Genomic DNA, 69500 nt, shown 5'->3' with positions numbered 1-69500 from the left:
CTTCTACTTATTCTCTTTTGTGATCCTTGTTTGCTTTGCCTCACTCTTTTGATTATATTGCAATTATAATATCTTGGTTATACAGCTTTGCCTTACTCTTTTGAGTATATTGCAATTATAACATCTTGGTTATACAAGGACATGGCAGAGCCTCTGCGGATATTCTCCAATTCTCCATGTCTCTTTCTGTCTCAGAAAGCACGAAAATACATTGCAGACAAACAAAGGGTTGAACCGAATGGTCTTTTTGGTGAAGTCAATAAAGACAACAGTCACCCCTGGGACGCCTGTGGGGCTCCAGCACGGCAGGCAGCCAAGGATTTTTGCCCGGCCTTCCCTGCAGCCACTTCTGCACCCAAAGGCTGAGGACAACTTTCCATCACACGCTGCCGTCTACGCAGCTGCGTAGCAGAGTTATGCAAGTTGCAGAGCTGCCAGGTGGGCAGCTGGCTGGCGCTCAGCAGCTTTCCCCATACTCTCTCCGGGCCGTGTGAAACAATCCTCAGCGGCAGCATGGAAGAACATCTGGGTTTTCTTACTGGAGAGATCTGTGATGTACAGATACAAAGCCAGCAGGACACTGGGAGCACGCAGCACCCAAGAAACAGGGAGTAGAAATCACCGGGCAGTGAAAAGCTGAACCCTGCCTGAACTACCGCAGCCGCACACGAGCCGAGAGCCACAGATGAAGGCTGCTGACTCACCTCTGGCATCCAGCCCAGGCTCAGCAACAGGACTCCACTTTGGCACTTCACCGAGAGGACCTGCAGGCACAGCTGTGATCAGACACAGGTGAGGACAGCTTCCACTGCACCTTGGCGCCTGGTCTTTCTGCAGTGACCTGCGAGGACTGCTGGCAGGTCGGGGAAAGACATGGTCCAAACGGCAAACGTAGAGGTTCTCTCCTCCAAAGAGTGGCAAGGGCTGCTTTCCCACTGAAATGGGACAGTTCGCCAAGTAAAGAAATACTCAGGACTGTTCTGTGTACAGAACAGGGCCTTTAAGGCACAAAGAGACTTGAAAGACCTTTGGAGGCTCTTAAGTACCTGCATAAACTACAACACCGCTGATTTCTCCTGCCTTCAAAGACAAAGGCAGCTTTCCAAATGCTCTCTGCAGGCCACGTGCAACGCGCCGCTGGGACCGCTCGGAAGGGCACACAGCCATCAGGGCTTTCGTACTGGGAAATCCCTGCTGCATCTCACACTAAAGCTTCTTCAGCCACATTTCCCCTCCAACCCTCCCCACCCCACCCACTCTCCCCTCCCCTCCCCTCCCCTCCTCCCTACCTCCCATTTTCTTTTGCCTCCCCTCCTTCCCCTCGCCTCCCCTCCTCTCCCCTCCACTCCCCTTCCCCCTTGCCTTATGCCCAACTTACCTCTCCTGCTCTTCACGGAATTCGTCTGGATTCTCCTGCTTTTTGCTGCTACTCTTGCCTGGCTTTCCTTCGCAATGCTGTGCATTGCTCTCTCCGTATTTCTTGCCAGCCATTCTTCTCTTAGCTCTTATTCTTCACTTTTTACTTGGCTTTTTTTCGTTATCTTCTTTCCTTTCTTTTCCTTTTGTTTTTACAGACATCTGTACAACCACATTCTCCTATATCCTCCCCCAGCCCCCTATATCCCTCCCCACAGCTCTCCCCAGCCCCTGGAGCCCCTCCAAAACCTCCCCAAGAGCCGTCCCAAAGAAGCCGTGTGGTGAGCTGCAGCCATACATCTCAGTCTGGGGAGCTGGGAACTGGCTGAAGGGGCCACAAGGACAGGAATGTTTCCCTATAGCACCGTGTCCCCCCGGAACCTCCTCACAGCCCTCTATTGCCCCAAATCCCCCAGACCCACCCCTGCAGCCCCGTGTACCCCAATCCCCTGCCACAGCCCACTCCAGCCCCGTGTGCCTCCCTGCACCCCAACAGCCTTCTGCAGCCCCCTGCCCCCCCGCAGCTCTCCCCAGCTCCCCACAGCTTCCTCGCCCCCTCTATTTCCCCGCCAGCCCCCTTTATCTCTCCCACAGCTCCCGGGAGCCCCATACCGATCCCACATCCACAGCCCGTCCCATATATATCCCACTTCCCCACACCCCATCCTGTCTCCATCCACATCCCCACATCCCAGCCCTGCTCCCAGCCCCTCACCCCACACGGAGGTGGCTGATGGACGCGCACGCTTCCTTCCCTGTCCCGGCGCCGCTCTCCCTCCCTCCCTCCCAGCTCCGGCGCCGCTGTCCTCAGCACCGCTCACGCCGTGCCGCGGTTCCGTCTCGGTGCTGCCCGGACAGCTCCGAAGCGCAGCGGCTGTGGGACCGGCACCGTGTGAAGGGAGAGCCGGCTGCCAACGGCCGTTCCCGCGCGCTGCGCCTCAGCCAATCGGAGCTGGCGGCGCTGCCGCTGACCAATGAGAGGCACGAACGGGCCGGAACTGGCCCTGACCAATGAGAGTCCGGGGGCGGGACGGAGCTGCCGCTGACCAATGAGAGGCACGAACGGGCCGGAACTGGCCCTGACCAATGAGAGGCCGGGGGCGGGGCGGAGCTGCAATGGTGGAGGGGCTCGGGGTGTTTTTCTGGCAGAAAACCCCCGATTTAAGGGGAAAAACTGGGATTTCTGGGAGAAAATCCCAGATTTCAAGGGAACACCTGGGGTTGCTGGCAGAAAACCCTTTAATCCCTGTTTTTCCCCCAAAATCTCGGGTTTTCTCCCAGAAATTTTTCCCCTTCAATCAGGGGTTTTCTCCCAGAAATCCCTGTTTTTCCCCAAAAATGTGGGGTTTTCTCCCAGAAATGCCTGTTTTCCCCCATTAAATGTGGCTTTTTCTCCCAGAAATCCCTGCTTTTCTCCTTAAATGTGTTTTTTTCTCCCAGAAATCCCTGTTTTTCCCCTTATATCAGGGGTTTTCTCCCAGAAATCCCTGTTTTCCCCCATTAAATGTGGCTTTTTCTCCCAGAAATCCCGGTTTTTTTCCTTCAGTTTGGGGTTTGCTCCCATAAATTCCTGGTTTACCCCTTAAATCAGTGGTTTTTTTTCAAGAAATCCCTGTTTTTCCCCTTCAATCTGGGTTTTTTTTCCAGAAATCCCTGTTTTTCCCCTTAAATCTGGGATTTTCTCCCAGAAATCCCTGTTTTTTCCCCTTAAATCTGGGATTTTCTCCAAGAAATCCCTGTTTTCCCCCATTAAATGTGGCTTTTTCTCCCAGAAAATCCCTGTTTTTCCCTTTCAATTTGGGGTTTTCTCCCAGAAATCCCTGTTTTTCCACTTAAATCTGGAGTTTTCACCAAGAAATCCCTGTTTTAACCCTTAAATCAGGGGTTTTCTCCCAAAAATCCTGGTGTTTATCCGTAAATGTGGATTTTTCTCCCAGAAATCCTTGTTCTTCCCCTTAAATCTGGGGTTTTCTCCCATAAATCCCTGGTTTACCCCTTAAATGTGGCTTTTTCTCCCTGAACAATACCCCATTATGGCCTCACAATAGCCCATTGTGACGTCACAATGCCCCTTGTGACGTCATAATACCCCATTGTGTGGTCACAATGCCCTTTAATTCATTATGACATCACAAAGCTGTGTATGATGAGACGTAGCCCCTTGTGCGCCCTATGGGCAAAACGGGTTGACCTGATGGCCGTTCGCTGCCATAGCGTTCTACGGGTTGACCTGATGGCCGTTCTCTCCCGTACATCTCTACGTGTTGACCTGATCTTTGTGCATTTTCTTTAGCTCTATACGGGTTGACCTGATGCCCGTGTACTCCAATAGAGCTCTACGGGTCGACCAGATGTCCGTTCTCTCCCGTAGAGCTCTATGGGTTGACCTGACTGCCATGAACTCTACAGAGCTCTACGGGTTACCTGATGAGCGTGCGCTCCCTTAGAGCTTTACGGGTTGACCTGATGGCCATTAGCACCCTTCAAGTTTTAGGGGTTGACCTGATGGGTGTATGCTCCCATAGTGCTCTACCGGCTGACCTGATTGCAGTGTGCTCCCGTAGAGCTCATAGGGTTGACCTGCTGCCCCTGCACTCCCACAGTGCTCTACGGGTTGACCTGATGGCCATGTGCTCCCATAGTTTCTACTTCTCCAGACAGGCACCTGGAATTTGAGCATCAGCAGCCAAACTCCCAGTGCATTACATGATGTTATGGTGTGGAATGCTGATAACCCAAAGCATAAAACCATGACATTCCCCCCCTTATTCTACATCACTACATCATGCTTGATACATACAAACAAAATAGGAGTCGTCCCCGGACTCGTTAAGGAAAAGGGTGACAGAGAACAAAGGGGAAACCACTGGGTACCAATGTGACAGCTTTGTACAGGGGGGAGGGGCGGGGAAGTTTGGTGGGAAAGAAAACACCGGTGAATTCTGTTTCTCTCCACCTCAGTAAGGCTTTCCTCTCTCTCACGACAGCCTCATAGGCAAGCTGATGACATACCAGCTAAAAAAGAGGGCTACGAGGTGGGCACAAACCTACCCCAAGGGCCAGACAGAGAGGGCTGCGAGAACTGGCAAAAAGCTCAGCTGGAAGGCAGTTGATAGAAAGGTGCCTTGGCCTCTGCCCAGCACCAATAACGTTCCACCACTCCACCAGGGACCTGGCAGCACAGTCTGCAGATGATGCAGAGGTACGAGCAGCAGTTTAAACAGCACATCATCGTGCAGTAATTCAAACTCAGAAACTCCAAGGAGCGACAGGAAAACACTTGGCAAAGCAGTCGCCCCTCATGGCTCAGCAAAGCGCCCTTGCAGCGCCCTGGCACAACACGCGGCGCTGCCGTAACGCGTTTGAAGCCACTAAAGCTGAAGCAGCGCAGCACGGCTCAGTGTCCTCCAACCTCGAGGCTGAGCTCTGCTCCGAGGCACATTCACCTGCCGCCCACCCACTGCTCTCTCCTCCTCCCTGCTCCCAGTGCTGCTCTTCACGCCATCCCACCCACAGCTCAACTCCTCGTGCCTCAACGCCAGGCTCATGTGCAGCTGGGCTTCCCGGGGCAAACAGCAGCCCTCAGCACAGCCCAAGGCTGAGAAAGCCACCAGGAAGAGAGGCAAGCTCAAGGGGCTGAGTGCAGGGACGCCTTTCTTCCTCCCGGGCTGCTTCCCCTCCTTCGTGCTTTTGCTAGCGGTCCTTGGAGAGCAAAGGGATGCTCACAGCCTGTGGTCAGCAGTTACAGGTGGGCTGAAAGGCCACCCGTTGGGAAGACCAACAAGGAAACGGGGGAAAACCAGCAGAATTTCAGGGGAGAGCCAACCGGTTCATGGCCCCACGATTGCCAGCCCAAGCACGGCACCTTTTGACCAGCTACGGAAAGAGGCAGCACCGTGTTTAAAAAGTTGGTTTTGCTTTTATTCAATACAAAAGGCTCTGGGTTGTATTTATCAACACAGCCCAAAACAAAACCCCAGTGCCCAGGATGTCTGCTTAGCAATGAGTCATTCAGCCTCCAGGCAGACACAAGAAGCCTGATCCTATGGCCACGTCACCTCCTCTCTCTCCAGGCCCGGCGAGCCGTATTTCAATCTCATACTAGACTGGCTCTGGCCCTGAAGAGACACATGCTGAAGGAACGCAGCATCACCATCTCTTGCCATAGCTGAAGTCCTGCCTCTGGCAAGCCCTCTTTGCTTGGAACGCAGCACAAGCCCTTCCCTTCCAGGTGCCTCAGTCCCTCTGCACTGTCTGTGAAAACCAGGCAACTCAGTCCGCTGCCCTTGGTGCCACCTCCGAGGAAGCATTCCAGCTGATTCGAGTGTCCTGTGGGCCTTCTCGGTTCTTTTTGCTCTCCTTCTGGGCTTCCTTCCTCAGCCGAGCAGCACTTGCCTTGGGGTTTCTTCACTGTCTCCCAAGTCTGAGTCCCAAGACTGTGCCAGTCCTACAAGAATCAAGGCAGAAACGGTCAGGGAACCTTCACAGGTAACAAGTGGCTGACAGCTCGCGTGGGGAGCTCAAGTCACCCACCTGGGCAGCTTTGGCTGCCAGCACTGCAAACCGCCTTCCTGCCATCAGGGCACACCAGAAACTCCACCTCTATCTCCTTCCCAAAAGTCCCACACAAACCAGAACCCAAAGCCATCTCCTGCAAGGCAGCGCCTGCACAGGGCTTGGACACTGCCTGGCAGCACACGCAGCACAGCACAGCAGCAGCAGATGAGCAGCACCCCAAGGCTCCTGGCGTGCATCAGGAACACGCGCACACGGAAGGAAGGGCAGGACAAACGATGGCACTCTCAGCAGTGCCGGGCACAGCACCGTAGGCCACAGCTGCAGATTGTTCCCTCCCTGCCCATTGCCCGTGCCTTTCTATCAGCCTCAGAGAGCACAACTTACTGGCTTATGGCACCTGGAAACCGGCACGACTGCAGCTAACGCAGAGAAGCTGCAAAGTGGCTCCACAGAAAAGATGGTGGCACAGCACGTTCTCTGCCAGCGTGGGCTCGGGGATCTCAGCTGGGAGAAATGCCCACAGCAGCCACACAGCAGGCCGCCTGCTGCTCCCCTGCTCTCAAGGAGGCTGCTTTCTACAAGAGGGGAGAAAGAGTCATTAATCTCTCACGCACACTGCTGTTACAGGCTGACTTAGAGCTGTTCTGAACATCTCCTTGGTCTACTGACCCAAGAACAACAAAGGACACAAAACCTGCAGCTGCGCCATCTTTTCCACCTGCCGAGAAAAATACTCCTCGAGCTCGAGCATTGCTCCACTTGCAGGCGAGGGGAGCAGGAGCTGAAAAGGACAGGAGGACATAAAAGAAGGGAAAAGCTTAACAGAAAGCAGATCTGTTGCAGACAGTGCCACCAGCTGTGTTTGAACAGCAGTGCCTTAGCACACGCTTATAGTAAGAGAGACATACCTTGCAAGGGCCGCTCAGGAAGGTTGTGACACAGCACCTATGGCTCCCCTGAGGCCCAACTCCATTTCTCAGCCACTCACGCTCTGCTCCTCCATGTTCTGCAACAGAAAAGTCACAAGATGGAAATTCAATTCATCGCAGACGCCACCAAACCTCCCTTCTCAGGGCAGTCGCACTCATTTCTCTGCAGGATAAATCAGGGGAGGGCTTACCGAGTGAGCAGCATTTACTGCCAGTTGGCAGCAGCAACCTATGCCTAACTCTAAACTCCTAACAGTAACCTATGCCTAACTCTACACTCCTAACAGTAACCTATGCCTAACTCTAAACTCCTAACAGTAACCTATGCCTAACTCTAAACTCCTAACAGTAACCTATGCCTAACACTAAAACTGAACTGAACACTAAAGCTAAGCTAACACTAAAATCAACAACAAAGCCCAGAACAAAGCCTAACTCCTACGGGGGGAAGATGGAACTGGGGGCCCGCAGAACCGCAGAGGAGCAACAAGGTGGAGGAGGGGCAGATGTTAGCAATGCCACCCAGCTAATGCCGGGGGCGGGGGCCGCGCAGAGGGTAAGGGGCCGAGCGCCCGGACCAGCGATGGCGGAGCTGTGACCGCGCCAACACAGGGCCTGGCACGGTGGTGTGGTGCCAGGCCAGCAGTGCCGCAGGCGGATCCACCTCCATGGGTTCCTCTGGAGGCGGATCCACCTCCATGGGCTCCTCTGGAGGCGGATCCACCTCCATGGGCTCCCCATGGTCGCTCACAGCGCTGGCCCGGGCGCGATGGAACCGGGCTCCCTTCCTCCTCTCCCTCCTCTGCCTGATGGTCATGGTGGGCCCCCTCCTCCTCTTCGGTTCTGGGGCCCCCAGCTCCCTCTTCCCATTTAAAACCACTCTCTCCTCCTCCTCTCTCGCTCTCTTCGTGCTGGACATGGCTGCCACCTGCCCAGCACTCTCAGAGACGAGTGCGCCGGGTGGGGCGGCAGTGACCAAGGTGACGGCTGTGACATGGGGAAGGTTCCACAATGGCACCTGTGCTGCTGCTGGGAGTGGCGTTCTGCACAGGATGAGGAGGGGGCTGCAGGGCACAGGTCGGCGGCTAGAAGGCGCTCCCTGTGCCCAGCGGGCAGCCCTTCTCTGCGGCCAGCAACAAGGCACAGAGGAGCCGAACCTGAGTTTTCTGTACAATGATACAGAATGCAAGCTGTTAAAATAGAAGTCGTGTATCCCAGAATTTACCATAAAAAAAAACTAGTTTTTATGCATCGGAAAACGTTTTGCTCATTTTCAGACTGCACAGAGAATCCACAGCTTGGAGTGGATTCTGGCCCTAGAATACGCACCAGCTGCTGATGGGGGTCTGCGGGTGTGGGTGGAGGTGGTCTGGAAGGCCTGGGGGGTCGAGAAGGTCTGCAGCTTCCACTGGTGAGAAGAGGGGAATCACTGCCACTAACAGTCTTGTTTTCATTTGAAGCAGCATCTTCAGAGCTGTCCAGGCCCTTTGGGTTAGTCCTCTGTAGGAAAAGACAGAAAGGAGAACGATACACACAGATTCTCCCCCTAAGCTCAGTTCTGGATATCGCCAGGGAATTAGCACTAACCGTCAAGGTTTTGACCAGGAGCGATGAATTAATCATCAGCATCTCAACTTTTCAAGCCCTTCACTTCAATAGCTGCCTTCATTCACTCGGCACTGTGCAGTTACACCTAGCAGTGCAGCAGTCTGATACATTTTACCTGGACCTGAGCAAGGCCTTTGACATGGTCCCCCACCACATCCTCATCTCCAAATTGGAGGGAAGTGGATTTGATGGGTGGACGACCCGATGGATAAGCAATTGGTTGAAAGGCCGCAGACAGAGGGTGGTGGTCAATGGCTCTATGTCCAGGTGGAGGCCGGTAACAAGTGGTGTCCCCCAAGGGTCTGTCTTGGGACCGGTGCTCTTTAACATCTTTATTAATGACATCGATGAGGGAATTGAGTGCACCCTCAGCAAGTTTGCTGACGACACCAAGCTGAGTGGTGCGGTTGATACGGTGGAAGGAAGGGATGCCATTCAGAGGGACCTCGACAGGCTGGAGGGCTGGGCTCAGGTGAACCTGATGAGGTTCAACACGGCAAAGTGCAGGGTTTTGCATTTGGGCCGGAAGAACCCCAGGCACCTGTACAGGCTGGGAGGAGCGGTCCTTGAGAGCAGCTCGGCAGAGAAGGACCTGGGGGTCCTGATGGACGAGAGACTGAATATGAGCCAGCAGTGCGCTCTGGCAGCTCGAAAGGCAAATGGGATCCTGGGCTCCATCAGGAGAGGGGTGGTCAGCAGGGACAGGGAGGTGATTGTCCCTCTCTACTCGGCTCTTGTGAGGCCCCATCTGGAGTCCTGTGTCCAGGTGTGGAGCCCTCAGTACAAGAAAGACATGGAGATTTTGGAAAGGGTCCAGAGGAGGGCGACTAAGATGATCAGGGGGCTGGAGCAGCTCCCCTATGAGGACAGGCTGAGGGAGTTGGGCTTGTTCAGCCTGGAGAAGAGAAGGCTGCGGGGTGACCTCATTGCAGCCTATCAGTACCTGAAGGGAACCTACACCCAGGAGGGGAGTAAACTCTTCCAAAGGGCTGACAACAGCAGGACTAGGGGAAATGGATCCAAGTTGAAGGAGGGAAGATTTAGGTTGGATGTTAGGGGGAAGTTCTTTACTAGGAGAGTGGTTAGGCCCTGGAACGGGCTGCCCAGTGAGGTTGTGGATGCCCCATCCTAGGACGTGTTCAAGGCCAGGTTGGACGGGGTCCTGGGCAACCTGATCTGAATGTGGATGTTTGGTGGCCCTGCCAGGCAGGGGGGTTGGAACTGCATGATCCTTGAGGTCCCTTCCAACCCGGGTGATTCTGTGATTCTGTGATTCTGTGATTCAAGGTTCACACGTGCTTACGCTGCGGCCTCTGCAGAAACACGCTGCCTTTGTGCTCCTGGCTCCTCAGGGCTCTTTTTCATCACCTCCTGGGCACAGCGCAATAGCTTTTCTTGTACAAGTCTATGACCTATGTACATTCCTCCACCCCAAAATAAAGTCTGACACAGAGTTGTGGTGCAGAGATTGGATGCAAAGCACAGCCAAGAAACATGCTCTGAAATGTGAAAGAATGCTTCTAGCAAGGAACGAGATCATGCAAAGAAAGGAGCAGGAAAGACAACCAACCAACAGATAGGAAACAAAGACAATGAAAGCAAAGCAAAAAGGCTCGCTGCAGGACAACCAAAAAGGCAAAACAAAACAAAGAAGGAAAACAAAGCAAAGCAAAACAAGGTCGAGAGGTACAAGAGGAAAGCCAGTGAATTCAATACACGATCATGGCAAAGCAAAGAATCCAAGCAAAGGAAACTGATAAAAACGCTCACCAATGCATAGCAATGGAAAGAAAGAACGAAAATTTAAAAGCAATGCAGGGCCAAGATACTAACGCAAAACCAAAGAGCAAACCAAAGCCAAGCAAAACCAGGAAAAAGAAAAGAAAGAGCAAGTACTAAAAAGCCAAGGAAAGCAAAGCAAAATCACCTGAAAACCTCGCAAACAGAAGGGAATGTGTTTAGGAAAGGAAAAAGGACTTCAAAGAACAGAAACAGAAGGGAGAAGAAAATCAACAAAACTGGAAAAAAAACAATGCATTGCAATGCAGAAGGAGCAGGAAATCAAGACAGAAGCAACAGAAAAACAACAAGGAAAACAGAGTAAACCAACATCAACCTATGCAGCAGCAGCTGCAGCAGGAATGTGAAACAGCAAAGGATCACAAGAATCACAGAATGGCCACAGTTGGGACCTCAAGGATCACGAATCCCCAACCCCCTGCCACATACAGGGCCACCAACCTCCCCATTTCATACCAGACCAGGCTGCCCAGGGCCCCATCCAACTGGCCTTGAACACCTCCAGGGATGGATGGGGCATCACAGCCTCTCTAGGCAGCTGTTCCAGCACATCACCACTCTCATAGCAAAGAATTTCCCTCTGACATCCAACCTCAATCTCCCCTCCCTCGACTCCAAACCATTTCCCCTTGTCCTGCTGTTATCTCCCCTTGCACAGAGCTGACTCCCCTCCTGTCTGTAGGCTCCCTTCAGGCACTGCAGGCTGCACTGAGGTCACCCCGCAGCTTTCTCTTCTGCAGGCCGAACAAGCCCAGCTCCCTCAGCCTGTCTTCGTAAGGGAGCTGCTCCCGTCCCCTTCTCATCTCTCTGGCTCCTCTGGCCCCTCTCCAACAGCTCCCTGTCCTTCTTGCACTGGAGCTCCAGACCTGGACGCAGCCTCCAGATGGGGCCTCACAAGAGCAGAGTTGGGAGCACGGGGGGACAATCACCTCCCTGTCCCTGCTGGCCACTCCTCTTCTTCTGGCCCTTTCCTGAGCCCCAAGGCCACCCATTGGGAAGACCAACAAGGAAACGGGGGAAAACCAGCAGAATTTCAGGGGAGGGCCGACTGGTTCATCGCCCCACAATTGCCAGCCCAAGCAAGGGACTTTTCGACCAGCTACGGAAAGAGGCAGCACTGTTTTAAAAGGTTGGTTTCACTTTTATTCAATACAGAAGGATTTGGGTTGCATTTATCAACACAGCCCAAAACAAAACCCCAGTGTCCAGGATGTCTGCTTAGCAATGAGTCATTCAGCCTCCAGGCAGACACAAGAAGCCTGATCCTATGGCCACGTCACCTCCTCTCTCTCCAGGCCCGGCGAGCCGTATTTCAATCTCATACTAGACTGGCTCTGGCCCTGAAGAGACACATGCTGAAGGAACGCAGCATCACCATCTCTTGCCATAGCTGAAGTCCTGCCTCTGGCAAGCCCTCTTTGCTTGGAACGCAGCACAAGCCCTTCCCTTCCAGGTGCCTCAGTCCCTCTGCACTGTCTGTGAAAACCAGGCAACTCAGTCCGCTGCCCTTGGTGCCACCTCCGAGGAAGCATTCCAGCTGATTCGTGTCCTGTGGGCCTGCTCGGTTCTTTTTGCTCTCCTTCTTGGCTTCCTTCCTCAGCCGAGCAGCACTTGCCTTGGGGTTTCTTCACTGTCTCCCAAGTCTGAGTCCCAAGACTGTGCCAGTCCTACAAGAATCAAGGCAGAAACGGTCAGGGAACCTTCACAGGTAACAAGTGGCTGACAGCTCGCGTGGGGAGCTCAAGTAACCCGCCTGGGCAGCTTTGGCTGCCAGCACTGCAAACCGCCTTCCTGCCATCAGGGCACGCCAGAAACTCCACCTCTATCTCCTGCCCAAAAGTCCCACACAAACCAGAACCCAAAGCCATCTCCTGCAAGGCAGCGCCTGCACAGGGCTTGGACACTGCCTGGCAGCACACACAGCACAGCAGCAGCAGCAGCAGATGAGCAGCACCCCAAGGCTCCTGGCGTGCATCAGGAACACGCGCACATGGAAGGGAGGGCAGGACAAACGACGGCACTCTCAGCAGTGCCGGGCACAGCACCGTAGGCCACAGCTGCAGATTGTTCCCTCCTTGCCCCTTGACTGTGCCTATCAGCCTCAGAGAGCACAACTTACTGGCTTATGGCACCTGGAAACTGGCATGATTGCAGCTAACGCAGAGAACCTGCAAAGTGTCCCCACAGAAGAGATGGTGGCGCAGCACATTCTCTGCCAGCGTGGGCTCAGGGATCTCAGCTGAGGAGAAATGCCCTTCAGCAGCCACACAGCAGGCAGCCTGCACAAAACCTGCAGCTGCACCATCTTTTCCACCTGCCGAGGACAAGACTCCTCAAGCTTGAGCACTGCTCCACTTGCAGGCGAGGGGAGCAGGAGCTGAAAAGGACAGGAGGACATAAAATAAGGGCAAAGCTTAACAGAAAGCAGACATGCTGCAGACAGTGCCACCAGCTGTGTTTGAACAGCACTGCCTTAGCACACGCTCACAGTAAGGCACACCTACCTTGCAAGGGCCGCGCAGGAAGGTTGTGACACAGACACCCATTGCTCGATAGCTCCCCTGAGTCCCAACTCCATTTCTCAGCCACTCACATTCCTCGATGTTCTGCAACAGAAAAGTCACAAGACAGAAGTTCAATTCATTGCAGACGTCCTCAAACCTCCCTTCTCACAGCAGTTGCACTCATTTCTCTGCATGAGAACTTGGGGAGGGCTTACCGAGTGAGCAGCATGTACTGCCAGTTGGCAGCAGCAACCTATGCCTAACTCTAAACTCCTAACAGTAACCTATACCTAACTCTACACTCCTAACAGCAACCTATGCCTAACTCTACATTCCTAACAGTAACCTATGCCTAACTCTAAACTCCTAACAGTAACCTATGCCTAACTCTAAACTCCTAACAGTAACCTATGCCTATCGCTAAAACTAAACTTAACACTAAAACTAAGCTAACAGTGAAATCAACAACCAAACCCAGAAGTGGGACCTAACTCCTACAGGGGGAAGATGGAACTGGGGGCCCGCAGAACCGCAGAGGAGCAACAAGGTGGAGGAGGAGCAGATGTTAGCAAGGCCACCCAGCTAATGCCGGGGGCGGGGGCCGCGCAGCAGGTAAGGGGCCGAGCGCCCGGACCAGCGATGGCGGAGCTGTGACCGCGCCAACACAGGGCCTGGCATGGTGGTGTGGTGCCAGGCCAGCTGTGCTGCAGGCGGATCCACCTCCATGGGTTCCTCTGGAGGCGGATCCACCTCCATGGGCTTCTCTGGAGGCGGATCCACCTCCATGGGCTCCCCATGGTCGCTCACAGCGCTGGCCCGGGCGCGATGGAACCGGGCTCCCTTCCTCCTCTCCCTCCTCTGCCTGATGGTCATGGTGGGCCCCCTCCTCCTCTTCGGTTCTGGGGCCCCCAGCTCCCTCTTCCCATTTAAAACCACTCTCTCCTCCTCCTCTCTCGCTCTCTTCGTGCTGGACATGGCTGCCACCTGCCCAGCACTCTCAGAGACGAGTGCGCCGGGTGGGGCGGCAGTGACCAAGGTGACGGCTGTGACATGGGGAAGGTTCCACAATGGCACCTGTGCTGCTGCTGGGAGTGGCGTTCTGCACAGGATGAGGAGGGGGCTGCAGGGCACGGGACGGCGGCTAGAAGGCGCTCCCTGTGCCCAGCGGGCAGCCCTTCTCTCCAGCGAGACACAGGGCACAGAGGAGCCGAACCTGAGGAAGGGTTTTCTCTGTACAATGATACAGAATGCAAGCTGTTAAAATAGAAGTTATGTATCCCAGAATTTACCATCAAAAAAACCAGTTTTTATGCATCGGAAAACGTTTTGCTCATTTTCAGACTGCACAGAGAATCCACAGCTTGGAGTGGATTCTGGCCCTAGAATACGCACCAGCTGCTGATGGGGGTCTGCGGGTGTGGGTGGAGGTGGTCTGGAAGGCCTGGGGGGTCGAGAAGGTCTGCAGCTTCCACTGGTGAGAAGAGGGGAATCACTGCCACTAACAGTCTTGTTTTCATTTGAAGCAGCATCTTCAGAGCTGTCCAGGCCCTTTGGGTTAGTCCTCTGTAGGAAAAGACAGAAAGGAGAACGATACACACAGATTCTCCCCCTAAGCTCAGTTCTGGATATCGCCAGGGAATTAGCACTAACCGTCAAGGTTTTGACCAGGAGCGATGAATTAATCATCAGCATCTCAACTTTTCAAGCCCTTCACTTCAATAGCTGCCTTCATTCACTCGGCACTGTGCAGTTACACCTAGCAGTGCAGCAGTCTGATACATTTTACCTGGACCTGAGCAAGGCCTTTGACATGGTCCCCCACCACATCCTCATCTCCAAATTGGAGGGAAGTGGATTTGATGGGTGGACGACCCGATGGATAAGCAATTGGTTGAAAGGCCGCAGACAGAGGGTGGTGGTCAATGGCTCTATGTCCAGGTGGAGGCCGGTAACAAGTGGTGTCCCCCAAGGGTCTGTCTTGGGACCGGTGCTCTTTAACATCTTTATTAATGACATCGATGAGGGAATTGAGTGCACCCTCAGCAAGTTTGCTGACGACACCAAGCTGAGTGGTGCGGTTGATACGGTGGAAGGAAGGGATGCCATTCAGAGGGACCTCGACAGGCTGGAGGGCTGGGCTCAGGTGAACCTGATGAGGTTCAACACGGCAAAGTGCAGGGTTTTGCATTTGGGCCGGAAGAACCCCAGGCACCTGTACAGGCTGGGAGGAGCGGTCCTTGAGAGCAGCTCGGCAGAGAAGGACCTGGGGGTCCTGATGGACGAGAGACTGAATATGAGCCAGCAGTGCACTCTGGCAGCTCGAAAGGCAAATGGGATCCTGGGCTCCATCAGGAGAGGGGTGGCCAGCAGGGACAGGGAGGTGATTGTCCCTCTCTACTCGGCTCTTGTGAGGCCCCATCTGGAGTCCTGTGTCCAGGTGTGGAGCCCTCAGTACAAGAAAGACATTGAGATTTTGGAAAGGGTCCAGAGGAGGGCGACTAAGATGATCAGGGGGCTGGAGCAGCTCCCCTATGAGGACAGGCTGAGGGAGTTGGGCTTGTTCAGCCTGGAGAAGAGAAGGCTGCGGGGTGACCTCATTGCAGCCTATCAATACCTGAAGGGAACCTACACCCAGGAGGGGAGTAAACTCTTCCAAAGGGCTGACAACAGCAGGACTAGGGGAAATGGATCCAAGTTGAAGGAGGGAAGATTTAGGTTGGATGTTAGGGGGAAGTTCTTTACTAGGAGAGTGGTTAGGCCCTGGAACGGGCTGCCCAGGGAGGTTGTGGATGCCCCGTCCTTGGACGTGTTTAAGGCCAGGTTGGACGGGGTCCTGGGCAACCTGATCTGAATGTGGATGTTTGGTGGCCCTGCTAGGCAAGGGGGTTGGAACTGCATGATCCTTGGGGTCCCTTCCAACCCGGGTGATTCTGTGATTCTGTGTGATTCTGTGAGAAGCAGATATGCTGAATTCAAGCTTAACCTGTCAGGAGAACTGGAATCTGAAGGAGAGATGAAACTCTGGGGAACGTAACACAGCACCCAGAGCGTGGAAAAGAATATTACTTAGGCTGCAACCTGAGCTCTGCCTGGGTTCCTAAAACCAGAAGAGAACGGTCTCCTGCAGATACTCCTTACTCTCCATCCCAATCAGCATCCTGCACAACTGCAAAATGCCAATATGTTCCTTCTGCAAGTGTTACAATTTCTGCACAATGTTTTCGGATGACTCCTGACGAAAGCAATTCCTCCTCCCTCATCCCTCAAACCTTTCCCACAAAAAAGCCTTCACAGAACATACCCTAAGAGGAAAACTCTACTGATTCAATTGACCTCCTGCCTGCCACCTGTGCAGGGGTTTCTTGACTGTTTCTTTTTGTTTGAGCAAATCCTCTATAAGATGATGTTGAAGTTCACACCTTAAACAGCACTCCTTCACTCTCAGACTGCACAGAACGTTAATGGGCTGACACTGTTCTTAAGGTAAATTCTGTTACACGTGGTACTTAGCAGAATTGATTCACAAGTTCCTTGCCCCTTGATTAAAGGCCAGTTAGTGTAAATTTCTTTCCTGTAGCTTGCCTTTCCCTCGCTGTTGCATTTGGTTTCTAAAACCCAGGAAGTCCCAGGATGACCAATGGTGTATTCTTCTTACAAAGAAAAAAATCACAGAATCACAAGGTTGGAAACAACCTGCAAGATCATCCAGTCCAACCCCTCCCATTCCTATCAGTACCACAAGCACAAACCCACATCTCGTAGCTCCTCATCCAGGCGCCTCTTGAACGCTGCCAGGGACGGCGACTCCACCACCTCCCTGGGCAGCCATTGCAGTGCCTGACCACCCTCTGAGAGAAAAAGTTTCTCCTCATGTCCAACCTAAACCTCCTCTGCCATTTCCATTCCAAGTCCACTTCTTGCCATTTCCTCGGGTCCTACTATTTGCCTGGGAGAAGAGGCCAGACCCTCTTGCACCACAGCCTCCCTTCAGGAAGTTGTAGAGTGCTATGAGGCCTCCCCTGAGCTCCTCTTCTGCACACTGAACAATCCCAGCTCCCTCAGCCACTGTTCATAAGACTTGTCCTCCAGACCCCTCACCATTTCGTTGCCCTTCTCTGCACACGTTCCAGCGCCTCCATGTCTTTCTTGTAGTGAGGGGCCCAAAACTGAACACAGCACTCGAGGTGCGGCCTCACCAGTGCTGAGTACAGGGGATGCTCACCTCCCTGCTCCTGCTGGCCGCACCATTTCTAAAGCAGGCCAGGATGCCGTTGGCCCTCTTGGCCACCTGGGCACACTGTGGGCTCATGTTCAGCCGAGCACCAACCAACACCCCCAGCTCCCTTTCCTCTTCACAGTCATCCAACCACTCATCCCCAAGCCTGTAACGCTGCATGGGGTTGTTGTGGCCAAAGTGCAGAACCCGACACTCGGCCTTGTTGAACCTCATCCCATTCACCTCGGCCCAGCGATCCAGCTTATCTAGTTCCCTCTGCAGGGCCTCCCTGCCCTCAGGCAGATCGACACAACCTCCCATGCACACCTACTTGAGGTTCTTTCATCTCAAGAATCAAGCCTTGGATCTTTTTTTCCCTTTCAGGTCTCAATTTCACGCATCTTTACTCAAACACCAACCCCTGAAGTTTCCTAACAAAACGTTCACTTACTGCACCTTCCAGCAGCACGTTGCCCAGCACAGAGCTGCTGCTTTTTCAAAGCTGATCCAGAACTCCTATTTCAACTCACAAACATCCCAAAAGCTCTTTCACCCTTTCTTCCTTGCTTGCGATAACACCCCCAAGATCCATCACCACAGATTCACTACTTTCCATCTTTCGTATTTCTGCTTTTTAAAACGCATTCACCTCCCAAGCTTTTTAAAAATCGCTTCATCGTTGTGGAGCGAAACGTTTTACCTCTCCAGACACACAAACCAGCCTAAGTTTGCAGATTTTTAAACAATTATTATTTATTTATTGTGACAGCAGTAGAAGTTTTAACTGACTTTTTATCCCTTCTACTCCTCAGCCCCCGATTCCTGCTTTTAACTGTGAGGAAATCAAAATAATCACCACTGTTACTGGAACAAATGGTGCACAACAACCCTGGCAGCTCGCTCTTATAAAATCAGTACCGAGTTACAATGCTTTAAAACTAAACGCTGTTTAAAATTATTTCTAAGCAGTATTTTTATGACATTTCCAAAATAGTTCTCGTCCTTATAGAAAAAAATATATATATATTTATATTTGTTTCATGGCCACAGTGACACTTGGAGACAGAATTTCACATTTTTGCATGATCTTTAGATACACAAGCATGGCTGTACGCTGCTAGGTTTTGTTAGTCTCTATCCAAACAACATTATTAAGGTGGCAGGGCATTAAGAATGATGCACACATAACAGATTTCTTCAATTCCACTTCTCATGCCCACTACCAGTATGTTTTATGCTATACCCATTGAAATGAGTCTTCAAATAATGTTTTCCTGTCAGATGGGCTCTAGGGAGACAAGAAGGGCAGTAAGGTGACAAACTGCAGGACAGGCTGCTTGGGGAGATTGCAAGGCAGTTGCTAAGGTATGCAGGGAGGAAGTTAGGAAGGCCAAAGCCCAACTTGAACTCAGACTGGCCACCGCAGTAAGAGAATAAGAAATCCTTTTATAAACCTATCAGTGGTAAGAGAAGAACCAAGGAGAATTTCCACCCTTCTCTTGATGCAGCGGGGCATGTGAGCACTGAGGATAAGCAGAAGGCTGAGGTCCTCAATGCCTTCTTTACACCTGCCTGTCAAAGGCAGATCAGTGATCATCAGGGCACTTTATGCCCCAATCTGCAGTCTGGGATGCTACCCAGAACGCAGCCCAGGGATGCAGGAGGAGACAGTCAGCGAGCTCCTCCTCCATCTGGACTGTCACAAGCCCATGGGACCAGACGGGCTCCGTCCTGGGCTGCTGAGGGAGCTGGTGGGGGTGCCAGCAAGATGCCAGCAAGTCCTCTCTGATGCTTTCAGTGCTCAGCAAAATGAAAAACCAGAGAAACCGTTCTCTACTCTGGAGAGTTCCAAAGCTTTTTGACCTGGGGTGAAACTTGGGTACCTCACATTATTTTTTCCAACTGTTAGTACTGCTATCCTTTTTTATGTGCATATTAAATATTTTCATGTTTGTCAATAGTTCTTGAGATCCTAGAGAAAAGAAACAAAGGGCATTCTTATTTCTCCTATCCCTTGGCTACTACTTTGTGCTCCTCCATGGCAGTGACACTACTAGCATATTCATTATTGTTTCTGTTTTCAAGAAATGTTTTTTTCCGTGTAATTAATTTGAAAATTAGTGATGGACAAACCTCAAGCTTTCGAGAGGACTGAACTGGTCACGAAATGCACCCAGAAGCTCAGAGGCTTATCAAAGCTCATCTGAGAATTTCCAAAGGTCTCTGCTCCAGACAGAGGCACAGAAACCCGTTGGCTCAGGACTGCCATCACTGGCTGGGCTCGCCTCTCTCCCTGCTCCTCACCCAACATCCAGGACTGGTTTTTACCATGTCCTTGCTGAAGAGCACACAAGGTACACAAGCACATTGCTCTCCCTAGGAAAAACACGGCTCCTAGGCACCTGCACTGCAAGCCTATAAACAGACGTCCAAGTCTCACAGGAATCAGAAAAGCTTAAACCATACCTGAGGCCCCTGTTTAGCAGTAATGGTTTGCTGAACTTGGGCTCACACTATGATTCCAACTTGTCACCTGCCTGCCTTCCAACTGCCTTCACCGTGCTTTGAAGTTAAGGGCATTAAGGCACTGGATCTTATGTAACAGCATCTGCTTCATCACACGCAGAGGAAGGAGTGTCTCAGTAACGTACATCACACACCAGCCAGGCTGCTAAGGACCGGTAACTCTTCTGGGACAGCTTCATCAAAACCTTTCTGGATTAGCCTTGCTATCACCCAGAACTCGTCCCATTACTGCTTTGAGGGGTCAGAGCCTGAACTCTACTGAGAGGCCACCTATCATGATGAAATCAGGCACACCTGATACAACCACACCACTAAGGCTGCTCTGCTCAACTTCACTGGTTCCCAGTGCTCACTTAAAAAATAAAATCCACCGCAAGTATCAAACACCAACACGTTTCTCAGTATCTGAACATCCCTGTCTCGTCCATCTCTGGCCAGCAGGACTAAATTCAAAGCAGTGCAAGCCACCATTCCACACAAGTAGCTGTGTTTAATCCTGCAGACCAGAGCTCAATAAACACTGGCTCAGCACAAGTCACTCACAGAGAACAGGGGCTCTGCTACCACCAGCACCTGCTGTACATCAGGAAGGAAAACGAACCGAGGAAAATGAACACAGCAGCATACAACTAAGAGCTCCTCGTGATTGTCAGCACTGAAAGGAAAGCAGGCTGAAGGAAAACCTCAGGTAAATCCATACAGGACAGCAAACAGGGAGGACAAAGGACAGGGACTGATCCTGAACTGAACGCATTAGAGAACAAGAGCCTTGAGAGGAGTAATTGGCTATGCAGGTGAACAATATGCACGTCTGAAATGGTGATTTCTTCAGAAGACTCCAGGGTGTTCCTCATCAAGACAAAGGACAGTACATAAAAATATCAGGATGGATATAAGCTGAAAATTCTTTTCAGCTGGCCTGGCATCCTGGGGCAAGCTGAAGACTAGACAGGGCACCAACACAGAAGGAGAACTAACAGCACAGGGGGTGCCACAGAGAAACTGGAAAGTGACCAAATCTCTGCTCAGACAGAAACTGCTGTGTGAGGTAGAAAGCTGAGGGTGATACCTGCTGCCAATGAGGAGCACAGTGGAAGGACAGGACGGATGCCACCTGCAGCACAGACATTCACACCAGGGGCGCAGCGCAGAGCTATGATCCCAAAGCCATTATAAGGTTTGATTTAACAGTGCTGTGTGGGACGATTCAACTGCTTCAAGCTCAAACAAGCTGCAAGTGACTGACTAATCCATACATCTCAGTGACCTCAAAACCTGACGTCTTGGAAAAAACAAACAAAACAGACCATCTCAAATAGCAGATAATCAATCTACAGAACTTAATCCAGCAGGCAGTCCTGTGGCCAAATTCTGTGCTGGCAGCAGAGTCTTTTTATGACCATTGGGAACATTCCGAGTTACAGAGCTACCACAGCTTGGGCACTAAATACACAGAGCTACCTGGGAGAATAGAAAATAAAGAAGCAACTTACCCTCCCCTTATCCAACTCCGCTCTCACATTTAGAAGTGAAACTACAAGTTCAAATGCCAGGAAAAAAATAAGGGTAAAAAAAAATCACCTGGTATTTTCCAGGCAAATCACCAAGATCATGGAATCACAGAACATCCCCAGTTGTAAGGGATCCACAAGGATCATCCAACCTGATGCTCCAGGAAGGACAACCCAAACGCAGACGGTCTTCCAGCTGCAGCAGCTCAGGACCAGGCCCACAGCCCTGGGGAGCCTGGCCACAACCACTGGTATCAGATGCAGCAAGCACAGCGAGCAGGCAGGTAGGCACAGCAAGCAGCAAAGACCAACCTGAGAGGGGGCCTGCTTACAGAAATCAACCCGGGGCCTGCCTACACAAAGCCCACACCTTTCACTCCAATAAAGCTCCACCATTTTGACAGCCAAAACACAAACTGCTATTTCACTTCTCATGGCTTTTCCCTGAACTCCCAAACAAACAGTCACTTCACGTCCCCTATCGCACTGCAACTGCTCATAATCAATAATCTAGATTATATCTTTCACAACATAAGCAGCTCACTTCTGCTTGGTGGCAATGACGTCCATTCCCACTGCGTCCCTTCATGTTATGAAAATCACAGCTGGCTTTCTGACAGCCTCCTGCGCGATTCCCCCAAAAGCACCCAGCACTTCTTCTGAAGAGTGAAAGAAAGGAAGGTTCATGGAAACGGGCACACAAGGCTTGCAAGAGATGCAGTGCTGCAGATCAGAGACAGGACCATCACAGTGCAAAACACAGCTTATCACTACAGGAAACATTTGAGAGCATTTTCACAACTCCTGCATGAGCTGTAATTGTTCAGCATATCCAGCTTTCTTATTGTTCAGTTGGAGAAGGCAGATGCTCTCACACATCAATCAGCAAGCACTTGGATGAGCCAGCCCTCTGCTTTTCACGACAGACATGGTTACTGCCGGCTCTGACACCTTACCAGGAGATGCTTCAGTTCATCAACGTGGACTTCATTCCTTCCATCAGCAGCTGCTCCTGAACTGACCTTCATTCATACAGCGACACCACCAACTTCCAGCACGAGCTGACCTGCAAAACAGAGAAAAGAGAGCAGGATGACAACCAACACAGAGATAACACGTTTTAATATTCACAAACAAAAAAAGCAATAGCAATACAGAAGGGCAGCTGCAGCAACACAGCAGTACATAAAGAAATGAAAACCTGGCCCGGCCCTGGAGCGGAGCAGCCCGGCCCCAGAGCCCCCACCTCCAGATGCCTCATTCAGCAGAGATCCATCATCTCAGCAACCACCCACTACCCAACCCGCCAGCGTTCCTGTGACCTGCCATCAGCTGACGAGACAGAAGTAAGATCACCATGATCTTCCAAGCCACGAGATGGGCCAGGACACCACAAGAGGATTCACAGTACTTTAGTTGGGGCCTCATGAAGGCAGAGTAGAGAAGGATGATCGCCTCCCTGCTGCCCACCGCTCTTTTGTTGCAGTCCACAATACTGTTGGCTTTCTGGGCTACCAGCACACACTGCTGACACAGGTGAAGCTTTTTGTCTCCCAGGGAAGCCCAAGAGCTTCTTGGCAGGGCTGCTGTTGAGGAGTTCTCCCACCATTTGGTAGTTGTGCTCTGGAATCCTGCCTTCAGGCATGAAAGCCAGGGAAGCGTTGCTGGTGAAAACAGAGGCAAAGAAGCCGTGAGGTACATCAGCCCTCTCTGCTCCTGTGCTTATTAACACAACAGTAGGCCCGCATCACCCCTGTCTACACCTTTACTTGTAAGGAAACTCTATCAGCTGGAGCCTTCACACTCCTCTGTGAGTATCAGGTCCATGTCAGGTGAAAGCAGCCAAAGCTGCCCTGACTATCACAGCCCTGACCAGCTCCCTGTAGGCCAGTGTGAGACCCAGCTGAGCATCACCTGTGTTTCCCCCCAGCAGCTGTGTGAAGAAGTTGGCTGAACTCGGTGGCCTGTTGTTCTGCTCGGCCAGAGAATGCCAGGGCAATTGCAGCTCCCATAGGCAGCTGCTCATTGATCTGCAGACACCTCAGATTGCTGACAAAAGGCTTCTGCCTGCTCTCCTTGATCAAGCACTTGGGAAGCAGCCTGATCAAGACCACACAACAGTTAAGGATGCTATCCTTAATAGCTCAAGTGACCAAAATGAGAGAATCTTTTTCATGGTGTACTGCATGTGAGTCGTAGGCTCATTCACTTCTGGACACTTAAAGATACAGTTTGCTGCCCCTTGGCAGTCCTAACATCTTTAAACAGGCTTACAGAAACTTCCCAAGGGAACGAGTGGCAGCCCACAAGTCCCGTCCCATTAAAGCACGTCCAGTTTAAAACCTAGCACGCACCAGATGTTCCAGCTCCTGTGATACTGCTGGGTGCAGTTTGCTTCAGTGCAGAGCTGCAGTTACACCTCGCTGAGCACCAGGCCCCCCAAACCCAGTGCTGAGTCTCACTGCAAGCAGTGGATAACAGTGCTCACAGAAACCAGGGGCAAGAATTTAAGAGGAAAGGCAAACTATTCCTCAGCTGTAAACTGGCTGTTCCCTTCCATGCCTGAACATTTCATATACTAACGTGGCCAGTCAACATCCCCTGAGCTTTTCACTGCCCAGATCTTGCCTCCAAGATACAGGTCTGCTCCAATATGGCTGCAAACAGATGGAGAAGCTCAAACTGGGAACTGGGGATCAGGTCCCAAATGATTCCTGAGGAAGCTCTCTAGCTACACAGCGCAGTATCAGCACCTTAACTTCCATGTGTCTAAAAGGCTACAATTCAATTAGTGCAGCAAATCCTTCCCTTTTCTGATAACCTTCCCTAGCCCAGCACCTACACATAGCCACCACAGGAAAGCAAGAACATCCCTAAGAAATCTTATCTACTGAAGAGGTGGCTAGCAAACAAAAAAATGTGAAAGAAAGCAGCCTCCAAGGTACACAGGCCACAGAAACTAAAAGCAAAGGGCCCAAAGCACAGCACTTGCCATCAGCCTCCATTAGCAGCAAAGCAGGGTTTGGGAAAACAAGGCCTCTTCAGAGCTGCTGCAGGGCAAGGATGAAATCCCAGAATTAAAAACAAAATCCCCACACACACATGGATATTCAGAGGCAATTACATTTCAGCTTACAGTCAGCCCACACGCATCTCACTGCAGCAGCTCTTAGAGCAATCTTGTTCACAACTGGAAATGGATTACATCATCACAGCTCCACCATCCACATCATGCAGAGCAAACTATCAAACCAAATCACAAAATGGTTCTTGTAAGGTACCCAACTTCAGCGTAAGGATCTGACCTCTTTTATTACTGAATTATTGCTCTCACACAAGTTTCCATCACAGATATCCATCAGTGCTGACATTGTTACACCAGTGAGGTATTCTCAGATATGTATACTCTTCTTCCCCATCTTAAAGACGCATTGAGCAGATTTGCCCCTCCGGGTACCTCCTGATGGCTGCATTCCCCACCCAGGAAGACCCAACAGAGGCCCACAAGCAAGGCTGGCCAGTGGAGCAATGTGCCAGCCCCACGGCCCCGGCACAGACCCTCTGGGGGGTGTCCCAGCACTCACTGTGCCCACAATGAAGCCTGCAAGTGCCTCTTTCCCAGCTTTCACTCCAAAGGCAACCATCCCATCACGTCTCTGCTGGCCAAGAAGAAGCTGCTGGCCCAGGTGAGTGAGGCAGAGTCCTGCCACGGCCACTAACACCACTGCCTGGAGGGCAATGGGGCGGCGAGCAGAACTCACCCCAACCCAGAGCCCAGCCGGCTGGCAGCCAACCCCCACTTCAAGGAGCAGAGGAGCCTGGAGACACAAGGATTGAAGGATGCATCCAGGGGAGGCTGCAGTGAGGCAGGACCCATTGCAGTGCTCCCCTGGCAGGACAGACAGCCTTACCCAAGAGCTGAGCATGGGGGCCCTGCACCCGCTGTCTTCACCGGCTTCTTTCACGCATACTGCAATCAGCTGCTGAAACACATCAGCTGCCACCCCTCTGGGGGATACTTCTCCAACTTGAAGGATTTCCTGGAACCACAACCCGAGGACATGGAGGACGACTGGGAGCAGCCCAAGACCTGTGAACCAAAGCGTGGAGCAGAGAGAGCCCGCAGCCAGCCACCTCTGCTGCTGTCAAAGCCTGCTGGCTGCCCCCTGCCGAGGTTTTCTTGCTAGAGATGCTGTGCCCCTGGGCAATTTTGTAGAGCCAGTGCAGACACAGTGGATCTTCCCACCTGGCCATGCTGTGCCCAGGATGTCCTGCAGCTCCCTGGCACAAAGCCCCTGCTCCCTCCTACAAAACCATGCCATTTTAGTTCTCAAGTATGCTGCCTTATAGCAGGGGCTACTGAGGTTATAAAGGGCTCAGGGCAGCAGCAAGCATCCATGGGAAGCACACTGGCTGCTCCGAAAGGGGTGCTGGAGAGCAGCATCCAAAACATCCTCCAGTATGCACAGCAGAAAGGCATTACACGTGTGGCAGTGTCCAGGCACGTTTTGCCCCAAGAGCCCTGACACCAAAATGCACAAAAGTGATTCCAGCACACGAGCGAGGATGTGGTCACAGGGCTCAAGTCGTTCCTCAGAGACTGTGAGCAAGGGCAGGAGAGCAAAATGAGAGACACCATGATCCTCAGGGTATCTCAGCCTCGCAGAGAAATTGTGACTACAAGCCTTGGAGATACAGCTGGGCTGCTTAAGAACACTGAGCATCCACAGCTGACCCACACCTCGATGAGTCGAGTCCACAGCTGATGTCCACAGCTCCCTCAGATGCTAGAGTCAAGCTCAGGCTCACCCAGGCTGTGTCTATCCCTGAACTGCTCCCTTTTGCAGTGAAAGCTGGCAGAGCTGGGCCCATGGCCACCTCGTGAGCTGGTCACAGGGTCCCTCAGTCAAGCACAGGGCAGGAAGGAAGCTGAGACCCTTATAAGACCACTATAGCTGAGACTCCTACAGGTCATTTCCAACCTTGTGATTCCATGATTCTGTGATTCAGTCAGTTCCTTGCTGCTCACTCCCATCAGAAAGGTCCACGCACTCCTTGGGAAGCACAATGCCACCTGGGGAAAAGAGAAAGCAGGAACAGGCCATGCAGGTGGCTATCACCCAGCAGAAGGCCAGATCCTTCCGCCTGATATCTACTCCTCTTTCCAGTCCTGATGTGGCCCAGAGGATGCACAAGTATCGGTGCTTAGCAGCAGGACTCAGGGAAGGATCTGCAGAATCGGAGCCGATTCAGCTCTCCAGCCTGGCAAAGGAGCAGAGCCGTAGGGCTGCCATGAGCTGCAGGACTGCCCTGCTGTCATTGGGGTGGTGGACCTGAAACCAGCTGGCTGGCAAAGTCCCGTCTTGCTGACTTCTCCACAGAACCCCAGGGAAAGAGAGACAGGCCCTGGGCTGAGAAGGGCTTGAGATACCGGTCCAGGAAAAGGACGCAGCTCACAATCGTTACTCAGCATCTCCACAGGACCACTACTTACCATCAGGATGCTGTGAAGTCCAGTGCACAAGGCAGCGGTGAGACAGGGAGGTCACAGCAAGTCCCCCAAAAGCTGGGCAACACCTGCAGGTGGCACATGGACAGTGCAGGAAGGGAGGTGCAGTGGAATTGCCAGGTCACAGCCTGAACCACTGCGTGAGCACACGAGTACCTCGAGCGGGGAGCCTTCCTCTCTCTCCATCTCAGCAGTGCTCCCAGCAGCACACACACAGTCAGTCTGCACAGCTCTCCCCCGCCACCCCTCAGCCCCCTCTCACCTTTCAGCACACCGCAGTTCAAACACAGAAGGCTGCATTCCTCAGCTCACTGCTTTCTGCCAAACTGTAGCTGGGAGGGATGAGTCGATTCCTCTTTCTTTGATACCCTGTTCTATAGCTCCTCTATCTCCTCTATAAAGGCTCTGTCATCACCTTGTTTGCTTTACAGATGGGAAGGGGCAGAGGACGTCTGTAACAATCAGAATGATCAGTGCAGTGGAAGGAGGTGTAACCACAAAGGGACTGGCACAACAGATGGTGTTACAAAGACAAAGGAAAAGTGCTCACCTGTCCCTGAAGATCCAGGCTCACAGGGAAAACTCCACAAGGGAGGGATCTCCAACCACAGATCCTTGCCCACTGCAGAGTCAGCCCTTCAGTGAGGTCTCAGAGAGGTGCAGCCAGGCTCCACTCATTCCATCATACAACTGAACTGCCCTCACCTGGGCTCCCAGGGCTGACTGGCTCCTTTCCCCAGATGCTCCATCAGTGGTTCAGGCCCTGACTCAACACTCACCAGACAGCATTTCTCAACAAATAACAGCCAAAGCGGGAAATGGTTATTCCCCTGCTCTCTTCCAACTGCCCGTAACAATCCCACCTCCGCTGTGCTGGTTGGCAGAGCTGACAACAGGATCTCCTCACGAGCCAGCAGGATGAGGAAGTGAGCAGAGTTTTTGGAAATGGGCCTGCTGTCAGGGTGGGAGTTTGGGCCTGCCCCAGCACCATGCATTTCCACCACACGACACGGGCGGTGGCAAAGGCGTTGGAGTCAGCGGAGAGCTGGTGGAGGAGAAGCTTGGATGCCTGGCAGTTTGAAGGGACATGAGGTAGCTGCACCCATCACAGCCATGGGCAGCGCAGACAGAGGGCCATCAGACATGACGTACAGGGTCTTCATGACTGGAGCTTCAGGGGATGGCCGTGGTCACTGTGGAGAAGGGAAGAGTGTGGTCAGCAATTGTGGAGACAGGGCACCTACCCTGGGCAGCAGCCCCTACTTCTGTAGGGGTTCCAGGCTGCACAAAACACCCTTTGTCTCATTTGCTCTTCAGAGAGACTCAAAATCGAACCCCAGCACTGTCACAGCCTGGGCAGAGCACAGTAAAGGAACCCAAAACCTGTCAGCTCCCTTCCCAGACCCCTCACATCACTCAAAGACCTCTCTCTCCCTTCAGCAATCCCACCCTCTCCCCAGGGGGCTGGGACCAAAGGGCTCTTCCTTGGTCAAGAACTCTCCATCCAACTCCCAGAGCTCTCCCACAGCTCCGGCACCTTCAGCTTTGTCATACCAGCACTGAAATGCACACACCCACCTGCCACAGCTTCGCAAGAACGCACAACTCCCTGCTGAATTACCTGATGGGCCACGTATGTCAGACCAACAGAAAGAAAAGAAGAACAAACAACTGAGAGATGGAGAAAAAGGCCCTTAATAAACCAAGGACCTTGGGGCTCTCTCATCTTCTTCACTGGGACGGGCAGACCCTTGGGAAGGAAGGGCACTGGGCTGCAAAAAGCCCATCGATACAGTCACTGATCCTGGGGATGGGAAACGACGGGGATGGGAAGGCTGTCTGGGTACGAAAAGGCAAAGCATGGCAAGCCGGGGGGAAAGGGGCTGAGCCCAACGGTCACAGAACCCCCGTGGGGGGAGGGGCTCCCCCAACTGCCACTCTCCAGCTGTCATGGCAGGTAAGGCAGCAGCTCCCCCTGCTCTGACGCTCCAGCTGACCCCAGCACCCCAAATCTCACCCCTGTGACCCCACAGCTCAGCCCAGAGCCGCAGAAAACACCCCTGTGACCCAGATCTCACCCCAGCACCCCAGATCCCACTCCTGTGACCTGGATCTCACCCCAATGCCCCGGGTCTCAGCCCAACGCCCCATCTGGCATTTCCCCACAGAGAGATTCCCTCGAGCGCTGACGGTGCCTCTGACACCCGACGCCACTTTCTTGGGCGCGACTGTGCCACCACCGGACCCCGCCTGGATGCAGCCCACCATCCGCGGACCGATGCTGGTACCCCCCCCAACCCTTCCCTGTCCCCACTGCCACCCACCTGGCACCTCAGCCCTCTGTCTGGCCCGGCCTACCAGGTGCCTGGGGACAGGCAGCGCAGCTCCCACCCGGGGGGCTGCCCCCAGTCCTGGCTCAGCTGCCACCTGTGGGCCTGACCTCAACTGCAGGGCTGCACTTACCAGCGCTGCTGCTCCTACCTGGGGGGCTGCACCCAGCTACGGCTCCCCCCCCCCGCCCCTGCTCCATGCTCAGCATGTCCCCTGCCCGTAGGGACGCTGCCACCCCAGCGGCCGATGGGGCTGTGGCCTGGGGCCGTGCCCCTCCACGCGGAGCCCCTGCAGCCCACAGGCACCTACCTGCCACAGGCCCCCGGCCACCCCAGCCCCCCCCCAGTTCTTTTGCAGGTACCCTCCCTGCAGGAGCAGGTGCTCCCCGTGCCCTGCACCCTGCCCACCACCTGGGAGCATTCACTAACAGAAAAAGCAAAGACAATACAGATGGGCAGCTGCAGCAACACTGCAGTATGTAAAGAAACAGAAACCTGGCCCGGAGGTGACAGGCACCCCCCACCCTCCCCTTTGGAACAGAGCCGACAGCACCACCCCCTTCCCCCCCCCCCAGATCCCCCCCGTCCCCATTTGGCCCAGAGCCGACAGCCTCCCCTACCTCCCCATCACCCCCCCCCAACCCTCCTACACCCCTCCCCCCCCTTCGCCCAGAGCCGATGGCTCCCCCCCGCCCACCTCGGCCCACCACTCAACCCCCCCCCCCCCCCCTTCAAAACAGAACCACCACTGAACCGCCCCCCTGCCCCCCCCCCCCTTCGGCCTGGAGCCAACAGCACCCCACCCCACCCCTTTCGCCTGGAATGGCCCAGAGCCGACAACTTCCTCTACCTCCCTCTCGGCCTACCCCCCGACCCCTTCCCCTCCCCCCTTGAACAGGGGGCCCACGGCACCCTCTCCCCCCCCACTTTGGTCCACAGCCGACAGCCCACCCCCCCCTTGCCCGTGTGTGACAGAAGGCACAACACAAAAAGCAAATTAGAAAGAAAGCCATCACACACGTAGCAGCAGAAGCACCAGAGCAACAGCAATACATTACAGAGGCACAAAAAGGACTGCTCACCATCTCCAAGGATTCACCCACACAACAAACTCCACAGCACAGAACCTTCCAGAAACAAACCCTGCCCCCTTGCCACTCAGCCCCTAAAGGAGCTCCAGGAGGGGCAGCCAGGCTCCGCCCCTTCCAGCCACCCAGCTCCATTGCCTTCAGCTGCGCTCCCAGGGCTCACCGGCTCCTTTCCTCAGCTGCTCCCTCGGTGCTTCAGGCTGGGATTCAACACTTCTTCGACAGCAGAGCAAAGGAAAAAATCGCAAAGCAAAGCTAGAGACAAAATCAAAACAACAAAGAAAGCTTGCAGGATGCTAGGAAATAACAGAAAAGCACAGCAAGAAGGCAGAAGGCAGGGTTATGTCTGCGTGTCTGTCTGCAGGAAACAGCTGCAGCTGTTCAGTGCTGCTCCATGCACCCATCGCAGACAGCTGCACACAACAGGGCTCCAGCAGCACTGACAGCTCCTGTCAGCTGCACTATTAAAGCCATCTGACAAACTTCCAATTCCGGATTGCCAGTGCTTTAAAGAGAGAAGCACTGAAGCTGGCAAACGCACGATGGCTCCAGATAACAAGCACCAAGTCAAACGGCACTTCAGGCAATCAGCATCCTTACATTACCCCAGCTCTTTTAGCTGACCCAGAGAGGCTTCTAGCTCCTTTACAGCTTCTTCTCATTCTTGGGGTTGGAAAAAACAAGGGAAAAATGTTGAAATGGCTCCCAAACCCGTTCAATTTTCACTTCATCCCGACTTTGCCCTGCAGGTGGGGTTTTGTTTTCCTTTTTGGTGTTGCACAACAGGTGACTAAAGGGACCAATGCAGCTTTGAAGTTGAATCATTCCATCAAACATGCTGCTTTTCTTGGAAATCTCTCCCTGAAAGCCATTAATTCGTACCTACACTGTAGGAGGGATTTTACCAGCCCAAGCCGACTCTAGGTTTGGATTCAGCTGTCACTCCTTTCTCCCCCTGAGAAACACAAGATCTGCGCCTCGCTGCCAGTGTCAGAACAGACCTGGGGCACAGGGAAAGAGGCCAGAGAGTGTTTCCTCTGCTGCACGTTTGATTCCTCGCCAAGTGAAAACAGTCACGTCTTCGAGGTTGGAGAACAGTTCTCTGAATTCAGTGACACAAACTTCTGTAAAGACTTCATTCTTACTGTCACGGTTTGGATTTTCACTTCTGTCTGAGTGCCTGCTGGACTCTCATCTTCAGCTCTGCTGCCACTGCCCCAGGCGGATGGGGAAGGAACCTGCAGAGGGTGTCCTGTCGTTTTCTCCCCAGCAGTGGGTTGATTTTCCAAGTAGTCACACGTTCACTTTCCAGGTCAGTCTCACCTATGATGCCGACTGCAAAGAACAAAAATTAGTGGAAAACAGATGATGATGTAGCTTAATGTGGAGACAGTTTCCAGCACGTACATCAGAATGTAACCTAATGTATAATCAATGAATACACAGATGGTATAATTGAGAAATACCCAGGAAAGTTAGGCTAAGTCAGATTATTGCAACAAAAGGATAATAAATGGAAAATGTCCTGTCCTCTGGCTGCCGCCTCTTGCCTTCTGCAGGCCTTCTTTGACACCTATGAAGCTTGAGTGAGGCTGCATCAGTGTGAAACACCGGTAAGCTGTGGAGCTCTGAAGGGGAGCCGTGGCTCCAGGACCTCAGGAGGGGCTGTGCGTGCTCTTTAATGTGCGTGCAGTCTGCTTGTGCTATGGCAGAAGGGCTCTGACAGCTGGGGCCGTGTTTGTGTGGTCAGGAAAAGTGGATAGGAACACTTCTCCCTTTGGAAAGATTGAAAAACAGAGCCTCTCGTTGCTGCTTACTGGATGTTTTTCATCTTTAGAAACACAGGTGTTTGAATCATGCTGTTTTTCATGGGAGATGTGCCAGAATGTCTCTGATGGACTATTTGCTGTGCCTTTCTACCACCAGAAATGCTACTCATGTGATAGCAGTTCAGAAAGACTGTGCTGTGGATTTGTCTCCTGGACTCACGTGAGAAGGATGGCTGTGGAGATGTTGGTCTTGGGGCAGGAGCTGTTAGAAGCTTTTGAGAGTGGCCTCCGTGTGTCAGGAGTGATTGTGATAGCACTGCTCGGTCAGTTGGAGTGCGTGAAACAAGTCTGAAGTCTTCTTGTAATGGAGCAATGGGAAAGGAGTCTATGGATTGGAGAGCTGACTTTCAGTCTGTGGCCATTTGCCAGGAGCTGGGGTGAGGGGTGAGGCAAGGAAAGCTGTGGTAGGAGGATGAGGTGTGGGAATAGGAACGTCTTCCATTGATAGCAACTCCTGCTGTTCGCTTTTTGACTTGGAATGCATGCTTTTTTTAATCAAGAACAAACTCTTTGTGCAGCTTGTGAATGAATTCATTCACTCCTGTTACTGTTTGGCGTTCTTCTCTACACGGAGCTGCAATTGAAATGGACATGATTGCCAGCCCCCTCCCACGTGCTCAGATCAGCCAAGTTTGCAAGGCCCGGCTCTTGGTGAGTTGTGCCCAAGGTCAGACGGTTGGCTCTTCTCAGCCTTGAGATGTGTTTCCCAGTTGCATGCTGTGTTATTCCTGTTGTGTTGAGCTCTTGAGCTGCAGCCCTAACTGGGGATCCAAGTAGACTGACACAGAAGGAATGGTTGAGATCTATGTGAGCTTGGATTGGAAATGCAGTGCCAAGGGCTGCACAAAAGTGAGGCAGCCCTGAGTGTAAGGAAAGGCATCTGCTGGGTGAGGGCTTTGCTGGGTGAGCGTCACCCTGCTGAAGAGCAGGCAGCTGTTGTCCTAGCAGACAGCCACATCCATGGGGATTGGAAGCTTCCTCTGCCTTCCAGCTCTTGGCTGCTGCTCTGAGAGTGCAGGTTCTTGCCTGCAGAGAACCAGCAGCAGAAAGGATCCCATGCGTGGCCTCTGAGCCCTTTCAGACCAACCAGCTGGATTAGCATGGCTGTGACCTTGGTTTGGAGTTCACCCAGCAGGCTTTGCCCAAAGCAGAATGAGCTGTGGGCACAGCGTCCAGCAGTGGAAGTGACCGACAGCTGGAGACAGCAGCAGCCTGAGCGGCGCTCTTGGGGGAAATCCTCACTGTGAACAAAGGCCCAGAAGAAGAGAGCAGCTTGTCCCTGCCTTCACATGGTAAGGTTTTCCTTTCTGATCTGTTACCCCTCAGGCGGTGCCTACAGCTGTGTGATGTGCTCTGCAGGAAGTGCCGATGTTTCGCATTCAACCTTGTCTTTCACCTTGTTTTAAAGCTTACAGGCACCCTTAATTTCTGCAGCCCTGAGCTCTCCAGCTTCTACCCGTGATGTGAGACTGTAATGTGTCTACTCTGTCAGGCTCTTCTTCTCTTTTCTCTTTTAAGGTACCTCTTTTAGTACCTCTTTTAAGGTAGGAAAATTCCTTTCTGGGCCAGGAGAAAAAGAAATGCAGCAATCTTCCCTGCACTGTTCACTTTGCCTGAGTTGCCAAGTGCTCCTCATTTTTCTTGTACCCTGCAATTCCAAGTCCATATTTTCCCCAAAGCAAAAGAATTCAGAGGGAACCACCTACAGTTCAGTAAGCGATTTCAGTATTTATTTCTGACTGTGGCAATTCCTTCAGTTCACAAGTCACACTTCATTGACGGTGCCTGCTTTAATTCTGACCAAGGTTGCAGTGGCAGCTGGCTTCCCAAGGCTGCAGTACGTGGTGGTGGCACAGCCGTGGGCTTCTGCATTTGTGCCAATGCCACATTTCCTTTCTGTGTCTCGCAGGTCAGCTGGCGCTAGAAGTGGACGGCATCCAGTGTGAGTGAAGGTCAGTGCAGGAGCAGCTGCTGCTGGGAGGAAGGAAGTGCAGGCTGATGGATGCTGACGCATCTCCCGGCACGGCACCAGAGGAGGCAGCAGTGATGCTGGGGGGCAGTTGCAGAAGAACACGAGGAGCTCCTCAGCAGGAAGCCACAGACCCTGCAGAAAGCTGCAGCGGACTCAGAGCACGTGGGGATGCCCAGGAGGAAATGCAGGCCCAGCGTTTGAGCAGCGCCTGGCCACGGAGTCCTGCGGCCCAAGAACAAAGCTGTTCTGCATTTGCCCAGATGGCTTTCCAAGGTGGACTCGTCTGTCCTCACAAAAACCAGAGGGCTGACTCATCCAAATTCTGGCTGATTGCTTGAGAGCCCAAATCCTTCCGGCCTCCAATGTCAGGGGAGCCTGGGGGCAACATCTCCTGGGTCTGATCATGCAGTGCCTGAGCAAGAGGATGACCCAGGCTGGTTACACAAGAGTCATCTTAATTTCTCTGTTTTGTTCCTTCAGCTAACCCCATGGGGCGGCCCTCATGTTTTCTTACAATTGGGTACCAGCCCTGGTGGCTTTGGGCCAGAGCCCAAAAGGCTGCATCCAGCCCAGGGGCTCACAGCCACAGCCCCAGTTCAAGAGGCTGGCACACGCCCTGGGCCTAAAGATGCTGCCAGAGAAGCCGGGAGTGGCCCTGGGGCCTAAACACACAGCCAGAGAGACTGGCACCGGCCAAGGGACCTGAAGCCACAGCCTGAGCGGCCAGCAGCGACCCTGGGTTGAGGCACAGCCAGAGAGGCTGCACTGGCCCTGGGCCTAAACCTGGAGCCACAGCACGAGAAGCCGGCACCAGCTTCGGGCCTGAAGCCACAGCCTGAGAGCCGGCCCTGAAGTCTGAAGCTCCAGCCAGACAGCCAGCACCAGCCCTGGGCCATAATGCCGCGGTTACAGCCACAGGGGCAGCGCCAGAGGCAGGGCTGAAAGCCACACCTACAGCCGGGCGGGCTGGCACCGGCCGTGGAGCCTAAAGCCAGTCCTGAAAGGCCGGCACCAGGCCTAGGCCTGACGCACAGCCCGAGAGGCCGGCACCAGGCCCTGGGCACAGCTGTGCCTTCCTGTTGCTCTCTGCTGATTCCTATAGGGCTCCACTGACCGCTCTGAGGCCATGCTGCTCCTTACTGGTTTTCTCTTGGCCATGCTGCACTTTGCTGCTCCGTACTGCTGTGCACTCCTCCCAGCTCCTACTTGTTCCTCTGGGACCCCGCTGACCACTACGAGGCCATACTGCATTTTTACTGGGCTGCACAAGGGTCATCTTCACTTCTCTGTTGCTTAACTTCAATGAAACCCCATTCAATGAACCCCATTCACCCCACTGGGTGAGATTCATGTTTCCTAAAACTTGGATCTGGGAGGTGACCACTCCTTTGCCTATGATGCAAGCACAGCGGTGATGCAGGCACTTGCTGAGGTCACAGTGGTTGCCAGGCTGGGAGCGTTTGTGCCCCAGCTGGAGCAGAGCTGGTGGTCTGGTGAGCGTGCTGCACACGGAGACTGAGCTCTGTGCTTTTCCAGAGAGAGAGATCCTCCTTTAGAGCCCACTGGGAGCAGCGCTGCGGCGTGTGCGTCAGCTGGGCACAGCTCCGGCTGAGCAGGCTGACCAGGTGAGCTGGGGTTGGCGCTGGCTGGGTGCTGTGAGGTATCAGCAGAAAAGCTGGGCTGGGGAGGAGTTCCCAGGTCAAACGGTGCCCTTCTGAATGGCTGTACCCAGGGGATGCCCAGCAGGTGTTTCAGCAAACTGCGCTGAAGTCTCGGCAGAGAGCCAGGTGGGGGCATGGACGGTCAGCACACGTGTGGCGGAAAAGGGGACCTGGGGGCACTTGCTGACAGAAGCCGTGGCAGTCAGACTCCAGCTGCAGCTAGGGATGGGCAGGCAGTTCTTGCAGCCAGCTGATTTCCAAGCATTGCCTTCCTCAAGAGACGACATTGCATGGCAGAAGAAAGCTGGGAAAATGCTTCTTCCTCATGATTTTTCCCTTGTTGATGCTTTCTGTAGGTTCCTCTCCAAAAGGAGAACTCAGGAATCCAGGCAGCTGAAGATTGCAGCGCTGCAGGCGATGTCAAGTAAGGAGTTTGGAGTGCAGGAAGGGGCAGTGAGAAGTGAACTATCAGTTGTGTTTGGGCTGTCAAAGTAGCATCTTTCTGTTTTCTGGGGGGACATGGGCTTACTAGGCAATACTTGTGCTGCCTGCTGGTGTCTGTGAAATCAACACACCATCTGTTGTTGTAGGGACAAAACCTGTGCATCTGTGGAACGGTGCGGGGCAAGGAGGGAAACGTAAAGCCTCCGCAGGTAAGAAGCTCCTGTGAGCTGTGGTGTGGGCACTGCCTCTAAACAGGGCTGCATGAAGGGCTGCGTGTGATGGAAGGGAGAGGAAGGGACTGCAGTTCTGTGCTGACTGCACAAGTGGCACAGGGCTGCAGCAGCAGAAAGGCAAATTGCCAAAACTGCTGCTGAAGACCAGAAGTTTGTGGTTGGCAGTGCTCAAATCTTCCTCCCAAGAGATGCTCTTCATATCTTTCTTGTCTCCTTTGTGTCAGAAGCTGATGCCAGTGGCCTTCCTCTGAAGCGCAGCCATGTGGAAAGCCAGGAGTGTGGCACAGCACCCAAGAGAGGTACAGACACACAGCAGGCATCTGGGTTTGGTGCACTGTCTTTCTAGTTAGGCTTTCTGCCTGTTCTTTCCTGGGACTGTTCTCATTGCGTGGGGTTGCTTGGGGTTTTAATCCCTGGGATTGACAGTTACCTCTCCTGTCCTGATTTATAATGGGATCCCAGCGTTCACCCAAGATCCCTTGCTGTGAACATGGTACAGCAGAGCTGGCATTGACTCTTTGGGATTTTTTCTTGCTGTTCCCAGCAGTGGCGAGCAGCTCGGATGTGCCGGAGGACATCACGGACATCCAGGGTTTGCTCTCTTGGATCAATGGTGAGTTTGGGGCTGCAGAGCTGCAGGTGCGTGTTTGCACAGAGTGGGTGTGAGAAGGCTCTCATCGCCATTTGGGGGATGTTTTTGCATTTTCAGACGTGGCAAGAGCTGCTGAGGTCCCCCAGGAGAACCCCAGCAGCCCTGCCCCTGCATGTTTCATCGCTGAGCTCCCTGACAACCCTGGGGACAGCAGAGAGCTCAGCACTCAGGCTGCTACCGGGACGCCCACTGACCCCTTCTGGGGGCTTCCTCCATCCCCCGGGCTCCTGCTTGAGCTGCAGTGCGGGCTGTCGGAGCTGCGCCCCGTCGTGCCACCAGCGAGCGCCCGGCTCAGCCCACGGCCGACCACCCTGGCTGTCAGCGCACCTCCCTCAGTGCAAACCGCACAGCCCACCGAGGAGGTGCAGCAAAGGCAGCCCCAGGAGGTTCAGGCTCACTCGCCCCCGTCGCCAGGCTCTGTCCCCAGCCAGGTGGCAGAAAAGAAGAACAGGGGCAGCACCAAGCGGGGGGCCAAGCGCCCTGCGCCTGCCGGCACCCTGCAGAAAGGGGAGAGATCCCAGCAGGAGCAGCCCACCAGCAGCGCTCCTGCCAAGAAAAGGAAGCTGCCGCCCCGCGGGGAAAGAGCAGAGAGGAAAGGCCGCAAACAGCCGTGCCAAGCAAAGCTGTCTGGGGCCGGTGCAGGAGCCAGCGAGCTGCACAAGCACCTGCAGCAATGCATCCAGGACGTGCACCCGCTGGGGCAGAGGGTGACTGCGGTGGGCCCGGTGCGCCAGCCACCCTCTGTGCAGCCCCAGCCCTCAGCCAGCGCTGGCCCTGCTGCCCTCCAGCCCCAAGACAGCAAAACAAACAAGGCAGCGCCGGCACCTCCAGGCAGCATGGCACGAGAGGAGTGCACTGCCAAGAGGACGGCACCGAGCTGCCCGCGCCCATCCCTGCAGAGGAGCTCACCGCTGCGGAGGGACCCACCATCACCACCACCACCAGCAGCGCTGCACCAACAGCAGCCTCAGCCGCGGCGCCCCATGGACTTTGTGCCCTGCGTGGGGCCGCGGGCGGGTGGTGGTGCGGCACCCATAGTGATGGAGGAGTCGCTGCCCATCACAGCAGAGCAGCGGCCCGAGCGGGAGTGCATGAAGAAGCTGGCCCAGGAAGAGCGGCAGCGGGCAGCCCAGCAGATGAAGATCGGCCCCGTGCAGTTCCTGGTGCAGCGGGAGATAGACATGGCCATCGCCGACCAGTACGGCTACCCGTAACCCTGCGCTCCTCGCCAGCCCACAGCACCAGGCAGCAGCAGCAGCATTCCAGGGGCACCGCCAGCATCCTCATCCCTCCTTTCCAGAACCGAGCTGTCCTCTGGAGTCATCATGGCAGTGGGATGGGACGTTACCTGGGCATCAACTGTTGTGGAATGGGAATTTTAGGATTACTGTCATTGCTGTTACTCATTGTTTTCTATGATACGTTACTAAAAGCTTTGTGTTCTCTTTGCCACATCTCTGCCTGCAGTCATTTGTGCTGTGTCCCAGCCCCGCAGCTCCCCATGCCCTTCAGGGCAGGATGGGGCATCACAGATGGCCGTGTCCCTCAGTTGCCACCACCAGCCCCAGCCCTCCTCTCTCCCTGCAGTCCTTTGTGCAGCGGGGTGCAGAGGGCGTTTCACACAGCTCTCCTGCGCTGCCCATGAATTGCCGTGGAGATGGGCAGCAGGCACGAGTAGATGGAGGGGAATCACCCTGGCTCACTGTGGCCAGAAGAGACTCCAGCAGGGGCAGTTCCCATGGAGGGGTGAAGCAGAGGAAGCTGGGCCTGCTGTGCAGATAGGCATAAAGATACCTCCCATGCCATGGCTCTTCTGCCCCACATTGTTTGGCTCCTGCCAGTTTTGTCTTCAGGCAGGGACTCAACTGACTCTGTACACACAGCAGGATTTTCCATCTGGCAGCCGGTTGCGAGTGCTGCCCCCCAGGGCTCAGTACTGGGGCCGCTCCTATTGAACACCTTTGCCAATGATCTTGATGAGGGGATTGAGGGCACCCTCAGTGCGTTCACACATGGCACCAGGCTGGGAGGGAGCGCTGATCTGCCAGAGGGAAAGGTGCTGCAGAGGAACCTGGACAGACCAGATCGATTGTATGGTTGGGTTGTGGTTGGATTTGATGATCATGAAGCTCTTTTCCAACCTGAACAATCCTATGGTTCTACAATCCCATATCCATTCCAAGTCCATCCCATATCCAAAGCCCGTCTCACATATATCCCAATTCCTGATATCCCATCCCGTATCCACACCCCCACAGCCCACATCCCAATCGCACATTCCACATCCCAATCCAACATCCTATATCCCACATCCCAATCCCAATTCCAAATCTCATTCCCAGTCCCTCATCCCAAGCCCGTCACCCACCTGTCGATCTCAATCCCTCATCCCAATCGCAATCCCACATCCCCCATCCCAACTCCAATCCCAATCCCATCCCCTATGGCAACAGAGGGCACCCCGAGGCCCCTCCCGCACAGCCATTCTGCCCCGCCCCCGGCCTCTCATTGGTTAGGGGCACTTCCGGTCCATCTGTGCCTCTCATTGCTCAGCGGCAGTTCCGGCCCGCCTCCAGTCTCTGATTGGTCAGCAGCAGTGCCTCCAGCTCCGATTGGCTGAGAAGACAACGACAAAAACAGAGGAGCGTGGAACTGAAGAAGGCTTCTCTGAGAGCTGCTGCTGCACGTGCGGAGGTGAGTCCTTGGTGAGCGCAGACACGGCTGTGCTGTGCTCAGTGCCTCCGTCTGTCAGACGTGACAGATACTGCAGAATCCCAGGGCAAGCAGTGTAATAGAAAAGCACCCAGCTGTGTGTTTGAGGAAATCACAGAATCACAGAATTGTAGGGGTTGGAGGGGACCTCTAGAGATCATCAAGACCAACGCCCCTGTCAGCTGTAAGTGAGAGCTGCCCAGGGGAGCTTGGATGCCTTCCTCTGGCTTGAGAAGGGCACTGTTGATAATGGCCGGAGGGTTTTGCTGTGATAAAGAGCCTTGCCATGTCGGGCACTGCAACCTTGGAAACCTCGTTCCCCCAGCAGAGCATTAATCTTAGCATAGGCAGCTGTTGTGGGAAGTAACGCCAGTGACCTGAATGGCAGGAACGTGCTGTGCTGCATGGGGCCGTTCTGCAAGTGTCCTGATCAGCCTTGCTTAAGGAGATCTCCCCAGATTGATCCTGTCCTGTTTCCTTGCCTTGTTTCTTTCCAGTGCTCCGCCATGAACAGCCTGGTGGAGATGATGCAGAAGCTGCAGCTGAACGACTGAGAGGAGGAGCATCAGCAGGCAGCGCTGCAGCGCGCGGCGTTGCAGGGCAGCGTTCCGAGTGCCGCCCAAATCGGCATTCCTAGTTTGGTTGTAGTCAATAAAAAACAGCCACAATTAGAGATCGACAAAGAGAGCATGGCCTGATTTGTCCCGTGGCATTCCATGAGCTGCTGCACTCCTACTGGTCCAGAGTAGAACCTATGCAGCTTCGGAGCACCAAGCCGCCATCCTGGCATGGTTTTTGGAGGCAGTGCTCCAAGCGCTCCTGCTGTTGCTGACACCTGACGTTGCCCAGGGAGGACCTGGCCACTGCACTCTGCTCCACCCCCTGTGCCACACACGTGTGCAGCCCACCACCCTTCCACCTGCTGTGCAAACGCACCATCCCATCTTGCACAGTTCAGCCACGCTGCTTTCCTCCTCCTCCCCCACCAGTTCCCATTCCTGCTTCCCCTTCCTGTGCCCCCCCCCCCCCCCCCCCCGCCTTTCTTGCTTTGGCCCCAAAAGCCTGCCATCCCTCACAGCCCTCTGGTTTGCATGAGGCTTTGCATCGCTTCCTTTGTGCACAAGCCCCCACTGCTGTGCCCCTTGTTGCACCCCTCTTTTGCAGCACCGTGTAGCAGTCCCCCCCTACTAAAAGTGCAGTTAGCTCAGAAATCCAGATTGTTTCCAATTAGCATTTTTAATTAAAACACAACCTTGCAGCCATGGCTGTGAATCCTTATCACTGCACTGTGAGCTACTCCTGGCAGTGAATTCTCTCTCTGCACCATTGGTTTTGTAGCAGTCACTGTTAGCTTTGCCTCGATATCCCTCTGGGTTCTCTGCACGCGTCCCTTTCTGAAATCGTACTTCTCATGGGGAAACCCCCTCACAACCTTTCCTCTTTGGTTTTGTACATGGAACATCCGTATTTTATCCTCCTTTACGTGAACTTTATTACAACCTTTGGGCTGTAATACCCCTGACAATGAAAACACAACTTGCATTTTAACGCGATACTGCTGTGCTTTGTACCAAATCAGTGCTCCTTGGGTCTCTGAGGTAGGACAGGGTGAAGGGGAGCGGCGTGAAGCTGTGTGCAGGAAATCTGAGGGTGGGAGGGCACTGCCAAACCCAGCTGGTGCATCTCTGTGCAGTTTTGCCTTCCCGAGAGGAACCCAGAGCTTCCCGGTAGTTTTCTGCTCCTGTACTGCAGTGTGAGCATAAGGTTCTGCTGCCTCCTTCTTCTGGAAGATCCTCTGCTGCCATGGACATCTGACACAGGCACCTGTCCTTTTCGGTTTGTCTTTTAATCAGGACACATTATGCCTGTTGTGTTTGCTGCACGTTACTTACCAAAGTCACCACGAAAGGGTTTTGATTTTCCTGCAGTCAGATTTGCTCTCACGTAACAAGCTTCTATAGCTGAGTCCCTCTGACTTTTGAAATTATTTTGTTGAGGTTCAAGACGTTCTAGTCTTTATAGTTTATAGTCTTTATAGCACCACCCTTCCCTCCTGCTTATAAGTTCCCATTTAATTACTGGAAGGCCACATCAGGCTTCCCCAGAGCATTCTCTTCTCCAGACTGAACGAGCCCAGCTCTCACTGCTGGCTCAGGTGAAGTTTTTTGTCTGCCAGGACACCGAAGTCCTTCTCAGCAGGGCCGCCCTCCATGAGTTCTTCTCCCAGCCTGCACAGATATCTGGGGCTGCCCTGACCCAGGTGCAACACCCTACACTTGACTTTGCTGAATCTCATTAGGTTCACAGATGAAGATTTTGAAACAGCTCTGTGAAGAAACGAAAGAACCTTGAGAGCAACAAGAGTTCTTTCAGGCTGGACGTTAGGAAAAACTCCTCCAAAAGAGTGGTTGGGCCCTGGACAGACTGCCCAGGGAGGGACTGCAGGCAGATTCCCCGGAGGTGTTCAGGAAATGTTTAGGTGTGCATATGGGAACTGCTAAGTGAGAGCCTGAACCTCTGAATGATCACCTGAGGCGAGCCATGAGTCAGCCAGAGGAGCACAGGGAAGGCCATTCAGCTGTGCTGCCCTCCTGGACGTATTTAAGAGCTGGCTGCCAGTGGGGAAGGAGCTCTTCTGGAGATTGGCCCTGCTGGAGTTGTGTGAGTGAGCCCTGGGTAGGGGTAAGCCTTCTATTTGTTCTCTTTTTGTTATCATACTCTGCTTTGTCAAACTCTCTTGTTTCTCTCACCATTATAACATCTTACTAGTCATTGATTATACAGTGTGGCACTGAGGAAGATGAGCGATGTGGAACGCGTTTCTTTAGAGTCGTTTCAGAACGGCATTTCACTTAATTGTGAACCAGGCAAGGCGGTGCAGAATGAACAGAGGCAAAACAGAGTGCAGGGTGGGATGTGGAGGGGGGGAGCTGAGGAATGCAGCCTCGTCTCTCTCCTGCACCAGGCACTCGTGCTCATGTATTGGTTCAGACTGTGACTTGGAAAGTCTGCTACAAGTCACAGTAATGAGCAATGGGGGTGGGCAAAGTGATAATAGCTTCTTGGAAACAGTTGTGATATTCCCTCCTATTCTACTTGTAATATCAGGATAATCTACGCCAGACCTGGTACAAGACCTTTCTTGCATTTTTGTCCATCTCTTTCCCTGTGGTCCAACAGCCAATGATTTTCTGTACAAGAAGAGAAACTTCTCAAAAAACAGGGCAGTTTTTCTCCTGGATGCATACCCTGGGGATGGTGTAAGGTCAGAATGCTGAGGGGAAGTAGGCATTTCTCTGCTTCTCTTTATACCTTCCCTACAAGTCACCCAGCTGCAGTGTCTATCTCCCAGCATCTCCCAACAACCACTTCTATTCCCACCAGGGATCTAAAGAAGAGTAAGTAGGAAGGAAAGTCTCCAATCTGGCAGGGCTTGCAGCCCCGGCAGGGGCTGGTGGAGGGCTTGCAGCCCCGGCAGGGTTCACCAAGGGGAGGTCGTGCTCCACCAACCTGGTGGCCTTCTGTGATGTTGTCTCTGGCTGGGTGGATGGGGGGAGAGCAGTGGATGTAGCCTACCTTGATTTCAGCAAGGCTTTTGATGCTGTCCCCCACCACATCCTTGTAACAAAGCTGAGCAAGTGTGGGATAGATGAGTGGACAGTGAGGTGGGTTGAGAACTGGCTGACTGGCAGAGCACAGAGGGTCGTCGTTGGCAGTGCAGAGTCTGGCTGGAGACCTGTAACCAGTGGTGTCCCCCAGGGGTCGGTGCTGGGTCCGCTCTTGTTCAACATCTTCATCAATGACCTTGATGAGGGGATTATGGCCACCCTCAGCAAGTTTGTGATGATACGAAGCTGGGAGGATTGGCTGAAGGCCGTGCTGCCATTCAGCGAGAGCTGGACAGGCTGAGAGCTGGGCAGTAAAAAAATGGATGAGGTTTAACAACAGCAATTGTAGAGTCTTGCATCTGGGGAGGAGTAATTGCATGCACTGGTACAGGATGGGGGATGAGCTGCTGGAGGGGAGCTCTGCGGAGAGGGACCTGGGTGTCCTGGTGGACGACAGGTTGGCCATGAGCCAGCAGTGTGCCCTTGTGGCCAAAAGGCCAATGGCATCCTGGGGTGCATTAAAAAGAGCGTGGCCAGCAGGTCAAGGGAGGTGATCCTCCCCCTCTGCTCTGCCCTGGTAAGGCCTCATCTGGAGTACTGAGTCCAGTTCTGGGCTCCCCAGGACAAAAAAGACAGGGATCTCTTGGGAAGAGTCCAGCGGAGGGCCACGAAGATGGTGAAGGGCCTGGAGCATCTCTGCTATGAGGAAAGGCTGAGAGAACTGGGTCTGTTCAGCCTGGAGAAAAGGAGACTGAGAGGGGACCTGATCCAGGTCTATAAATATCTGAGGTGTGGGGGGCAGAATGGTGAGGCCGGACTCTTTTCAGTGGTGAATGGAGACAGGACAAAGGGAAATGGCCGGAAACTGCAGCATAGGAAGTTCTGCACCAGTGTGTGCAAGAACTTCTGTACAGTGAGGTGACGGAGCACTGGAACAGGCTGCAGGGAGGTGGTGGAGTCTCCTTCTCTGGAGATGTTCAAGACCTGCCTGGATGCCGACCTGTGTGACTTGGTGTAGGGAACTGCTTTGGCAGGGGGTTGGACTTGATGATCTCTTGAGGTCCCTTCCAACCCCTACAATTCTGTGATTCTGTGATCCCAGCCCCATCCCAGCACATCCAAGCATCAAACCAGCATCATCCCAGCACATCTGACCACCATCCCAGCAGAACCCAGACATCCCATACTATTTTGCATGATTCCAGCATCATCCCAGCATGATTCCAGCACCTCCCAGCCCCATCACACACCATCTCACACCATGAAAGAACATCCCAGCACTTTCCCAGTACATACCAGCACCATCCCACAACACTCCAGCATGTCCAAGGATGATCCCAGCAAATCCCAGCACATCACATCTCATCCCAGCCGCTGCATCCCAGCACATCCCACCACATCGCAGCACATCAAAGCAACATCCCAGCTCATCCCAGCACCATCACAGCACATCCCAGCCACATCCAGGTAACATCCCAGCCCGTCCCAGCAACATGTAAGCACCATCTAAGCACCATTCAAGCACATCCCACACCATTACAGAACATCCCAGAAACATCCCAGTACATCTCATCCCAGCAGCTGCATCACAGAACATTCCACCACTTCGCAGCACCATCCCACAGCATCCCAGCACTATCCAAAAACATCCCACCCCATCCCAGCACAACCCAGCACGTTCCACACCATCCCTGCACCAGCCCAGCACAACCCAGGACGTCCCAGCACCATCGCAGCACATGCCTACTCCATACCAGCACCATAGAAGGACATCCCAGCACCATCCCAGCACCTGCATCCCATCCATGTATCTATCTAGAAACTCCGCTTCCCCAGTCTTTCAGTGAACAGACAGAAAGACACCCGCCTTGTGCTGCCTTCTCCTTCACCATTTTCTTCAGGACATGGCAGAGCCTCTGCGGATATTCTGCAATTCTCCATGCCTCTTTCTGTCTCTCAGGACCTGAACACAAAGCATGAAAATACATTGCAGACAAACAAAGGGTTGAACCGAATGGTCTTTTTGGTGAAGTCAATACAGACAACAGCCACCCCTGGGACGCCTGTGGGGCTCCAGCACGGCAGGCAGCCAAGGATTTTTGCCCGGCCTTCCCTGCAGCCACTTCTGCACCCAAAGGCTGAGGACAACTTTCCATCACACGCTGCCGTCTACGCAGCTGCGTAGCAGAGTTATGCAAGTTGCAGAGCTGCCAGGTGGGCAGCTGGCTGGCGCTCAGCATCCCAGCACCATCTAAGCACCATTCCAGCACATCCCACACAGTCCCAGCACATCCCAGCACCATCCCAGCACACACCAGCACCATCCCACAACACCCCAGCATGTCCAAGGACGATCCCAGCACATCCCAGCACATCTCATCCCAGCCGCTGCATCCCAGAACATCCCACCACTTCACAGCACCATCCCACATCATCCTAGAACCAACCCACATTATCCCAGCACATCCCAGCACAAACCAGCACCATCATATCACCTTCCCACACCATCCCAGCACAACCCAGCACATCCCAGCCCCATACCTGCACCATCACAGGACATCCCAGCACCAGCCCACTGCATCCCAACATATCCCAGAACCATCCTACACCTTCCCAGCACCATCCCAGAACAACCCAGCACATCCCAGCACCATCCTAGACCATCCCATCACATCCCAGTCCCGTCCCAGCAAATCCCAGACTCATCCCACCACATCCAAGCACCATCACAGCGCATCCCAGCCACATCCCAGTAACATCCCAGCACATCCCAGCCCATCCCAGCACCATCTAAGCACATCCCACACCATTACAGAACATCCCAGAAACATCCCAGCACATCTCATCCCAGCAGCTGCATCACAGAACATTCCACCACTTCGCAGCACCATCCCACACCATCCCAGCACAACCCAGCACCATCCCAGCTGCACCCCACACCATCCCAGTGTTATATATTATGCCAAACAAATTGAACATCCCAATTATATATTCTGGAAATCGTCTTTTATTAAAGCAAGCAAGTAAGCAAAAGAGCACTGGGTGGCCGGGGAGTCTGCTCCACCAACAGCGCGCGCTTTCCCTTTCCAGCTGACAGTCTTTACACAGTTCACTAGCCTGTGTTCGTGGCTGCACAATATCTCTTGCGCAGGCGTGGTCCTGTTGTTAGGCAGCCATCCTTTGTCTTGTCAGATGGGGAGGCCTGGGATCTTTGCAATACATGCGTTCATAATCCTTACGCAGCATCTTTAAAGCTGTGTAAGTCCTGGGGTCCATACCTGAAATTGCTGTGTTTGTTGGTGTTTCCGGATGTCTGTAGTAGGAAACTGGCCTCTGCTGTTGTTACAGTTTACTAGTGATAAGCTTACAAATGATTTGATTAACAAACAACAGACTGCTCCTATTACACCAGCACATCCCAGCACTATCCAGAAACATCCCAGCACCATCCCAGCAAAAACCAGCACGTCCCACACAATTCAACACCTTCCTACACCATCCCAGCACAACCCAGTACATCCCAGCACCGTCCCAGCACATGCCAGCCCCATACCAGCACCATCCAAGGACATCCCAGAACCATCCCAGGACATCCCAGCACAACCCAGCACCATCCTACACCTTTCCTGCACCATCCCAGAACATCCCAGCACATCCCAGCACCACCCCATCAAATCACAGCATCATCTCACACCATCCCATACCATCCCTGCACCATCCCAGCACATCCCAGCCCCATCCCAGCACATCCCAGCACCTGCATCCCATCCATGTATCTATCTAGAAACTCCACTTCCCCAGTCTTTCAGTGAACAGACACAAAGACACCCACCTTGTGCTGCCTTCTCCTCCACCATTTCCTTCAGGACATGGCAGAGCCTCTGCGGATATTCTCCAATTCTCCATGCCTCTTTCTGTCTCTCAGGACCTGAACACAAAGCACGAAAATACATTTCAGACAAACAAAGGGTTGAACCGAATGGTCTTTTTGGTGAAGTCAATAAAGACAACAGTCACCCCTGGGACGCCTGTGGGGCTCCAGCACGGCAGGCAGCCAAGGATTTTTGCCCGGCCTTCCCTGCAGCCACTTCTGCACCCAAAGGCTGAGGACAACTTTCCATCACACGCTGCCGTCTACGCAGCTGTGTAGCAGAGTTATGCAAGTTGCAGAGCTGCCAGGTGGGCAGCTGGCTGGCGCTCAGCATCCCAGCACCATCTAAGCACCACTCAAGCACATCCCACAACATCCCACAACATCCCAGCACCATCCCACAACACCCCAGCAAGTCCAAGGATGATCCCAGCACATCCCAGCACATCTCATCCCAGCCGCTGCATCCCAGAACATCCCAACACTTAGCAGCACATCCCAGCACCACCCCACCACATCCCACCACATCCCAGCCCCATCCCAGCACTATCCTAGCCCATCCCAGAACATCTCAGCCCCATCCCAGCACATCCCAGCCACATCCCAGCAACATTCCTACACGTCCCAGCCAATCCCAGCACCATCTAAGCACCATTCAAGCACATCCCACACAACTACAGAACATCCCAGCACCATCCCAGATCCATCACAGCACATTCCAGCATTACTCAAGCACATCCCAGCACATCCCAGCCCCATCGCACAACCATCCCAGCACCATCACAGCACATCACAGCACATGCCAGCTCATCCCACCACATCCCACCACATCCCAGCACCATCACAGCACATCCCAGCAACATTCCTACACGTCCCAGCCAATCCCAGCACCATCTAAGCACCATTCAAGCACATCCCACACAACTACAGAACATCCCAGCACCATCCCAGATCCATCACAGCACATTCCAGCATTACTCAAGCACATCCCAGCACAGCCCAGGTCCATCCCAGCACCATCCCAGCACATCCCAGCCCCATCGCACAACCATCCCAGCACCATCACAGCACATCACAGCACATGCCAGCTCATCCCACCACATCACAGCACCATCACAGCACATCCCAGCCACATCCCAGCTCATCCCACCACATCCCACCACATCCCAGCACCATCACAGCACATCCCAGCCACATCCCAGCCCCATCCCAGCACTATCTAAGCAGCATTCAAGCACATCTCACACGACTACATAACATCCCAGCACATCCCACCCCATCCCAGCACAACCCAGCACATCCCAGTCCCATACCAGCACCATCACAGGACATCCCAGCACCAGCCCACTGCATCCCAACATATCCCAGAACCATCCTACACCTTCCCAGCACCATCCCAGAACAACCCAGCACATCCCAGCACCATTCCAGCACATGCCAGCATCATCCCACACCAGCCCAGCACCAGCCCAGCCCAAGCCCAGAACACCCCAGCATATGCCAGAACAACCCAGCACCATCCCAGCACCATCCTAGACCATCCCATCACATCCCAGACCCATCCCACCACATCCAAGCACCATCACAGCACATCCCAGCCACATCCCAGTAACATCCCAGCACGTCCCAGCCCATCCCAGCACCATCTAAGCACCATTCAAGCACATCCCACACCATTACAGAACATCCCAGTACATCTCATCCCAGCAGCTGCATCACAGAACATTCCACCACTTCGCAGCACCATCCCACAGCACAACCCAACACCACACCAGCTGCAGCCCACACCATCCCAGCACATCCCAGTACTATCCAAAAATATCCCAGCCCCATCCCAGCACAACCCAGCACGTCCCACACAATTCCACACCTTCCCAGCACCATCCCAGCACAACCCAGTACGTCCCAGCACCATCCCAGCACATGCCAGCCCCATACCAGAACCATCCAAGGACATCCCAGCACCATCACAGCACATCCCAGCATATCCCAGAACCATCCCACACCTTCCCAGCACAAACCAGAACCATCCCAACACATTCCCACACCATCCTAGCACATCTCAGCCCCATACCAGCACCATCCAAGGACATCCCAGAACCATCCCAGGACATCCCAGCATATCCCTGAACCATCCTACACCTTTCCTGCACCATCCCAGCACATCCCAGCATGTCCAGCCCAGCAAACAATTCCACACCATCCCAGCACCAGCCCAGCACAACCCAGCCCGTCCCAGCACCATCGCAGCACATGCCTACTCCATACCAGCACCATCCAAGGACATCCCAGCACCACCCCATCAAATCACAACATCATCTCACACCATCCCATACCATCCCTGCACCATCCCAGCACATTCCAGCACCATTCAAGCACATCCCAGCCCCATCCCAGCACATCCCAGCACCATCCCAGCACCTGCATCCCATCCATGTATCTATCTAGAAACTCCACTTCCCCAGTCTTTCAGTGAACAGACACAAAGACACCCACCTTGTGCTGCCTTCTCCTCCACCATTTCCTTCAGGACATGGCAGAGCCTCTGCGGATATTCTCCAATTCTCCATGCCTCTTTCTGTCTCAGAAAGCACGAAAATACATTTCAGACAAACAAAGGGTTGAACCGAATGGTCTTTTTGGTGAAGTCAATACAGACAACAGCCACCCCTGGGACGCCTGTGGGGCTCCAGCACGGCAGGCAGCCAAGGATTTTTGCCCGGCCTTCCCTGCAGCCACTTCTGCACCCAAAGGCTGAGGACAACTTTCCATCACACGCTGCCGTCTACGCAGCTGCGTAGCAGAGTTATGCAAGTTGCAGAGCTGCCAGGTGGGCAGCTGGCTGGCGCTCAGCAGCTTTCCCCATACTCTCTCCGGGCCGTGTGAAACAATCCTCAGCGGCAGCATGGAAGAACATCTGGGTTTTCTTACTGGAGAGATCTGTGATGTACAGATACAAAGCCAGCAGGACACTGGGAGCACGCAGCACCCAAGAAACAGGGAGTAGAAATCACCGGGCAGTGAAAAGCTGAACCCTGCCTGAACTACCGCAGCCGCACACGAGCCGAGAGCCACAGATGAAGGCTGCTGACTCACCTCTGGCATCCAGCCCAGGCTCAGCAACAGGACTCCGCTTTGGTACTTCACCGAGAGGACCTGCAGGCACAGCTGTGATCAGACACAGGTGAGGACAGCTTCCACTGCACCTTGGCGCCTGGTCTTTCTGCAGTGACCTGCGAGGACTGCTGGCAGGTCGGGGAAAGACATGGTCCAAACGGCAAACGTAGAGGTTCTCTCCTCCAAAGAGTGGCCAGGGCTGCTTTCCCACTGAAATGGGACAGTTCGCCAAGTAAAGAAATACTCAGGACTGTTCTGTGTACAGAACAGGGCCTTTAAGGCACAAAGAGACTCGAAAGACCTTTGGAGGCTCTTAAGTACCTGCATAAACTACAACACCGCTGATTTCTCCTGCCTTCAAAGACAAAGGCAGCTTTCCAAATGCTCTCTGCAGGCCACGTGCAACGCGCCGCTGGGACCGCTCGGAAGGGCACACAGCCATCAGGGCTTTCGTACTGGGAAATCCCTGCTGCGTCTCACACTAAAGCTTCTTCAGCCACATTTCCCCTCCAACCCTCCCCACCCCACCCACTCTCCCCTCCCCTCCCCTCCCCTCCTCCCTACCTCCCATTTTCTTTTGCCTCCCCTCCTTCCCCTCGCCTCCCCTCCCCTCCCTTCCCCTCCCCTTCCCCCTTGCCTTATGCCCAACTTACCTCTCCTGCTCTTCACGGAATTCGTCTGGATTCTCCTGCTTTTTGCTGCTACTCTTGCCTGGCTTTCCTTCGCAATGCTGTGCATTGCTCTCTCCGTATTTCTTGCCAGCCATTCTTCTCTTAGCTCTTATTCTTCACTTTTTACTTGGCTTTTTTTCGTTATCTTCTTTCCTTTCTTTTCCTTTTGTTTTTACAGACATCTGTACAACCACATTCTCCTATATCCTCCCCCAGCCCCCTATATCCCTCCCCACAGCTCTCCCCAGCCCCTGGAGCCCCTCCAAAACCTCCCCAAGAGCCGTCCCAAAGAAGCCGTGTGGTGAGCTGCAGCCATACATCTCAGTCTGGGGAGCTGGGAACTGGCTGAAGGGGCCACAAGGACAGGAATGTTTCCCTATAGCACCGTGTCCCCCTGGAACCTCCTCACAGCCCTCTATTGCCCCAAATCCCCCAGACCCACCCCTGCAGCCCCGTGTACCCCAATCCCCTGCCACAGCCCACTCCAGCCCCGTGTGCCTCCCTGCACCCCAACAGCCTTCTGCAGCCCCCTGCCCCCCCGCAGCTCTCCCCAGCTCCCCACAGCTTCCTCGCCCCCTCTATTTCCCCGCCAGCCCCCTTTATCTCTCCCACAGCTCCCGGGAGCCCCATACCGATCCCACATCCACAGCCCGTCCCATATATATCCCACTTCCCCACACCCCATCCTGTCTCCATCCACATCCCCACATCCCAGCCCTGCTCCCAGCCCCTCACCCCACACGGAGGTGGCTGATGGACGCGCACGCTTCCTTCCCTGTCCCGGCGCCGCTCTCCCTCCCTCCCTCCCAGCTCCGGCGCCGCTGTCCTCAGCACCGCTCACGCCGTGCCGCGGTTCCGTCTCGGTGCTGCCCGGACAGCTCCGAAGCGCAGCGGCTGTGGGACCGGCACCGTGTGAAGGGAGAGCCGGCTGCCAACGGCCGTTCCCCGCGCGCTGCGCCTCAGCCAATCGGAGCTGGCGGCGCTGCCGCTGACCAATGAGAGGCACGAACGGGCCGGAACTGGCCCTGACCAATGAGAGTCCGGGGGCGGGACGGAGCTGCCGCTGACCAATGAGAGGCACGAACGGGCCGGAACTGGCCCTGACCAATGAGAGGCCGGGGGCGGGGCGGAGCTGCAATGGTGGAGGGGCTTGGGGTGTTTTTCTGGCAGAAAACCCCCGATTTAAGGGGAAAAACTGGGATTTCTGGGAGAAAATCCCAGATTTCAAGGGAACACCTGGGGTTGCTGGCAGAAAACCCTTTAATCCCTGTTTTTCCCCCCAAAATCTCGGGTTTTCTCCCAGAAATCCCTGTTTTTTCCCCCAAAAATGTGGGGTTTTCTCCCAGAAATGCCTGTTTTCCCCCCATTAAATGTGGCTTTTTCTCCCAGAAATCCCTGCTTTTCTCCTTAAATGTGTTTTTTTCTCCCAGAAATCCCTGTTTTTTCCCCTTATATCAGGGGTTTTCTCCCAGAAATCCCTGTTTTCCCCCCATTAAATGTGGCTTTTTCTCCCAGAAATCCCGGTTTTTTTCCTTCAGTTTGGGGTTTGCTCCCATAAATTCCTGGTTTACCCCTTAAATCAGTGGTTTTTTTTCAAGAAATCCCTGTTTTTCCCCTTCAATCTGGGTTTTTTTTTCCAGAAATCCCTGTTTTTTCCCCTTAAATCTGGGATTTTCTCCAAGAAATCCCTGTTTTCCCCCCATTAAATGTGGCTTTTTCTCCCAGAAAATCCCTGTTTTTCCCTTTCAATTTGGGGTTTTCTCCCAGAAATCCCTGTTTTTCCACTTAAATCTGGAGTTTTCACCAAGAAATCCCTGTTTTAACCCTTAAATCAGGGGTTTTCTCCCAAAAATCCTGGTGTTTATCCGTAAATGTGGATTTTTCTCCCAGAAATCCTTGTTCTTCCCCTTAAATCTGGGGTTTTCTCCCATAAATCCCTGGTTTACCCCTTAAATGTGGCTTTTTCTCCCTGAACAATACCCCATTATGGCCTCACAGTAGCCCATTGTGACGTCACAATGCCCCTTGTGACGTCATAATACCCCATTGTGGGGTCACAATGCCCCTTGTGACGTCATAATACCCCATTGTGGGGTCACAATGCCCCTTGTGACATCATAATACCCCATTGTGTTGTCACAATGCCCTTTAATTCATTATGACGTCACAAAGCTGTGTATGATGAGGCATAGCCCCTTGTGCACCCTATGGGCAAAACGGGTTGACCTGATGGCCGTTCGCTGCCATAAGAGTTCTACGGGTTGACCTGATGGCCGTTCTCTCCCGTACATCTCTACGTGTTGACCTGATCTTCGTGCATTTTCTTTAGCTCTATACGGGTTGACCTGATGCCCGTGTACTCCAATAGAGCTCTACGGGTCGACCAGATGTCCGTTCTCTCCCGTAGAGCTCTATGGGTTGACCTGACTGCCATGAACTCTACAGAGCGCTACGGGTTACCTGATGAGCGTGCGCTCCCTTAGAGCTTTACGGGTTGACCTGATGGCCGTTAGCACCCTTCAAGTTTTAGGGGTTGACCTGATGGGTGTATGCTCCCATAGTGCTCTACCGGCTGACCTGATTGCAGTGTGCTCCCGTAGAGCTCATAGGGTTGACCTGCTGCCCCTGCACTCCCACAGTGCTCTATGGGTTGACCTGATGGCCGTGCGCTCCCATAGTTTCTACTTCTTCTCCAGACAGGCACCTGGAATTTGAGCATCAGCAGCCAAACTCCCAGTGCATTACATGATGTTATGGTGTGGAATGCTGATAACCCAAAGCATAAAACCATGACATTCCCCCCCTTATTCTACATCACTACATCATGCTTGATACATACAAACAAAATAGGAGTCGTCCCCGGACTCGTTAAGGAAAAGGGTGACAGAGAACAAAGGGGAAACCACTGGGTACCAATGTGACAGCTTTGTACAGGGGGGAGGGGCGGGGAAGTTTGGTGGGAAAGAAAACACCGGTGAATTCTGTTTCTCTCCACCTCAGTAAGGCTTTCCTCTCTCTCACGACAGCCTCATAGGCAAGCTGATGACATACCGGCTAAAAAAGAGGGCTACGAGGTGGGCACAAACCTACCCCAAGGGCCAGACAGAGAGGGCTGCGAGAACTGGCAAAAAGCTCAGCTGGAAGGCAGTTGATAGAAAGGTGCCTTGGCCTCTGCCCAGCACCAATAACGTTCCACCACTCCACCAGGGACCTGGCAGCACAGTCTGCAGATGATGCAGAGGTACGAGCAGCAGTTTAAACAGCACATCATCGTGCAGTAATTCAAACGCAGGAACTCCAAGGAGCGACAGGAAAACACTTGGTAAAGCAGTCGCCCCTCATGGCTCAGCAAAGCGCCCTCGCAGCGCCCTGGCACAACACGCGGCGCTGCCGTAACGCGTTTGAAGCCACTGGAGCTGAAGCAGCGCAGCACGGCTCAGTGTCCTTCAAGCTCGAGGCTGAGCTCTGCTCCGAGGCACATTCACCTGCTGCCCACCCACTGCTCTCTCCTCCTCCCTGCTCCCAGTGCTGCTCTTCACGCCGTCCCACCCACAGCTCAACTCCTCGTGCCTCAACGCCAGGCTCATGTGCAGCTGGGCTTCCCGGGGCAAACAGCAACCCTCAGCACAGCCCAAGGCTGAGAAAGCCACCAGGAAGAGAGGCAAGCTCCAGGGGCTGAGTGCAGGGACGCCTTTCTTCCTCCCGGGCTGCTTCCCCTCCTTCGTGCTTTTGCTAGCGGTCCTTGGAGAGCAAAGGGATGCTCACAGCCTGTGGTCAGCAGTTACAGGTGGGCTGAAAGGCCACCCGTTGGGAAGACCAACAAGGAAACGGGGGAAAACCAGCAGAATTTCAGGGGAGAGCCAACCGGTTCATGGCCCCACGATTGCCAGCCCAAGCACGGCACCTTTTGACCAGCTACGGAAAGAGGCAGCACCGTGTTTAAAAAGTTGGTTTTGCTTTTATTCAATACAAAAGGCTCTGGGTTGTATTTATCAACACAGCCCAAAACAAAACCCCAGTGCCCAGGATGTCTGCTTAGCAATGAGTCATTCAGCCTCCAGGCAGACACAAGAAGCCTGATCCTATGGCCACGTCACCTCCTCTCTCTCCAGGCCCGGCGAGCCGTATTTCAATCTCATACTAGACTGGCTCTGGCCCTGAAGAGACACATGCTGAAGGAACGCAGCATCACCATCTCTTGCCATAGCTGAAGTCCTGCCTCTGGCAAGCCCTCTTTGCTTGGAACGCAGCACAAGCCCTTCCCTTCCAGGTGCCTCAGTCCCTCTGCACTGTCTGTGAAAACCAGGCAACTCAGTCCGCTGCCCTTGGTGCCACCTCCGAGGAAGCATTCCAGCTGATTCGTGTCCTGTGGGCCTTCTCGGTTCTTTTTGCTCTCCTTCTGGGCTTCCTTCCTCAGCCGAGCAGCACTTGCCTTGGGGTTTCTTCACTGTCTCCCAAGTCTGAGTCCCAAGACTGTGCCAGTCCTACAAGAATCAAGGCAGAAACGGTCAGGGAACCTTCACAGGTAACAAGTGGCTGACAGCTCGCTTGGGGAGCTCAAGTAACCCGCCTGGGCAGCTTTGGCTGCCAGCACTGCAAACCGCCTTCCTGCCATCAGGGCACACCAGAAACTCCACCTCTATCTCCTGCCCAAAAGTCCCACACAAACCAGAACCCAAAGCCATCTCCTGCAAGGCAGCGCCTGCACAGGGCTTGGACACTGCCTGGCAGCACACGCAGCACAGCACAGCAGCAGCAGATGAGCAGCACCCCAAGGCTCCTGGCGTGCATCAGGAACACGTGCAATGGGAAGGAAGGGCAGGACAAACGATGGCACTCTCAGCAGTGCCGGGCACAGCACCGTAGGCCACAGCTGCAGATTGTTCCCTCCCTGCCCATTGCCCGTGCCTTTCTATCAGCCTCAGAGAGCACAACTTACTGGCTTATGGCACCTGGAAACCGGCACGACTGCAGCTAACGCAGAGAAGCTGCAAAGTGTCTCCACAGAAAAGATGGTGGCACAGCACGTTCTCTGCCAGCGTGGGCTCAGGGATCTGAGCTGGGAGAAATGCCCACAGCAGCCACACAGCAGGCCGCCTGCTGCTCCCCTGCTCTCAAGGAGGCTGCTTTCTACAAGAGGGGAGAAAGAGTCGTTATTCTCTCACGCACACTGCTGTTACAGGCTGACTTAGAGCTGTTCTGAACATCTCCTTGGTCTACTGACCCAAGAACAACAAAGGACACAAAACCTGCAGCTGCGCCATCTTTTCCACCTGCCGAGAAAAATACTCCTCGAGCTCGAGCATTGCTCCACTTGCAGGCGAGGGGAGCAGGAGCTGAAAAGGACAGGAGGACATAAAAGAAGGGAAAAGCTTAACAGAAAGCAGATCTGTTGCAGACAGTGCCACCAGCTGTGTTTGAACAGCAGTGCCTTAGCACACGCTTATAGTAAGAGAGACATACCTTGCAAGGGCCGCTCAGGAAGGTTGTGACACAGCACCTATGGCTCCCCTGAGGCCCAACTCCATTTCTCAGCCACTCACGCTCTGCTCCTCCATGTTCTGCAACAGAAAAGTCACAAGATGGAAATTCAATTCATCGCAGACGCCACCAAACCTCCCTTCTCAGGGCAGTCGCACTCATTTCTCTGCAGGATAAATCAGGGGAGGGCTTACCGAGTGAGCAGCATTTACTGCCAGTTGGCAGCAGCAACCTATGCCTAACTCTAAACTCCTAACAGTAACCTATGCCTAACTCTACACTCCTAACAGTAACCTATGCCTAACTCTAAACTCCTAACAGTAACCTATGCCTAACTCTAAACTCCTAACAGTAACCTATGCCTAACACTAAAACTGAACTGAACACTAAAGCTAAGCTAACACTAAAATCAACAACAAAGCCCAGAACAAAGCCTAACTCCTACGGGGGGAAGATGGAACTGGGGGCCCGCAGAACCGCAGAGGAGCAACAAGGTGGAGGAGGGGCAGATGTTAGCAATGCCACCCAGCTAATGCCGGGGGCGGGGGCCGCGCAGAGGGTAAGGGGCCGAGCGCCCGGACCAGCGATGGCGGAGCTGTGACCGCGCCAACACAGGGCCTGGCACGGTGGTGTGGTGCCAGGCCAGCAGTGCCGCAGGCGGATCCACCTCCATGGGTTCCTCTGGAGGCGGATCCACCTCCATGGGCTCCTCTGGAGGCGGATCCACCTCCATGGGCTCCCCATGGTCGCTCACAGCGCTGGCCCGGGCGCGATGGAACCGGGCTCCCTTCCTCCTCTCCCTCCTCTGCCTGATGGTCATGGTGGGCCCCCTCCTCCTCTTCGGTTCTGGGGCCCCCAGCTCCCTCTTCCCATTTAAAACCACTCTCTCCTCCTCCTCTCTCGCTCTCTTCGTGCTGGACATGGCTGCCACCTGCCCAGCACTCTCAGAGACGAGTGCGCCGGGTGGGGCGGCAGTGACCAAGGTGACGGCTGTGACATGGGGAAGGTTCCACAATGGCACCTGTGCTGCTGCTGGGAGTGGCGTTCTGCACAGGATGAGGAGGGGGCTGCAGGGCACGGGTCGGCGGCTAGAAGGCGCTCCCTGTGCCCAGCGGGCAGCCCTTCTCTGCGGCCAGCAACAGGGCACAGAGGAGCCGAACCTGAGGAAGGGTTTTCTGTACAATGATACAGAATGCAAGCTGTTAAAATAGAAGTCGTGTATCCCAGAATTTACCATAAAAAAAAAACTAGTTTTTATGCATCGGAAAACGTTTTGCTCATTTTCAGACTGCACAGAGAATCCACAGCTTGGAGTGGATTCTGGCCCTAGAATACGCACCAGCTGCTGATGGGGGTCTGCGGGTGTGGGTGGAGGTGGTCTGGAAGGCCTGGGGGGTCGAGAAGGTCTGCAGCTTCCACTGGTGAGAAGAGGGGAATCACTGCCACTAACAGTCTTGTTTTCATTTGAAGCAGCATCTTCAGAGCTGTCCAGGCCCTTTGGGTTAGTCCTCTGTAGGAAAAGACAGAAAGGAGAACGATACACACAGATTCTCCCCCTAAGCTCAGTTCTGGATATCGCCAGGGAATTAGCACTAACCGTCAAGGTTTTGACCAGGAGCGATGAATTAATCATCAGCATCTCAACTTTTCAAGCCCTTCACTTCAATAGCTGCCTTCATTCACTCGGCACTGTGCAGTTACACCTAGCAGTGCAGCAGTCTGATACATTTTACCTGGACCTGAGCAAGGCCTTTGATATGGTCCCCCACCACATCCTCATCTCCAAATTGGAGGGAAGTGGATTTGATGGGTGGACGACCCGATGGATAAGCAATTGGTTGAAAGGCCGCAGACAGAGGGTGGTGGTCAATGGCTCTATGTCCAGGTGGAGGCCAGTAACAAGTGGTGTCCCCCAAGGGTCTGTCTTGGGACCGGTGCTCTTTAACATCTTTATTAATGACATCGATGAGGGAATTGAGTGCACCCTCAGCAAGTTTGCTGACGACACCAAGCTGAGTGGTGCGGTTGATACGGTGGAAGGAAGGGATGCCATTCAGAGGGACCTCGACAGGCTGGAGGGCTGGGCTCAGGTGAACCTGATGAGGTTCAACACGGCAAAGTGCAGGGTTTTGCATTTGGGCCGGAAGAACCCCAGGCACCTGTACAGGCTGGGAGGAGTGGTCCTTGAGAGCAGCTCGGCAGAGAAGGACCTGGGGGTCCTGATGGACGAGAGACTGAATATGAGCCAGCAGTGCGCTCTGGCAGCTCGAAAGGCAAATGGGATCCTGGGCTCCATCAGGAGAGGGGTGGCCAGCAGGGACAGGGAGGTAATTGTCCCTCTCTACTCGGCTCTTGTGAGGCCCCATCTGGAGTCCTGTGTCCAGGTGTGGAGCCCTCAGTACAAGAAAGACATGGAGATTTTGGAAAGGGTCCAGAGGAGGGCGACTAAGATGATCAGGGGGCTGGAGCAGCTCCCCTATGAGGACAGGCTGAGGGAGTTGGGCTTGTTCAGCCTGGAGAAGAGAAGGCTGCGGGGTGACCTCATTGCAGCCTATCAATACCTGAAGGGAACCTACACCCAGGAGGGGAGTAAACTCTTCCAAAGGGCTGACAACAGCAGGACTAGGGGAAATGGATCCAAGTTGAAGGAGGGAAGATTTAGGTTGGATGTTAGGGGGAAGTTCTTTACTAGGAGAGTGGTTAGGCCCTGGAACGGGCTGCCCAGGGAGGTTGTGGATGCCCCGTCCTTGGACGTGTTTAAGGCCAGGTTGGACGGGGTCCTGGGCAACCTGATCTGAATGTGGATGTTTGGTGGCCCTGCTGGGCAAGGGGGTTGGAACTGCATGATCCTTGGGGTCCCTTCCAACCCGGGTGATTCTGTGATTCTGTGTGATTCTGTGAGAAGCAGATATGCTGAATTCAAGCTTAACCTGTCAGGAGAACTGGAATCTGAAGGAGAGATGAAACTCTGGGGAACGTAACACAGCACCCAGAGCGTGGAAAAGAATATTACTTAGGCTGCAACCTGAGCTCTGCCTGGGTTCCTAAAACCAGAAGAGAACGGTCTCCTGCAGATACTCCTTACTCTCCATTCCAATCAGCATCCTGTACAACTGCAAAATGCCAATATGTTCCTTCTGCAAGTGTTACAATTTCTGCACAATGTTTTCGGATGACTCCTGACGAAAGCAATTCCTCCTCCCTCATCCCTCAAACCTTTCCCACAAAAAAGCCTTCACAGAACATACCCTAAGAGGAAAACTCTACTGATTCAATTGACCTCCTGCCTGCCACCTGTGCAGGGGTTTCTTGACTGTTTCTTTTTGTTTGAGCAAATCCTCTATAAGATGATGTTGAAGTTCACACCTTAAACAGCACTCCTTCACTCTCAGACTGCACAGAACGTTAATGGGCTGACACTGTTCTTAAGGTAAATTCTGTTACACGTGGTACTTAGCAGAATTGATTCACAAGTTCCTTGCCCCTTGATTAAAGGCCAATTAGTGTAAATTTCTTTCCTGTAGCTTGCCTTTCCCTCGCTGTTGCATTTGGTTTCTAAAACCCAGGAAGTCCCAGGATGACCAATGGTGTATTCTTCTTACAAAGAAAAAAATCACAGAATCACAAGGTTGGAAACAACCTGCAAGATCATCCAGTCCAACCCCTCCCATTCCTATCAGTACCACAAGCACAAACCCACATCTCGTAGCTCCTCATCCAGGCGCCTCTTGAACGCTGCCAGGGACGGCGACTCCACCACCTCCCTGGGCAGCCATTGCAGTGCCTGACCACCCTCTGAGAGAAAAAGTTTCTCCTCATGTCCAACCTAAACCTCCTCTGGTACAACTTCTGGATGTTTCCTCGGGTCCTACTATTTGCCTGGGAGAAGAGGCCAGACCCTTTTGCACCACAGCCTCCCTTCAGGAAGTTGTAGAGTGCTATGAGGCCTCCCCTGAGCTCCTCTTCTGCACACTGAACAATCCCAGCTCCCTCAGCCGCTCCTCATAAGACTTGTGCTCCAGACCCCTCACCAGCTTTGTTGCCCTCCTTTAACACGTTCCAGGGCCTCCATGTCTTTCTTGTAGTGAGGGGCCCAAAACTGAACACAGCACTCGAGGTGCGGCCTCACCAGTGCTGAGTACAGGGGACGCTCACCTCCCTGCTCCTGCTGGCCACACCATTTCTAAAGCAGGCCAGGATGCCGCTGGCCCTCTTGGCCACCTGGGCACACTGTGGGCTCATGTTCAGCCAAGCACCAACCAACACCCCCAGCTCCCTTTCCTCTTCACAGTCATCCAACCACTCATCCCCAAGCCTGTAACGCTGCATGGGGTTGTTGTGGCCAAAGTGCAGAACCCGACACTCGGCCTTGTTGAACCTCATCCCATTCACCTCGGCCCAGCGATCCAGCTTATCTAGATCCCTCTGCAGGGCCTCCCTGCCCTCAGGCAGATCGACACAACCTCCCATGCACACCTACTCGAGGTTCTTTCATCTCAAGAATCAAGCCTTGGATCTTTTTTTCCCTTTCAGGTCTCAATTTCACGCATCTTTACTCAAACACCAACCCCTGAAGTTTCCTAACAAAACGTTCACTTACTGCACCTTCCAGCAGCACGTTGCCCAGCACAGAGCTGCTGCTTTTTCAAAGCTGATCCAGAACTCCTATTTCAACTCACAAACATCCCAAAAGCTCTTTCACCCTTTCTTCCTTGCTTGCGATAACACCCCCAAGATCCATCACCACAGATTCACTACTTTCCATCTTTCATATTTCTGCTTTTTAAAACGCATTCACCTCCCAAGCTTTTTAAAAATCGCTTCATCGTTGTGGAGCGAAACGTTTTACCTCTCCAGACACACAAACCAGCCTAAGTTTGCAGATTTTTAAACAATTATTATTTATTTATGGTGACAGCAGTAGAAGTTTTAACTGACTTTTTATCCCTTCTACTCCTCAGCCCCCGATTCCTGCTTTTAACTGTGAGGAAATCAAAATAATCACCACTGTTACTGGAACAAATGGTGCACAACAACCCTGGCAGCTCGCTCTTATAAAATCAGTACCGAGTTACAATGCTTTAAAACTAAACGCTGTTTAAAATTATTTCTAAGCAGTATTTTTATGACATTTCCAAAATAGTTCTCGTCCTTATAGAAAAAAATATATATATATTTATATTTGTTTCATGGCCACAGTGACACTTGGAGACAGAATTTCACATTTTTGCATGATCTTTAGATACACAAGCATGGCTGTACGCTGCTAGGTTTTGTTAGTCTCTATCCAAACCACATTATTAAGGTGGCAGGGCATTAAGAATGATGCACACATAACAGATTTCTTCAATTCCACTTCTCATGCCCACTACCAGTATGTTTTATGCTATACCCATTGAAATGAGTCTTCAAATAATGTTTTCCTGTCAGATGGGCTCTAGGGAGACAAGAAGGGCAGTAAGGTGACAAACTGCAGGACAGGCTGCTTGGGGAGATTGCAAGGCAGTTGCTAAGGTATGCAGGGAGGAAGTTAGGAAGGCCAAAGCCCAACTTGAACTCAGACTGGCCACCGCAGTAAGAGAATAAGAAATCCTTTTATAAACCTATCAGTGGTAAGAGAAGAACCAAGGAGAATTTCCACCCTTCTCTTGATGCAGCGGGGCATGTGAGCACTGAGGATAAGCAGAAGGCTGAGGTCCTCAATGCCTTCTTTACACCTGCCTGTCAAAGGCAGATCAGTGATCATCAGGGCACTTTATGCCCCAATCTGCAGTCTGGGATGCTACCCAGAACGCAGCCCAGGGATGCAGGAGGAGACAGTCAGCGAGCTCCTCCTGCATCTGGACTGTCACAAGCCCATGGGACCAGACGGGCTCCGTCCTGGGCTGCTGAGGGAGCTGGTGGGGGTGCCAGCAAGATGCCAGCAAGTCCTCTCTGATGCTTTCAGTGCTCAGCAAAATGAAAAACCAGAGAAACCGTTCTCTACTCTGGAGAGTTCCAAAGCTTTTTGACCTGGGGTGAAACTTGGGTACCTCACATTATTTTTTCCAACTGTTAGTACTGCTATCCTTTTTTATGTGCATATTAAATATTTTCATGTTTGTCAATAGTTCTTGAGATCCTAGAGAAAAGAAACAAAGGGCATTCTTATTTCTCCTATCCCTTGGCTACTACTTTGTGCTCCTCCATGGCAGTGACACTACTAGCATATTCATTATTGTTTCTGTTTTCAAGAAATGTTTTTTTCCGTGTAATTAATTTGAAAATTAGTGATGGACAAACCTCAAGCTTTCGAGAGGACTGAACTGGTCACGAAATGCACCCAGAAGCTCAGAGGCTTATCAAAGCTCATCTGAGAATTTCCAAACGTCTCTGCTCCAGACAGAGGCACAGAAACCCGTTGGCTCAGGACTGCCATCACTGGCTGGGCTCGCCTCTCTCCCTGCTCCTCACCCAACATCCAGGACTGGTTTTTACCATGTCCTTGCTGAAGAGCACACAAGGTACACAAGCACACCGCTCTCCCTAGGAAAAACATGGCTCCTAGGCACCTGCACTGCAAGCCTATAAACAGACGTCCACGTCTCACAGGAATCAGAAAAGCTTAAACCATACCTGAGGCCCCGTTTAGCAGTAATGGTTTGCTGAACTTGGGCTCACACTATGATTCCAACTTGTCACCTTCCTGCCTTCCAACTGCCTTCACCGTGCTTTGAAGCTAAGGGCATTAAGGCACTGGATCTTATGTAACAGCATCTGCTTCATCACACGCAGAGGAAGGAGTGTCTCAGTAACGTACATCACACACCAGCCAGGCTGCTAAGGATCGGTAACTCTTCTGGGACAGCTTCATCAAAACCTTTCTGGATTAGCCTTGCTATCACCCAGAACTCGTCCCATTACTGCTTTGAGGGGTCAGAGCCTGAACTCTACTGAGAGGCCACCTATCATGATGAAATCAGGCACACCTGATACAACCACACCACTAAGGCTGCTCTGCTCAACTTCACTGGTTCCCAGTGCTCACTTAAAAAATAAAATCCACCGCAAGTATCAAACACCAACACGTTTCTCAGTATCTGAACATCCCTGTCTCGTCCATCTCTGGCCAGCAGGACTAAATTCAAAGCACTGCAAGCCACCATTCCACACAAGTAGCTGTGTTTAATCCTGCAGATCAGAGCTCAATAAACACTGGCTCAGCACAAGTCACTCACAGAGAACAGGGGCTCTGCTACCACCAGCGCCTGCTGTACATCAGGAAGGAAAACGAACCGAGGAAAATGAACACAGCAGCATACAACTAAGAGCTCCTCGTGATTGTCAGCACTGAAAGGAAAGCAGGCTGAAGGAAAACCTCAGGTAAATCCATACAGGACAGTAAACAGGGAGGACAAAGGACAGGGACTGATCCTGAACTGAACGCATTAGAGAACAAGAGCCTTGAGAGGAGTAATTGGCTATGCAGGTGAACAATATGCACGTCTGAAATGGTGATTTCTTCAGAAGACTCCAGGGCATTCCTCATCAAGACAAAGGACAGTACATAAAAATATCAGGATGGATATAAGCTGAAAATTCTTTTCAGCTGGCCTGGCATCCTGGGGCAAGCTGAAGACTAGACAGGGCATCAACACAGGAAGAGAACTAACAGCACAGGGGGTGCCACAGAGAAACTGGAAAGTGACCACATCTCTGCTCAGACAGAAACTGCTGTGTGAGGTAGAAAGCTGAGGGTGATACCTGCTGCCAATGAGGAGCACAGTGGAAGGACAGGACGGATGCCACCTGCAGCACAGACATTCACACCAGGGGCGCAGCGCAGAGCTACGATCCCAAAGCCATTATAAGGTTTGATTTAACAGCGCTGTGTGGGACGATTCAACTGCTTCAAGCTCAAACAAGCTGCAAGTGACTGACTAATCCATACATCTCAGTGACCTCAAAACCTGACGTCTTGGAAAAAACAAACAGAACAGACCATCTCAAATAGCAGATAATCTACAGAACTTAATCCAGCAGGCAGTCCTGTAGCCAAATTCTGTGCTGGCAGCAGAGTCTTTTTATGACCATTAGGAACATTCCCAGTTACAGAGCTACCACAGCTTGGGCACTAAATACACAGACCTACCTGGGAGAATAGAAAATAAAGAAGCAACTTACCCTCCCCTTATCCAACTCCGCTCTCACATTTAGAAGTGAAACTACAAGTTCAAATGCCAGGAAAAAAATAAGGGTAAAAAAAAAATCACCTGGTATTTTCCAGGCAAATCACCAAAATCATGGAATCACAGAACATCCCCAGTTGTAAGGGATCCACAAGGATCATCAAGTCCAACCTGATGCTCCAGGAAGGACAACCCAAACGCAGATGGTCTTCCAGCTGCAGCAGCTCAGGACCAGGCCCACAGCCCTGGGGAGCCTGGCCACAACCACTGGTATCAGATGCAGCAAGCACAGCGAGCAGGCAGGTAGGCACAGCAAGCAGCAAAGACCAACCTGAGAGGGGGCCTGCTTACAGAAATCAACCCGGGGCCTGCCTACACAAAGCCCACACCTTTCACTCCAGGAAAGCTCCACCATTTTGACAGCCAGAACACAAACTGCCATTTCACTTCTCATGGCTCTTCCCTGAACTCCCAAACAAACAGTTACTTCACGTCCCCAATCGCACTGACACTGCTCATCATCAATAATCTAGATTATATCTTTCACAACATAAGCAGCTCGCTTCTGCTTGGTGGCAATGACGTCCATTCCCTTTGCATCCCTTCATGTTATGAAAATCACAGCTGGCTTTCTGACAGCCTCCTGCGCGATTCCCCCAAAAGCACCCAGCACTTCTTCTGAAGAGTGAAAGAAAGGAAGGTTCATGGAAACAGGCACACAAGGCTTGCAAGAGATGCAGTGCTGCAGATCAGAGACAGGACCATCACAGTGCAAAACACAGCTTATCACTAAAGGAAACATTTGAGAGCATTTTCACAACTCCTGCATGAGCTGTAATGGTTCAGCATATCCAGCTTTCTTATTGTTCAGTTGGAGAAGGCAGATGCTCTCACACATCAATCAGCAAGCACTTGGATGAGCCAGCCCTCTGCTTTTCACGACACACATGGTTACTGCCGGCTCTGACAGCTTACCAGGAGATGCTTCAGCTCATTAACGTGGACTTCATTCCTTCCATCAGCAGCTGCTCCTGAACTGACCTTCATTCATACAGCGACACCACCAACTTCCAGCACGAGCTGACCTGCAAAACAGAGAAAAGAGAGCAGGATGACAACCAACACAGAGATAATACGTTTTAATATTCACAAACAAAAAAAGCAATAGCAATACAGAAGGGCAGCTGCAGCAACACAGCAGTACATAAAGAAATGAAAACCTGGCCCGGCCCTGGAGCGGAGCAGCCCGGCCCCAGAGCCCCCACCTCCAGATGCCTCATTCAGCAGAGATCCATCATCTCAGCAACCACCCACTACCCAACCCGCCAGCGTTCCTGTGACCTGCCATCAGCTGACGAGACAGAAGTAAGATCACCATGATCTTCCAAGCCACGAGATGGGCCAGGACACCACAAGAGGATTCACAATACTTTAGTTGGGGCCTCATGAAGGCAGAGTAGAGAAGGATGATCGCCTCCCTGCTGCCCACTGCTCTTTTGTTGCAGTCCACAATACTGTTGGCTTTCTGGGCTACCAGCACACACTGCTGACACAGGTGAAGCTTTTTGTCTCCCAGGGAAGCCCAAGAGCTTCTTGGCAGGGCTGCTGTTGAGGAGTTCTCCCACCATTTGGTAGTTGTGCTCTGGAATCCTGCCTTCAGGCATGAAAGCCAGGGAAGCATTGCTGGTGAAAACAGAGGCAAAGAAGCCGTGAGGTACATCAGCCCTCTCTGCTCCTGTGCTTATTAACACAACAGTAGGCCTGCACCACCCCTGTCTACACCTTTACTTGTAAGGAAACTCTATCAGCTGGAGCCTTCACACTCCTCTGTGAGTATCAGGTCCATGTCAGGTGAAAGCAGCCAAAGCTGCCCTGACTATCACAGCCCTGACCAGCTCCCTGTAGGCCAGTGTGAGACCCAGCTGAGCATCACCTGTGTTTCCCCCCAGCAGCTGTGTGAAGAAGTTGGCTGAACTCGGTGGCCTGTTGTTCTGCTCGGCCAGAGAATGCCAGGGCAATTGCAGCTCCCATAGGCAGCTGCTCATTGATCTGCAGACACCTCAGATTGCTGACAAAAGGCTTCTGCCTGCTCTCCTTGATCAAGCACTTGGGAAGCAGCCTGATCAAGACCACACAACAGTTAAGGATGCTATCCTTAATAGCTCAAGTGACCAAAATGAGAGAATCTTTTTCATGGTGTACTGCACGTGAGTCGTAGGCTCATTCACTTCTGGACACTTAAAGATACAGTTTGCTGCCCCTTGGCAGTCCTAACATCTTTAAACAGGCTTACAGAAACTTCCCAAGGGAACGAGTGGCAGCCCACAAGTCCCGTCCCATTAAAGCACGTCCAGTTTAAAACCTAGCACGCACCAGATGTTCCAGCTCCTGTGATACTGCTGGGCTGCAGTTTGCTTCAGTGCAGAGCTGCAGTTACACCTCGCTGAGCACCAGGCCCCCCAAACCCAGGGCTGAGTCTCACTGCAAGCAGTGGATAACAGTGCTCACAGAAACCAGGGGCAAGAATTGAAGAGGAAAGGCAAACTATTCCTCAGCTGTAAACTGGCTGTTCCCTTCCATGCCTGAACATTTCATATACTAACGTGGCCAGTCAACATCCCCTGAGCTTTTCACTGCCCAGATCTTGCCTCCAAGATACAGGTCTGCTCCAATATGGGTGGAAACAGATGGAGAAGCTCCAATTGGGAACTGGGGATCAGGTCCCAAATGATTACTGAGGAAGCTCTCTAGCTACACAGCACAGTATCAGCACCTTAACTTCCATGTGTCTAAAAGGCTACAATTCAATTAGTGCAGCAAATCCTTCCCTTTTCTGATAACCTTCCCTAGCCCAGCACCTACACATAGCCACCACAGGAAAGCAAGAACATCCCTAAGAAATCTTATCTACTGAAGAGGTGGCTAGCAAACAAAAAAATGTGAAAGAAAGCAGCCTCCAAGGTACACAGGCCACAGAAACTAAAAGCAAAGGGCCCAAAGCACAGCACTTGCCATCAGCCTCAATTAGCAGCAAAGCAGGGTTTGGGAAAACAAGGCCTCTTCAGAGCTGCTGCAGGGCAAGGATGAAATCCCAGAATTAAAAACAAAATCCCCACACACACATGGATATTCAGAGGCAATCACGCTTCAGCTTACAGTCAGCCCACACACATCTCACTGCAGCAGCTCTTAGAGCAATCTTGTTCACAACTGGAAATGGATTACATCAGCACAGCTCCACCATCCACATCATGCAGAGCAAACTATCAAACCAAATCACAAAATGGTTCTTGGAAGGTACCCAACTTCAGCGTAAGGATCTGACCTGTTTTATTACTGAATTATTGCTCTCACACAAGTTTCCATCACAGATATCCATCAGTGCTGACATTGTTACACCTGTGAGGTATTCTCAGATATGTATACTCTTCTTCCCCATCTTAAAGACGCATTGAGCAGATTTGCCCCTCCGGGTACCTCCTGATGGCTGCATTCCCCACCCAGGAAGACCCAACAGAGGCCCACAAGCAAGGCTGGCCAGTGGAGCAATGTGCCAGCCCCACGGCCCCGGCACAGACCCTCTGGGGGGTGTCCCAGCACTCACTGCGCCCACAATGAAGCCTGCAAGTGCCTCTTTCCCAGCTTTCACTCCAAAGGCAACCATCCCATCACGTCTCTGCTGGCCAAGAAGAAGCTGCTGGCCCAGGTGAGTGAGGCAGAGTCCTGCCACTGCCACTAACACCACTGCCTGGAGGGCAATGGGGCGGCGAGCAGAACTCACCCCAACCCAGAGCCCAGCCGGCTGGCAGCCAACCCCCACTTCAAGGAGCAGAGGAGCCTGGAGACACAAGGATTGAAGGATGCATCCAGGGGAGGCTGCAGTGAGGCAGGACCCATTGCAGTGCTCCCCTGGCAGGACAGACAGCCTTACCCAAGAGCTGAGCATGGGGGCCCTACACCCGCTGTCTTCACCGGCTTCTTTCACGCATACTGCAATCAGCTGCTGAAACACATCAGCTGCCACCCCTTTGGGGGATACCTCTCCAACTTGAAGGATGTCCACAACCCGAGGACATGGAGGACGACTGGGAGCAGCCCAAGACCTGTGAACCAAAGCGTGGAGCAGAGAGAGCCCGCAGCCAGCCACCTCTGCTGCTGTCAAAGCCTGCTGGCTGCCCCCTGGGGCCGGCTTCAGCCCACTGGCACACAGCCCCACACCACCCCCAGCCACGTGGAACAGGACGAGGCAGCCTTGGGCCTGCAGGCTGTTTCCCCCTTGGTCCGTGAAAGTGAAGGCAGGGGCAAGGGCACTGGCTCACCCAGGGGCCACCAAGGATTGGCCCAACCCAAAGCCATCATTTCCAGACCCGGCTGTGCCATTCCACTCACCCAGTGCCTCAGCCCCAAACGTTTACAAGGAAGAGTTGCTGTGCTTTCTGATTAACTTCAGCAACCCTCTGGAGCACCTAAAAAATCAGGCAGCCCCACCAAAGCCATCTCTCTCCATTATCCCCTTCGTTATCCCCGTTTTCCCCAGCCCTGCAATAGCCAGCTTGCACAGCCCTCCAACCCCAGGCACCACCAACATCCCACAAAGGCTCACTGCAGCACCAGCTCTACCCCACAGCGACGTGGCACAGCCAGCACACCTACAGCACTCCACACACCTCCGCTTCCCACTGCAGCACCAAGCTGCTGCCTTGCTCTGCATCAGCCCTGGCCCCACAGAGAGGCGGGCAGCGGGATGCCGCAGCACTGGGATGCTGTCGGAGCTGCTGTGTCCCATGGCCAAAACGAGCTGCACCTGTCATTTGTAAAAAGAAGGAAGCAGAATGAGTTGCAGAGGTTTTCTTGCTAGAGATGCTGTGTCCCCGTGCAGTTTTGTGGAGCCAACACAGCCAGGCAGTGGATGTTCCCATCTCGCCATGCTGTGTCCAGGATGCTCTGCAGCTCCCTGGTGCAAAGCCCCTGCTCCCTCCTACAAAACCATGCCATTTTAGTTCTCAAGTATGCTGCCTTCTAGCAGCGGCTCCTGAGGTTATAAATGGCTCAGGACAGCAGCGAGTATCCATGGGAAGCACACTGGCTGCTCCGAAATGGGTGCTGGAGAGCAGCATCCAAAATAA

The 69500-nt window shown here is 53.2% G+C and overlaps 4 protein-coding genes and 1 pseudogene across 9 annotated transcripts; 2 read left to right on the top strand and 3 right to left on the bottom strand.

Moving 5' to 3' along the window:
- Positions 1–11389: 11389 nt before the first annotated feature.
- Positions 11390–13648, bottom strand: LOC125684270 (uncharacterized). Its single transcript, XM_048926293.1, is given in 6 exon segments — positions 11390–11892; positions 11894–11938; positions 12391–12430; positions 12432–12600; positions 12865–12877; positions 13496–13648. Coding segments are annotated over 6 exon segments (723 nt in total). The 3' UTR covers positions 11390–11589.
- Positions 13649–22498: 8850 nt separating this feature from the next.
- Positions 22499–69210, top strand: LOC125684269 (AT-rich interactive domain-containing protein 5A-like; annotated as a pseudogene).
- On the top strand, positions 26132–38189 carry LOC125684252 (uncharacterized). The gene is made up of 8 exons (XM_048926275.1): positions 26132–26309; positions 28706–28821; positions 35293–35381; positions 35774–35841; positions 36008–36070; positions 36319–36393; positions 36639–36707; positions 36804–38189. The coding sequence occupies exons 1-8, from the start codon at positions 26132–26134 to the stop codon at positions 37958–37960; spliced, it is 1815 nt and encodes a 604-aa protein (XP_048782232.1). The 3' UTR covers positions 37961–38189.
- Positions 42881–51660, bottom strand: LOC125684319 (uncharacterized). 6 transcript variants are annotated; one of them, XM_048926388.1, is made up of 7 exons: positions 51461–51660; positions 50708–50907; positions 50171–50264; positions 50034–50093; positions 49434–49515; positions 46899–46980; positions 42881–43370 (listed from the first exon to the last, which is right to left on the bottom strand). In XM_048926388.1, exons 2-7 carry the CDS (start codon positions 50818–50820, stop codon positions 43031–43033), a joined length of 771 nt encoding a protein of 256 aa, XP_048782345.1. In that variant the 5' UTR covers positions 50821–50907; positions 51461–51660; the 3' UTR covers positions 42881–43030. The 6 variants fall into 6 exon arrangements, with proteins under 6 accessions (XP_048782345.1, XP_048782346.1, XP_048782344.1 ...); XM_048926389.1 differs by having other exon boundaries at positions 50708–50888; XM_048926393.1 differs by lacking the exons at positions 42881–43370; positions 51461–51660 and adding exons at positions 43425–45029; positions 50376–50475 and having other exon boundaries at positions 46899–46994; positions 50708–51109.
- LOC125684330 (uncharacterized) lies at positions 54662–57638 on the bottom strand. The gene is made up of 5 exons (XM_048926449.1): positions 57546–57638; positions 56189–56286; positions 55950–56061; positions 55665–55855; positions 54662–55209 (listed from the first exon to the last, which is right to left on the bottom strand). The coding sequence occupies exons 3-5, from the start codon at positions 56029–56031 to the stop codon at positions 54808–54810; spliced, it is 675 nt and encodes a 224-aa protein (XP_048782406.1). The 5' UTR covers positions 56032–56061; positions 56189–56286; positions 57546–57638; the 3' UTR covers positions 54662–54807.
- Positions 69211–69500: the final 290 nt, after the last annotated feature.

Source organism: Lagopus muta, chromosome 24 (genome assembly GCF_023343835.1).
Source record: "Lagopus muta isolate bLagMut1 chromosome 24, bLagMut1 primary, whole genome shotgun sequence".
NCBI lineage: Eukaryota > Metazoa > Chordata > Aves > Galliformes > Phasianidae > Lagopus > Lagopus muta.
The sequence above is the reverse complement of the archived record's forward strand: the minus strand, read 5'-3'. Positions and strand labels throughout refer to the sequence as shown.

Excerpts from the sequence above, each read along its gene's own strand:
- LOC125684252 (XM_048926275.1), top strand. The coding sequence starts at position 26,132 with ATGCAGGTGGCTATCACCCAGCAGAAGGCCAGATCCTTCCGCCTGATA. Across the intron at positions 35,382-35,773 it reads CGGCTGAGCAGGCTGACCAG|GTTCCTCTCCAAAAGGAGAA; the intron begins GTGAGCTGGGGT and ends TGCTTTCTGTAG. Across the intron at positions 36,394-36,638 it reads TGGCACAGCACCCAAGAGAG|CAGTGGCGAGCAGCTCGGAT; the intron begins GTACAGACACAC and ends TGCTGTTCCCAG.
- LOC125684330 (XM_048926449.1), bottom strand. The coding sequence starts at position 56,031 with ATGCTCGAGCTCGAGGAGTATTTTTCTCGGCAGGTGGAAAAGATGGCG. Across the intron at positions 55,856-55,949 it reads GTGTCCTTTGTTGTTCTTGG|AAAGCAGCCTCCTTGAGAGC; the intron begins GTCAGTAGACCA and ends CCCCTCTTGTAG. Across the intron at positions 55,210-55,664 it reads TTTCCAGGTGCCATAAGCCA|GACTGGCACAGTCTTGGGAC; the intron begins GTAAGTTGTGCT and ends TGATTCTTGTAG.
- LOC125684319 (XM_048926388.1), bottom strand. The coding sequence starts at position 50,820 with ATGGCTGGCAAGAAATACGGAGAGAGCAATGCACAGCATTGCGAAGGA. Across the intron at positions 50,265-50,707 it reads TTCCGTGAAGAGCAGGAGAG|TGGGAAAGCAGCCCTGGCCA; the intron begins GTAAGTTGGGCA and ends GTCCCATTTCAG. Across the intron at positions 49,516-50,033 it reads GCCTGGGCTGGATGCCAGAG|AAAGAGGCATGGAGAATTGG; the intron begins GTGAGTCAGCAG and ends TTTCTGAGACAG.